Source organism: Hyalella azteca, unplaced genomic scaffold (genome assembly GCF_000764305.2).
Source record: "Hyalella azteca isolate HAZT.00-mixed unplaced genomic scaffold, Hazt_2.0.2 contig3849, whole genome shotgun sequence".
NCBI lineage: Eukaryota > Metazoa > Arthropoda > Malacostraca > Amphipoda > Hyalellidae > Hyalella > Hyalella azteca.
The window spans coordinates 79387-141938 of NW_025934083.1; the positions used below are offsets into that span (position 1 = coordinate 79387).

At 40.1% G+C, this 62552-nt stretch overlaps 2 protein-coding genes and 1 pseudogene across 3 annotated transcripts; 1 reads left to right on the forward strand and 2 right to left on the reverse strand.

The window, feature by feature from the left end:
- The first annotated feature begins 4603 nt into the window (after nucleotides 1-4603).
- Nucleotides 4604-13132, forward strand: LOC108681265 (annotated as a pseudogene).
- Nucleotides 13133-19004: 5872 nt separating this feature from the next.
- LOC125177646 lies at nucleotides 19005-21661 on the reverse strand. Of its 2 annotated transcripts, XM_047879794.1 has the most exons (5): nucleotides 21626-21661; nucleotides 20621-20731; nucleotides 20031-20199; nucleotides 19191-19357; nucleotides 19005-19127 (listed from the first exon to the last, which is right to left on the reverse strand). In XM_047879794.1, the coding sequence occupies exons 1-5, from the start codon at nucleotides 21644-21646 to the stop codon at nucleotides 19119-19121; spliced, it is 477 nt and encodes a 158-aa protein (XP_047735750.1). In that variant the 5' UTR covers nucleotides 21647-21661; the 3' UTR covers nucleotides 19005-19118. The 2 variants fall into 2 exon arrangements, with proteins under 2 accessions (XP_047735750.1, XP_047735749.1); XM_047879793.1 differs by having other exon boundaries at nucleotides 19005-19357.
- Nucleotides 21617-27737, reverse strand: LOC108681266. Its single transcript, XM_018170283.2, has 4 exons — nucleotides 27637-27737; nucleotides 26829-26866; nucleotides 25959-26110; nucleotides 21617-21865 (listed from the first exon to the last, which is right to left on the reverse strand). The coding sequence occupies exons 1-4, from the start codon at nucleotides 27735-27737 to the stop codon at nucleotides 21683-21685; spliced, it is 474 nt and encodes a 157-aa protein (XP_018025772.2). The 3' UTR covers nucleotides 21617-21682.
- Between the last annotated feature and the right edge of the window lie 34815 nt (nucleotides 27738-62552).

A 62552-nucleotide genomic window follows, 5' to 3' on the forward strand; every position in this document is an offset into this window, starting at 1 on the left:
CATCCATGCGACAACATTTCTTCTCGCTTCGAGTCACCGACATGTGGAACAGCCTCCCTGATAGCATCGTTGAAGCTCCGAGTATGAACATCTTCAAAAACAGACTAGACGAAGCTATGCAGGAGCATACGTTCAGTCTTGAAATGCCTAGCAAATTACGGAGCAGACAATAAGTCCAGCAGATATCTCAATCAATCGTCAGTTATGGAAAGATCGGGTTCCAAAGGCCGGATCCCTTGTGAATCAAGTCACGAAAAGTTCAAGAATCGGCAACAGGCCATGGGCCTATTTCTTCAACGCCGACACTTCTATTCTATTCTAAACGGCACTATACTCATGTTCAAACAATTAAACTTATAGTTATTGCCTTATCTTGATTTGAACAGTCGAATCTTACGACTATTAAAGCATCTTATATAAACAAGGCGCAAATCAATCAATCATATTTTGATTTAAACCACCACGCATCACTATCAGTAAAACTCCGCACTCGACCACAACATTTAGCACTCGCCAATAGTGCTTAGCGCAAAACGACCTCTTACGGTTTAACTACTTCAACGCTTATATCTCAGAAAATATTCAACCCAGAGAGTGCGGTGTGATGAAATAACGTGAATCAATCACTTATTCACTGTAAATAATCACTCCGCACCCTCTGGGTTGAATATTTTCTGAGATATAAGCGTTGAAGTAGTTAAACCGTAAGAGGACGTTTTGCGCTAAGCACTATTGGCGAGTGCTAAATGTTGTGGTCGAGTGCGGAGTAATTATTTATATTGAATAAGTAATTGATTCACCTTATTTCATCACTGCGAACTCTTTAGGTTGAAAAATCTCTGATATATCAGCGTTGAACACTGTGAAACAGCGTTATCTCAGCGAAAAAACGCTGAGATATCAGCGTTGAACCTGTGATCGTCAGGTTTCACTTGAAATGAAAGGTGATTAATCGTTTAGCATGTTTAAACAGAGAACGGGTATATCTGCCTCAAAAGTTATGGTTCAATATTTTCGTTTCTTTTGACACCAGTGTTATATATATTATTGGTGATATGCTATTGCAGTGTCTGCTTCTAAAATTACGGAATCGCCCGATTCTCCGCCGCATCCGATCGATCCATTATTTGCCACATGTTCCGCACTTCAGCGTCTTCAGCTACATCAGCGTCTTCAGCTTTTATGTGTGTTAATATAATCATATTCATCACTAACCTGCTTAGTTCCAAACTTGCTACGAGTACTCATGCCTAAAACTTTAAAAATAATCAACATTTCAGGGAGACACCGAAGATTTTCAGGAAATGAACTAACATATAATAATGAAGGCTTAAGAAAAATAAATACCAATTTGTTATCTATATAAGGTCCCCGAAGGATTACTAGAATTTGAAACAATAACCAACACCAGGGGCCACGGCTATAAGCTAAAAAAACTGCGCTGCAACTTCTCCACGCGACAAAATTTCTTCTCGCTTCGAATCACCGACATGTGGAACAGCCTCCCCGATGACATCGTTGGCGCTCCAAGTATGAACGCGTTCAAGAACATACTAGATAAAGCTATGGAAAAATATATGTTCTGATTTGAAATGCCTAGCTCCTTATAGAACCCGGTTGAAGTCTAGTAGCTACTTCAAACTATCGTCAGTCATGAAAAGATCCGGTCAAATGACAAGATTTTAGATCTTCTGTGAACAAGGCACGAAAAGGAAAAAAAATCGGCGACAGGCCACATCAGGCCTACGCTTCAGCGCCGAGATCACTATGTTATGTTATGTTATGTTATGTTATGTTACTACTCGCGAATTAGTGTTGAATAAACTGCGAACAACCATTGAGGACAATAGGGATAAAGCGGGGCAATGGATCATTAGGGTGGCAGCGCAGCAGTAGAGTGGCAGTAGGGTGGCAGTGCGGCAGTAGGGTGGCAGTGCAGCAGTAGGGCGGCAGTGCGGCAGTAGGGTGGCAGTGCAGCAGTAGGGCGGCAGTGCTGCAGTAGGGTGGCAGAGCGGCAGTAGGGTGGCAGTGCAGCAGTAGGGCGGCAGTGCAGCAGTAGGGTGGTAGTGCAGCAGTAGGGTGGCAGTGCAGCAGTAGGGTGGCAGTGCAGCAGCTGTCTCTTATACACATCTAGATGTGTATAAGAGACAGGGGCCAGGTTAGTGACAGTTAGCGATCAACATACGGTGCCAGGTTAGTGACAGTTAGCGATCAACATACGGGGCCAGGTTAGTGAACGTGTAGGGTAAATATGCCCGCTGCCCGTACAGCCCCTCGGGGCAACTAGTGGGGTTGTGATTTACATATGACGCTCTCGACGATGACTACCTTAAACGCTCATCACTCAAACTTTCTCACGTCGACGACAACCGGAGAAATGACATCATAACCCATTGTAGCCGCCATTTTCCATTTTTCTGAATTTATAGCAATAGAATTAGTCTACCGTACTCGACACAATTGATTTCACCAGCGTCTTAGCATTCATTGTTAGCCTTAGATATACGGATGCCTGCACTATTTGAGGAACCAAGCTATTCGGTTCGTTAGATTTATTTTTTGATATCGTGAATTATTGATTATCCTGTTTAATAATTGTTGATTTATCTTAGGTCATATATTATTATTTCATGTAAATAGCGTAGGGCAACATTGGGCAGCGCCCCCCCCTTTTTTTTAAACTAAATTTTTGATGAAGTTTTAATTGATACGAGGTGGTTCTTTGTTTTGTTTAAAGGTACAACTAATGAGGAATGTATGATGTGAATTAGACGCCTATAGAGTTATTCAATTTTTAATGAAACACAATTTTGTAAAAAGTGTCAATGGGCCCATTGCCCACCCCTGGGGCAATGGGCCCATGGGCTTGGGGCGAGGCACCCACCCTTGGTCCCTTTACCACAATTGCATATTTTTTTGTTTAAAAACGATAAAACAACACTTTACACTTAAAAATAAGAAAAATGAAATGAAAAAAATATGACATTCATTCATTTATTAACAACTCAAGAAATCATATCCTTAACTTGAAAAAATATACTCTTGGCTTAAAAAATATATCACTGACGTGAAGAAAAATATTTCATTGACATAACAATATATATCCTTGACATGAAAAAGATATCCTTGCGATAAAAAATTCGTCCTTGAACTGAAAAAATGTATCCTTGACTAGAAAACATATATTTAGTTGATCAGAAAGAAACTTCGTTCCAGTTTCGTCCATAATTCAGAAATTATGTGCAGAGAATTCGTACCTAATCGTGATTTCAGCCAACACCATAAAAACTCATCAAGTTTTGGCTCATTGGCGTTGGCTGAAATCAACTTTTGGCAATGCAAGAGTCAATAACTCGATAAGGGGTCATAAATACGCATAACTAGAAACAAAACCTGCTGCCTTGAGGCGGCAAATCAAAAAATCATGCAATATGAAGTGTAATTTGTAATTCAAAACGTTAGTCATAGTATGAAAAGGTCATTGAGACAAATCTAATGATGTATAACACAATACTTCACCATGGGCGCTTTGCCCCGTGACACGCGTGGGCCCGTTGCCCCACTAGGTATCATTTCAATTTATATCGTGTCAACATTTTATTTTAAAAGCTAATATTCTAAACTTGATCTCAAAATTATCCCTATAAATGTTACTTTCAAAATATAATTCACAGTAATTTCAAAAGCTTCATCCACAGTAATCGGAAACATTTTTATTTAGCAGCAAAAAAACTTTTATCTGGGCTAAAACAGTTATTCACAAATAACTTAATAACGCAAACACTTAGCAAAACGTAAATCCGTATACTGCATCCCAGTGAAACTGTCGACCGGCGGTAGAGAACACGGACCAATATCTGCCATACTTAGCGAGAAACCCGCTATGGGCCCATGACCCGCAGTGGGCTCGCTGCCCCATGTTACCCTACCTTCTTTCTTGGATATTTTTCTTATATATATTTGTCAGTTTCTTCCCTAGAAACCGTACGTCATGGAATGTTCGTTCTTATCCGGCATTGCTGGCGCGTAATGGAATGGCAAAGCAAAGTTCCCAAAGGACTAGACCATAAGAAAGTCCTTTACACCCCTAACGAAAACCGTGTCCCTAGCAAAATGAAAAACGTCGACGAACAGTACAATTACAGAATCATAAGTCACAGGACCCGGACTCGACGAGCCGATCTCCATCAAACAATCAAACTATTTAGGAGCTCAAGAGACATAGTAGAAATTTACATGGACGCACCTAAACTTTGGAATGCCGATAAATTCAGAAAGATTGCGGACTCAAGCTCTCGGTGAAGGACGCCGACTCTTCGAAAGTTTTTGACTACCTAAAACGTGACAGAGTGAAGATACACAAATCATTAATAAATATCACCCCCTACGACACCTTCACCAGCATGGACAAACACTCGACAACAACCACCAAAAAGACGAAACACTCCGCATTCAAAAACCCTTCACAATGACCCATCAGCCCCACTAAACCTAGAAGTTCGTTTGAACCAGACGCCACGATAGATGTTTCGTAGAATAATAATAATAGTAATAGTAATAACAATAATAATAATAACAATAATACAGTAATAATGTGTCACTAATGCAGGATGAGGCAGCGCGCGTGATGCGGCGCACGATCATGCGCTCTCCTTCACGATCACTTTGAGCCTCATCAGCCCCAGGGTCAAGAAGCGCTTCCCCACTATGCAGCACCTCGTTCAGATGGGTACGTCCCCTACTGTTGGGGCAATACTTGGGTATTATAGTGTAGAGGAAGGGACTTGAGGGTGTCTAGAGGGCAGTGCTGCTTTGACTGTACTTCAGAGTAACTTGGACTTATCGCTTATCACCTCGAGTAAGGCAATAATTTCCGCCTTGCTAAATAATCAACTCTCAAAATCTTGTCGTCGTGATATTCTTCAAAAACTATATACCTCTGGTTAACAATAAAAAAAATCCGTTTAGATTTATGAAAATTTGATTAGCTATGGTGTCCGAGAGTAGGTCGCGGAAACAAGTCCTAATGTGTTTACCAACAGACCTAGTTAGCTATTGAGTCCACGAGTCAACATCTGATAGACACGTGATAGATCACGCGATCAAGACCTCAGTAGTGGGCGGAAGCGAAGGTAATAAAAGGGCTAGCAACCTTAAGCAAAGCCCCCAGTAGCTGATGAGCACTCCGCGATGTAGCGTGTAGCTTGAGTACTCCGACCTTACGGTCGATGCCGTAACTTATACCTCTGTATCGCAACTCTGTATTACCACCCCGTATACAAGATACGTTATCTGGACTTATGTGTCTTACTTATCCCTCACTACCTTAGTCAACGAAACCCGATCCTCAGGTAGAGCTTAATATAAAGAGCTCAATATCAATATCATAGTTTGTAGTTAATTTACAACCTGTGACAATGGTGTTGAAGAAATATAAGATTTTCATTTTACATTGCGCTATAACGTGTACACGCTACAGCTACGTAAATCAGCACTTAATTGACCGTTCCAGACACGCTGTTCAAGGTGGCCATTCATTAGAAGTCGCGTTGGTTCATCAAAAATATACTAATTTATAAATTTATTCAATAAGATGGTTCTTAAGACTATATACTGTGTGTTCGTTGTGAAACTCTTTTAAAGATTTGCAGGCACTTGGAAGAACTTTCGCTGGTTAAATATTTTCGAATGAAATACTTCTAAAATATCTGATAACTCAAATCTGAGAGGCGATTAAAGCAAAGATAAATGTGTTTTAATACATGGTATGACGCAGCCTACATATTGCAATCATTCATACTTTGCTTCCCAGGTCAACTGACTTGCTAAAAAGTGAAGACGTCGATAGGTTTTTATATTACGTATATGTTGAGTTGTTTTCGATTCTTGGGAGTTTTTTTGCGTGAATTTCACACCTCTTTATCGATTTTACTTGATTTGGTGAATTTCCTAGGAGTTTTATTTCTGTTTAATTCCTGATTAACTTGCAATTTAATCAAACTAATCTCATAAGTAGGCACTGATGACGTATTTTACACTTGAGACTATCGGTCTGTAGCATCAATGACATCAGCACTTGAGACCATCGGTCTGTAGCATCAATGACAGCAGCACTTGAGACCATCGGTCTGTACCATCAGTGACATCAGCACTGAGACCATCGGTGACATCAGCACTTGAGACCATCGGTCTGCACCATCATTGACTTCAGCACTTGAGACCATCGGTCTGTAGCATCAATGACAGCAGCACTTGAGACCATCGGTCTGTACATCCTTGACATCAGCACTTGAGACCATCGGTCTGTACCATCATTGTCAGCACTTGAGACCATCGGTCTGTACCATCATTGTCAGCACTTGAGACCACCGGTCTGTTCAGGGTTCGTACCGGTCATGGAAAACCTGGAAAGTCATGGAATTTGATTTTTCATTTTCCAGGCCTGGAAAGTCATTGAATTCATTTCAGGTCATGGAAAGTCATGGAATTTGCAAAGAAAAAATGAAGCGTTTTTTTGTACTGCGTGTGTTTGTGCAGTTTCTTGTTTCCTGCGTTCTGATTGGCACAATCTCTTCTTTCATGCGTTCTGATTGGAGAACCAATGACGTGAGCTCGGTCACTGAGCGCAGTTGCATTTGACAACTTTTTAATCTGCAGTGGCAGCGTTTAATCTTCAGCGTGAAATTTCTACATCACCATGCCTGGAAAGTGTAAATTTCATGACTTGTGAACTTGTGGTTAAGAATAGAAGCTTATCGTGACTGGCTTGCTCGCCATCCAAAGCATGAAGGTTTGGCGATGTGTACATTATAAAAAGACTTCAATGTATCAAATATGGGGAAATCAGCTTTGAAGAGCCATGCCAAAGGCAGCAAACACACCAAGTTAGCTAAGCAACAAGAGTGAAGAGAAAAGCAAAGCGCAATCACGCATATCCGATTTGTGGTCCTCTGACGGTAATGCAACTGCAGTTTCTTGGGTTAAAAGTGTGTGAGGGAATAGGCCGTCACAAAAGTCAACACGGTCTGTACCATCATTGGTACAGACCAATGGTCAGCATTGGTCAGCATCGGTCTATACCATCATTGACATCAGTTCACAATATCTCGAGGAGTTCTTCTCAGTTTAAGAATAAAGGCTAAAACCAAAAAAGTTGCATAAAACATTTTACTGAAGAGAAGTCCTAGATAAATAAAACAGAGGCACTGTTTTATTTATCACTGTCATTGACATCAGCACTTGAGACCATCGGTCTGTACCATCACTGACATCAGCACTTGATACCATCGGTCTGCACCATCATTGACATCAGCACTTGAGACCATCGATTTGTACCATCACTGACATCAGCACTTGAGACCATCGGTCTGTACCATCACTGGCATCAGCACTTGAGACCATCGGTCTGTAGCATCAATGACATCAGCACTTGAGACCATCGGTCTGTAGCATCAATGACATCAGCACTTGAGACCATCGGTCGGTACCATCATTGACATCAGCACATGAGACCATCGGTCTGTAGCATCAATGACATCAGCACTTGAGACCATCGGTCTGTACCATCATTGACAGCAGCAGTTGAGACCATCGGTCTGTACCATCATTGACATCAGCACTTGAGATTGTTGGTCTTCATCATCATTGACATCAGCTCTTGAGACCATCGGTCTGTAGCATCAATGACATCAAGACCCTTTATCCTATTCCTCAGTCGTTCCTCCAGGTCTCCTGACGGAACAGGAGCTCATGATATTCGAGATCCTGAACGCGAAGAACACAAACTCAAAGTACTGGCTGCCTCTGTTGTGGGCCAGCGCCATTGTGACAAAGGCCAGGAAGCAGGGCAGGATCAGGGACGATTTCGCCCAAAAGACCATCATGGACGAAATCAACAACTTCAGGAAGAACTGCCTCCTCCTGCTCGCCTACGATTCCATCAGCGTACCCCTCGTGTACATGCAGGTACGTGACATGACCCCACCAGCGTACCATCAGGTGTACTTAGCTCGACTTCCCGAGCCAAATGCCTGTGCATTGCACGCACACCAAGGCACCAGGTGCTCGCATACACACAGGTACGTGGCACGACTGAGTCGGCGTGCTTCTCGTGTATATCCAAGCACGAATGCTTCTCATTATTACGGAGGTTCCTAAATAATATAAGAATTACCTGTACACTTAAACCTCTATAAGCTCGAGTGGGCAGCATTGCATCAATGTTACGGGCTGCGAGCCTAGCGTTTGGTGCTCGTATTGTAGAGCCACGACCTAGTGGACAGGCCAGCAGAATATGAGCGTAAAGAAATTATGGCATAAATGTTTGTGGTTCCTCTACAAGCCACAAATTCCATGTGCGGCCTGGATATCTTTCCCTTGACCCGAGCTCACCTCTCCCTTCGTCGTTATCTGCTCTCGATTTCGCGATCAATATTGCAAATTTAAATCCTACTTTCCCTCCTCGGTCGAATAAATCAACGGGCGGTTTTCAGGTGGCACGAGAATAGAGCGCAGTCGGTCGGAGTCAGTTAGCTATTTGGCAGTCATCGTACCACACGCTTATGCAAAATATGAGATAATAAATAACTCTCGTTGTCACCTATAAAGGTGTCTCGTGTTAAAATTATATGCCTAATATCAGCCATCGTCGGTCACTGCAGGTTTCGCGCCCGATGTGAAAAATAGTATTTAACTTGTTGTTAGTGTGAAATATCTGTCACTAGTGTTCTGATTGCCAAGTGCCTAGTATTCCGTTTGGTTGACAATTATTGAAACAAATTCAAATAGAAAATACCTAACCCACATATTTTATTTGAGCAGTACACTTCGTGAAGCAAGGTTCAAAATTTACGGTCAACCCAATAACTGGATGAACGAACTTTACATAGTTTAATTTTAGCGCGTACCAATTGCAAGCACATAGATGAAATGACATTGATGATAAATTCTAATTATTATCTCAATTAAGAGTTGATTTATCGGTCTACATGCAATCAGAAAAATAAATGGATCCTATTTTCCAAATATTCACACACTTACTTAGAACTAACACGTCAATTTGGATCACGATAACCCATACGAGAGCAAATGTGCATCGCTCATTGGACAATCACCCTCTAATTAATCTGAGTGAAACAATACCTTATAGAAATCGACTTTGCAAGTCTGTGGGCTCCTGGAGATAGGACAGACTCTAATTTATGCGACAAATATAATGTAATTATACAAAATATTATGATGATTTTGAACTAAAAATAATCTATCATTTTTAGCGCATTTTTTCATTTATGGAAAAAAGGCGCTATTGTGCTCGCCATATCCGTCTGTCCGTCCGTCCGTCCGTCTGTCTGTCCGTCCGTGACTTCACGTTTTCGTCGACGAGAAAATGCGCTCTCTGTCACTCACTGCAGTGAGTACTGAGTTGTATTTTTTAAATTTAACTCCTAATATTATTACAGAATATTTATTTCAATATACAGTTTTATTTTGATGCAACAAGATGATTGGCTCTTCATAGATCCATGAGAAGGTTCGCTCTGACACGCCCTCCGTCAGCAGGTGGTGACTCGATCTTGCCGTGTACACCTTTGCCATCTGCACCATCATGGGCAGGCAGTTCCTGGACCCGAGTAGGGGTGAGTTTGTGGACCGAAACATCATTTATTATGATAAAAGCCTACAAATCGAGGTCTTAATTTGATTGTTTGCGGAGTGAACTCTTGTTACGTTAAATTACTCATTCACAAAAAAAAACTAAGTGAAATGGCGGAAAAAACTCTTGATACATTCATTGTATGCGACATTGGTACCCATTTACAAAAATAATTTAATGGGAAATTGAATGATCGCGAAAGATATCTCCGCAAATCATGCTTCGCCAAAAGCTTGGGAAATTATCTCAGCTAAAACTTTTAGATCATGAATAAACTCCTCGGCATGAGAACCAATAATGTGTTGTATTTATGAAATCTCTGTACTATCCCTTCAATCGATTCTAGCCCGAACGCGTCATACAATCAAAGGTTCGTTTGCCAAACGCAAATAGAAGTCATGACGCTGGAGGCCGTTGGTTACAATGAGAACGAACTCAAATGTTGAGTGATTAATGCAATATATAGATTTCTTGGTATGTGTGAATGTTCATATTGAATACAAACCTGATGGAACAATGATACTCGTTATCTACAGGAGGCTCGTTCGCTCCTGAGATGGTGAGTTAGGTAAGGCAGGCTTGTCAGCGCGAGTTTTATATCTTCTGTGGCTGAATCGTTAAAATGCTCAGGCACTTTACAGGTCAATGGATAGGAGTTGGGGAGAAAGACCAATCCTACATAATAACCCCCTTTGAATTTCAGCCTCTTGCTACACGATTGGTCAAGGAATAGTGACTCGGACGTTTTGACAAGGAAGAATCAAAGTCCCACATATGATTGAACTTCGAGTAGTAGAAAACTTGAAAGTATTTCTATTTAAAGATGCCCATGCCTAGATTTTTTACTTTAAGATGCCCGTACTTAGTAGAGTTTCTTTAAATTTCACAGGTTTGAAGGGCAACAGCGTGGACATGTATGTGCCCACGTTCACCATCCTGCAGTTCTTCTTCTACATGGGGTGGCTGAAGGTGGCTGAGTCGCTCATCAACCCCTTTGGCGAAGACGACGACGACTTCGATACCAACTACCTCGTCGACCGCAACGTCCAGGTAAACACTACGTGCTCGTACATCACTTCGCATATTGTACGATGGTAATAAATTCAAGTTTTTAAAGAATAGCGAATATTCATGTCTGAAAGCGGTTTAGACGTTCTTTAGATTGCTGTAGGTTTTACGTTCCTAAGGTAGCCCTACTTTGAAGTTATAATAATGGTCGTAAATTGTATTTTGTAGATTTTCGTAGGTTTTACGTCTTCGAGGTAGCTGTTGGTTCGACGTTCTCAATGCGGTCGTGGGTTGGAAGCCCTTAAGGTCAGAAACGGTTCGTTGTAATCAAAGTGGCTACACCCATGGTTGAATTAATACAAGGTTGACCCACGCGCAGATGCTCTTTGCGGATGTCGTTTGTTGTTCCGACTGTGACGTCACCGTGGGCCCAAAATGTAAATACTGTCGCGAAAGACGTTGTTTTTGTGCCGATTTTGAGATCAATTTAAAAAATATTGCCCTCCTCAAAATCGTTATAAAAATCCCAGTAGCTTCAGCTAGTCTGTCTCTAAGTATATAGGGCTTATTGAGCAATTCCATCGTGTAAAACGAATAAATTCGAAACAAACAAACAGGGCCGACTTGCTGAGAGTGAGAGGCCGTGATCGGCAAGGAGTTCCTGTCCGATCATTCAGAAGATGACCATAAAAAATGAAGCTCTCACCTCAACGAATCCCGCTTATATCAAGTGAGTTAATGTCTAATTATCTCTGATTAATTATGTCAGTTTTAATCTGATACTTCTCAATTTATTTACGATGTTGTACATGTTTCAGCGAGACTGTGAGTAGAATCAGATCCTTGTATTTGATGTGACACTGGCACCTAGGCTACTAAGGCAGCAGGTAAGGCTAATGGCATGCCTAGAGAGTAGAGATTAAATCAAAATACTGTTTTGTGTTCATGTTAGGGACAATTTTTTAAAATATCATTTCAAATATGGCACAAAAACAACGCGTTGATCTCCACTGTTTACATTTTTGGCCCACGTTGACGTCACACGAGACATGCGCAGAACGGCGAAAAAATCGTCGTCGCCGTGGGTCAACCTTGTATTAATTCAACCATGGGCTACACCTGCCTGAATATGTTCCTTGAACGCAGGTATTTCTCCTGACTGAACCTGTTCATTTCTCTGCTGTTATCTTTTTTGACTGAATATGTTGACGAATGTGGGTTTGAATATGTTTTATTGAATATGTTTGATTGGCCATGTTTTTTTAATAAGGTGGTTTTTAACACGTTGACTCCGAGGTGGTACATATGTGTACCACAAAATATATTTCTCCAGGACGTAGTGGTACATAATTCAGGTTGCCTAAAATCGGCCAAATCCGAGAATAAAAATGGCCAAAAAAGGCCGATAACTCAATATATACTAGTTTATTTGTAGGTTCCGCTATAAAAATTCTCTTTATTTTATTTTTGCAGTACTTAAAATTTAATTCTGAAGTACCCCTATCATAAATTTTAGCCGGCCAACGCAATTGTGAAAAACTAAATCACGGAATTTGTCCGGAAAAAATGACCGTCTGGCAACCATGTTTAAAAACAGTACAAAAAATGAAATAATGGTACAAGATGAAGCAATCGGAGTCAAAGTGTTAATATGGATGATTGTTTGAATATGTCTGCTTGCATATGTTTTTGTGTTATTATCTTGTTAAAAATTTTTTTTTCGATTGAATATGTTGACCGAACGAAAGTTATCTATCTGACTAAATAAAGTGAAACTGCCTACTTTGCGCAGGGAGCCTACGCGATCTTGGACGAGATGCACGAGGAACACCCCGAGCTCATCAAGGACATGTATTTCGAGGATGTGGTACCTGCAGCGCTACCATATGCCATCGCCAGTGAACATTTCAGGAGCAACCAGGCTGTTAACCATGGTGAGTACCACCAACCTTGTACCACCCTTACTATGCAGCAACTGCGGTCAATTTAGTTGCAGTTTCCACTGCAACTTAGGTCAATTGTATTGCAGTCGGTTTGAATGAATGCATTTTGGCTATTAGAATCAGTGATATTTTGGCGAGTAGTGTTGATGGCGGTGAAGTGCATCCGAGACAATCGGGAAACGATATTGGCTGCCTGTCGTGTTTATTCTAAAAATGAGGCCCTACGATCGAATTGGAGGATAAAATTTTAGCACGAAACGTGTGTTCCGGTTAGGAAACACTCGAGTTCAGGAGTGTACTAACCGAAAGTTACCTATGTACTATTTTTATTTGGTTAAAAGCTCCATTCCATCCTGCATCTACAGGGTCAACGATGGCGGTGAAGATAGCGGAGCCCTTGCAGGAAATCATAGAGCCTCTCATCGAGGACAAGTCGCACCGTGTCGTACACACCGTCGTGGGGGGACTGGTGCAGGAGAATCACAAGGAGAAGTCGCTGAAGGTGAGGGTGCTGATATGGGTTAGGTAAATAGAAGAGTTGAAAACACAGGAATATAAATTGAAGGATTTAAAATAAGGTGTTGTAATTATATGGGTTGGCGTCATGGATATGTAAGTGAAGATGATGAAAATATAACTCGGTACTCTCTGCATTGAGTGACTGAGAGCGCATTTTCTCAAAGTCGACGGAAACGTGAAGTCATGGACAGACAGGCAGACGGACGGACGGACGGACGGACATGACGAGCACAATAGCGCATTTTTTACATAAATGAGAAAATGCGCTAAAACTATAATCTGTCCGGTCCAACCAGCGGAAATCTTCTCAGTCGGACTCAAAGAGCGTCTCCAGCAGAAGGTCCTCGGGGCAGTCTGCCATTGCCACGTTCATCAGGAGGAGGAAGCAAAGCTTCTTCACCCGCGCCGCTGACAAGAGTTCCCCCAAGAAGAGCCGAGGTACGTCATCCCAGAAGATATGGTTATATATATCGCGGCGTAGTGTGTCAACTGATACTGATGCATTAAACTGAGGCGTAGTGCGTCAAGTGAGCATAAATTGCCGTAGTATAATCGATACAATTTGCAGTTAAACAAATAGAAGCTACGTTGTAACATAATAAGTATATTCGTTCAGTAATCCATGCATGCTATATACTTGCATGTGTGAGCAGCACCCAGCGTCAGCAGCAGCATACACACCCTGATGAGCCTGAAGAGCTTCAGAAGCCACGACCGTCTGTCTGAAAACCTGGGGGACTGAAGAGAAGAGGGCAAATTGGTGACTAGAAGAAGAGGAGGTGAGATAGCGATGTTTAATAAAGTTCCCTAACAAATGATATTATTTATTTATTTTCCTTTAAGTTGAAGACTAAATTCGCTGACGAGAAGGTGAGATAGAGATGGTACAATAAAATTCCTAACAAATATTATTATTATTTTTCCGTTAAGTCGAAGACTAAATTCGCATGAAAGAGATCAAAAACTAAAGTGACAAATAAAATGGTGAAATGGTGTAAAAATCGATCGAATAAGTGGATTGGAACTGTAAGCGTTGTATAGTAAGTATAGATAAGGTTTTAGATTAGAAATTTGATATTATTTCAAGATCTATCAAGATCAAGACTATCGTTTTCAGACACGGTTGCATGATTAGCGTGAAAGCGCTCATATGATTGAGGTGATTGCGCATGTAGGTTCTCGTAGTACGATAACTTCCAGCCTCATCAATTCTCGATTGATACAAACCTTATCAACTACTGATTAAATAGGAAAAAATATATATAATAAAAGAAAGAGAGACGTTTCTTAGCGTCTCATATATTTTAAAGTTGGAGAATCGGAGTGATTACTCCACCAATTTTACGTTACGTTAAGGTTCAGGTTCAAGATACCGGTATTCATTACTTATCGTTTTGTCAGGTGGTTTGCCGAGTGGCACTTGATTGGCACGTGAATAAGGTTCTCTTTTTGGACAGGTTCCGGCAAAATATAGTACAAAGCGAGGGTTTTAATGAAACACTGATACATTTCATATTAAATTGAGAAATTCAAGTTCACATCCCACGTTAACAAAAATCTCTAGTACATGAAAAATGTAATCCGCACAAAATCAAAGTCCCAAAATCTATCAGTTAAATTAAATCATAATTTAAATCATCTAATATTACCGGGGAAAGTGTGTGATCCGTTGCAGTTCCAATGCGTATGACAGTTGTCAACGACCGTAACTCGCGCACGCGCAGCGACCGTACTGCGGCTGTCCCGCGCATTGCAGCCGTATTTTAAGTGGCCAAACTGCAGCTGTCCCGAGCGTCTCTCTTCACAGTTGCTCTTTCTTCATATCTGTCGTATCTCGTTGATATAGATGCCACACGGCCAGTCTGGCCGTAGGTTGTTTTACAACGACCGTACTTCAGAATAGTGGCGTAGTATTCATCGTCGATGATGTTACTTCGGCTCAATGCGGTGCTTCGGCGGTTGAAGATGAATGCAATCGTACCGCTTCTTCTTGATGGAAATCGTGACCGTATCGTACTGATGATTCTTGGTGTAGAGCTCGAAACTTAGATCTTCCGATGAAAATAGTGACCGTACTATTGATGACCGGTATATGATAATTCTTGATCTTGAACGTGCTCACCGGACTCTTGGCTGCTTCGATAAGTCTGGTTTTCTCGCGACCGTCAATGTTCGAAAACTGTAACACCGCGGCCTCACGGCCGCAGCCGTTACGTCCGCTAACTGCAGACTGTACTTGGGCGACGGTCAACTCCTTAGAACCAACAACCCTTGGCGCGAATTCTCAGGTCCTTATATACGCTAGAGTCGCCCACAGTTAAGCCTATTCCCTCGAAACCGACGCCACATTCCTTCGAATGGAATGTCCCTCGCGCTGAGTGCCAACGTTTCAATGTAAACAACCTTTCCCACGGTCTCGAAACAACGGCGCCGCATTCTTAGCATTCTTAACATCTATGCATAATACATTTTCAATATTACCTACTGTCAATATTACCTACTTTATTCACTACTATATTTTTATACAAATTGTTCCAAGATACGCATCTTCGAATGTTTTAATTAAATCTGATTTTTCTCAAAACCGTCAAACGACTACATATGACAAATAAACCTAGCTTTAGCCAGTCAATGCGAATCTGATCTCTACTTGACCTACGCCTTCAAGAACAGACTAGACGAAGCTATGCAGGAGCATATGTTCAGTCTTAAAATGCCCAGCAACTTACGGACCAGGCAATAAGTCCAGCAGCCATCTCAATCAATCGTCAGCTATGGAAAGATCGGGTTCCAAAGGCCGGATCCCTTGTGAATCAAGTCACGAAAAATTCAGGAATCGGCAACAGGACATGGGCTTATTTCTTCAGTGCCGACACTTCTATTCCATTATTAACTTATAGTCCTTGTCTTGTAACCCGCCTGTGCTCCTCGTTGGCACACATGCCAACCTCCACCCTTTCATTATTAAAGCGGTGAAATGAGTGCTTGAAATCACGCATTACTCCGTTAATTTGCTCCCTGTTTGCGCTCCACAAATGATATTAATTTGCACTGAAGAAAAAACACAGTCGGTCGAAAACGCTCACGCTGGTAGTAGGAGGGATGTTTTGCACATTAGGTTATCCTTGAACGTCAAAGGTGATTTTGCTTGTCCTAAATATGAAGTATGAGTTCCTGAACATGGTTAATTCATCAGCTTCAATTTTTAGTTTGAATATGGTTCGATCTTTTACAGTTAATATGCAGAGCCTTCGTCTCCGTAATGGCCGAGACTAAAATTTTATATTACTTCTGGGCCTTCCAAAATTAGTCATTTCGTTGATGGCGGAAATTTGAAGAAAGTCGACCTATATTGCTATTTAATATTATTATTAATATCACTATTTACTAGTTGTATTCCGTCTACGTCATCGAACCAAGTGATGTAGGTCCGTAGTCAGCAATTGGGCGCTAAAAGCAGCAAAATATTAGAACACATTAATCATAAGTTAAATTTATTGTGAAGAGTTTGATAACAATGCAAATTAAACTGACAACACATTGATAATAATTAAAGTAATGTTTATGCATTACTACATACGTGAATAAAGAAGATAATGAGCGTGCAAGTTAGCTTCCTTAGCTCCCACATTTTCCAGAAGCTCTCACTCGAGAGTGGCGGAGATGATGTAATGTATTTACCGATTGGTAAATGATTGGTGATAGGCAGAGACATAACAACTTAGTCTCATGCACAGACCGGGGCGGCGTAAGCAATCAATTTACGTGGATATTTCCAGGTTAGGTTAGGTTAGGTTGGGTTAGGTTTTAACACGGAAGGCAGCTTCCAAGTGGACAGCTGACTCCTGGACGTGTTTATCCTACCTACGCGCCAAGTGAAGCGCGGGATCGTGCCGATCCAGCAGCTGAAAATGGTTTCTTATGGATGAGGGTTGATTTCCGACATTAAAATAAATTGTTTCCAACAGATAAAATGAAAAAATCTATACAATGCCTTCGACTTTGAGAATAAGGAACGGAAATTAGCCACTGTATTATTCAGAAAAAGAATATTGAATCGTGATCGAAATTTTATTCTTAAGAGATTTTTCAAATGTTTTTTGATAAAAGTCAGAAATAACGGTGAAATTCAGCCATGGAGAATTGTGGTTAGAAATTGTGAAGGGAGCTAAAAATTAGATGAATAATCAAATTAATTTATTATTTAAGCAATATTATCAAAATGCTCTCTGGAGCTTTTACTTAATCAAGCTAAAAGAACTGGCATGTTTGAATGAATAATTTTGACGTACTATCATTGTCACTAATAATTCATTTTAACATTTGATCGATGATCATTCATGCAATCAATCATTCACGATCCCAAACTTTCACAATGTCAGTCATGCATACTGCCAGAAGTTTATGTTGTCACTTACTCCTACAATCATATAGGGTAACATGGGGCAGCGAGCCCACTGCGGGTCATGGGCCCTTAGCGGGTTTCTCGCTAAGTATGGCAGATATTGGTCCGTGTTCTCTACCGCCGGTCGACAGTTTCACTGGAATGAAGTGTACGGATTTACGTTTTGCTAAGTGTTTGCGTTATTAAGTTATTTATGAATAACTGTTTTAGCCCAGATAGAAATTTTTTTGCTGCTAAATAAAATTGTTTTTGGTTACTGTAGATGAAGCTTTTGAAATTACTGTGAATTATATTTTGAAAGTAATATATATAGGGATAATTTTGAGATCAAGTTTAGACTATTAGCTTTTGAAATAAAATATTGACACGATATAAATTGAAGTGATACCTAGTGGGGGCAACGGGCCCACGCGTGTCACGGGGCAAAGCGCCCATGGTGAAGTCTTGTGTTATACATCATTAGATTTGTCTCAATGACCTTTTTAAAACTATGACTAGCTCTTTGAATTACAAATTACACTTCATAGTGCATGATTTTTTTATTTACAGCCTCAAGGCAGCAGGTTTAGTTTCTAGTTATGCGTATTTATGACCCCTTATCGAGTTATTGACTCTTGCCTTGCCAAAAGTTGATTTCAGTCAACACCAATGAGCCAAAAGTTGATGAGTTTTCATGGTGTTGGCTGAAATCACGATTAGGTACGAAATCTCTGCACATAATATCTGGATTATGGACGAAACTGGAACGACGTTTTTTTCTGATCAACTAATTATATTTTTTCTAGTCATGGATACATTTTTTCATGTCAAGGACGAATTTTTTATCGCAAGGATATATTTTTCAAGTCAAGGATATATATTTTTATGTCAATGAAATATTTTTCTTCACGTCAGTGATAGATTTTTTAAGCCAAGAGTATATTTTTTTCAAGTTAAGGATATAATTTTTTGAGTTGCTAATAAATGAATGAATGTCATATTTTTTATTACATTTTCTTGATTTTAACTGTAAAGTGTTGTTCTATCATTTTTAAACGAAAAACAAGCAATTGTGGTAAAGGGACCAAGGATGGGCGCCTTGCCCCAAGCCCATGGGCCCATTGCCCCAGGGGTGGGGCAATGGTCCCATTTTTTTTTTCAAAATAGTGTTTCATTAAAAATTGAATAACTCTATAGGCCTCTAATTCACATCATACATTCCTCATTAGTTGTACCTTTAAACAAAACAAAGAATCACCTCGTATCAATCAAAACTTCATAAAAATTTAGTTTAAAAAAAGGGGGGGCACTGCCCCATGTTGCCCTACTATCAATCATGAAGTAAAGCAAAAATGCTTTTTGTTTCTACCTTACTCCCCGAATATCATGTAAAGCGAACCGAATAAATAAAAATGAGTTATAAACGATTAGATAACCCGCTTTGCGCTACGTAGGAAATTTTTTTCAATGAATTAGTAACCTAACAACCATGCACTGATATACATACACACAAATTTCACTTAAACATAAATAAGATTCAGATAAATTAAAAGAAACCAATTTGGAAATGGAACCTGCTATCTTCCCCGACATGATACACGAGACCGCAATCTCACCGGAACTTTTCATTATCCCAAAGTATTTCATAGCAGCAAGACACGGTCCTGTTCTCGAATCACCGGAACTTTTCATTAACCCAAAGCATTTCATAGCAGCAAGACACGGTCCTGTTCTCGAATTCACGAAGGTTGAACGGCAGGTAGTTTGGTTGGCTGTAAACCTGCGCGAAATGCAGGCTGCGCAGCCGTCGAATTTGGCTCCAGATTTCGTCACGGAACGTCGTCGACTCCCCTGCGCAATGTAAAAAACATCATTTCAGGAGTGTTGGAACAGTGAAATGCATTTTTTCTTGTTTTAATTATAATAATCTTGGCTATAGAATTTAATTAATATTTGCCTTCTTATTAAATTTTTGATGTCATTTCTTTTATGCTACATTAAACACTCAATGGTTAATCTAATTTTTCAGGTGATAGCACGATGCTATCACGTTTGGATGTGAATCGATTTTATTAACTTTGGTTTTTGATATACCGAACATTCATCTGATTTTCAGTTTAGTATCTAACCCGAATAAATGCACTAGTAGTTCCTTGATTCCTCAAGTCTTATTTTCTCAAAAGTATCTTCTTCACGAACACGATACCCTTTCCAACCCCTCATGTCATTCACATCCTCTTCCTCTCACACGGGTGGATCTTCATCAACCCCTCACATGTCAGCCCCTGCATGCCCAGGGCTTAACCCTCTCTCTCACACGAGTGGATCTCCATCAACCCCTCACATGTCAGCCCCTGCATGCTCAGGGCTTAACCCTCTCTCTCACACGGATGGATCTCTATCAACCCCTCACATGTCAGCCCCTGCATGCTCAGGGCTCAACCCTCTCTCTCACACGGGTGGATCTCCATCAACCCCTCACATGTCAGCCCCTGCATGCTCAGGGCTCAACCCTCTCTCTCACACGGGTGGATCTCCATGACGATCTGCTTGACGTTCGCCAGAAGGTCGACATGTTCGTCAAGAACGTTGCTGAAGAAGTCCAACTCGAAACCTTCTATGTCGATCTTAAGGTAGTCGATGACGCTCTCCTCTTCGTGGATATTCTTTAGAATATCGCGATAGGTTTTGACCTGGCCAATCATTGGACATAAATTCTCTAGCATAAATCGTTTTCTCATAAATTCTTCTTCTCACGATCGAGCAAGATGTTTAAATATATGTGAATTTCAAACGTACTAGGATAACATACAAAAGTTAATCTATGTAAATTAACTCATTTTGATTCCTATCACTATTTGATCAAAATGCTTCCATAATTCTGTTTTATCACGAGAATTCAGTAGTATTTTTTTCTAAATTTTGGCTATTTGTTGATTTTATTGTTCCCTGAACATTGTTTGAACATCCGACATAAATCTCTTTAATTTTCCCGTTCGGAATGACTCGACCTACGCGTTGTAATATACTTTGGTAGAATATAATTGGTGTGAGATTTTTACTCTATTAAACGCCCGCGTAAATAAATTATAATTTAAGAGCCTATTTTATTACCGGTATGCCTCTTATGACCCCATTCACGGCCCCCAGGCCCCATGGATGGAAGTGGATGTCGCGCCCCCTGAGGTGCGTCGGCTGCCCCATGGTCGGGTCAAACGCGTACACCTGTAATAGGCAAATGAAAGTTATTAGTGAATATTCGTGTCATCTAGCACATTGTAAGTAAACGTGTGCAAACTTTCTGCAATTTTCGTTCATTTATAAACCCGTAAGCGCTTTTAAATGTTGTTTAACACTCACCGCATACGAGGGAGTTTGTCCTAATTAAATATCGCTTAACACTCACTGAATTCTGTGGCACTTTATAATAATTAACCTTCTACCGCCGTATGTCACTTTCCGGGAACATAACGTTCAACTTAAATTATACGTAAACTATTGAGTGTAGCAACTTGAGGACGTTTTCTCGCAACAGGGAACATTTTAAAGTTGTCGTACGTGGCGGCAACCATCAGTGCAAGTCATTTTTGCGCTCACTAGAACGTATCCTTTTTTTGGATAGTAGGCTTGTGACAATATTGCTCCAGTTACTCATGTCAGGCGGTAGAGGTTGAAATTTAGAGCGATTGGAACAGTTGAAGCTAAATTAATACCGGCGAATGTCAAACCAATGAAACAGTTTTTCAACATTTAAGTCTGGGTACTTCCAGTTACTAAATGGAAACATTTTTGTTGTAGCGCTGGCTGTCACAGTAGAAATTAAATAATAATAATACCGGTTTCAGCGTTTACTAGGCCGTAGGCCTGTCCCCGATTCTTAACATTGCAGAATATTCACAGCTTGTTGCGGTCTCGAACGCGCAACTCACTGCTTCAAATTTTATTTGCTTAACTGCCCGGCCTCCTCGCCGATTCTGACCTGAAACTGGCGCACAGAGCTGGGATCGAACCCGCGCATCTGCACCAATCCTGGTACTCTGAACTGTAACCACTGGGCCACCCTGCACTAAACCCCTGGGTCTCAAATACAGCAAAGAATCAATAAGGCAAATAAGTCACCCGGCAGCCGTACTCCTCCATGGCGTCATCGAAGCTCCACTCAAATACAGCAAAGAATCAATAAGGCAAATAAGTCACCCTGCAGCCGTACTCCTCCATGGCGTCATCGAAGCTCCACTCGTTGTTGATGCCGAAGGACAGGACGAGGCAGGCGCCCGGTGTGGGGGCGACGCCATTGTCCAGACACACGGCCTTGTCGCCGTCCCTCACCTCCCCTACCATGATGCCTCCCAACATTTCCTGGGAGAGGAATTAATATATTTAAAAAATCTTAAGCCGGAAATAATCTTTTGTACGAGTAATCAAGATTGCCTTACACAATTGGACTAGTAAAGCAAGTAAAAATACAGTAACATTTATTCAAATGGTATAATTTAGTCAACTCTTTTTGGAGTTAGTTTTTTAAGTTTCAAGATGTGTCAGAAAGCCAAAGAATTATACACCGGATCAATATTTGAAGACCCGAAAACAAAGACACATGATGGCAGGAAAAAACTCCTAAAATTAATTGCACTCGTATGAATATATGAAATATTGTATATATTGTTATAAAATGTAAACAAATATACCTATGAATATATGAACATTTCCTGGGAGCGCAATTGATATATTAATGTAATAGTCACTAGATTGCTTTAATCGCAGATTCACTAGAAATTTAAAAGCGAAGAAAACACCACAAAAATTTAGGATATCTCTATTGAAAACGTTTCGGAGACCAGCTCAATCGTCAGTTCGATAAATCTAGAACACGGATAAAGGCAGAAAATTAGTTTGGAGTTAATAAAAAAATAAAGAAGTTAAAAACCTAAATTTGCAGACAACGGGCAGAATAATAAAGTAAGTACCTATCTATTCACAATTTCTGATAGATAAGAACTATTGGCAGCATTTAAACAAGGCTTCTCTTTAAAAATATACAATGATTCCAAAATACGCAGATCAGAATCATCAGAACTATAAGCTAAAACCCTAAAGTCTGTGTCTGTGTAAATTACACTGGAACGTTGCACTGTTCGGCGTGAGTGCGCACAGCCGAATGAGGAGGCGCGATAGTAACTGCCTAGTCCTATAACTCCTCCCTCTATGCTCAGCGACCCTAGTGTAAAAGTTGCGTGCCGTCATCCCAACGTACGCAGATGCATATCGTGCACAACTAAATTTATAAACTAGGGACGATCACATATGAGAAGGAAGGATATCTTCGTACCTAAAAAACGAACCTATTTTGAAATTATTCACCAGTAAGATACGAAGATTAATGTCCGGGAAGTATTTCATAAACAAAACTTTTAATTCTCTTGACATAACTTCGGACGCATGGCCGAAGTATGGAATAGAACAGTAAACAACGCTTCTACTATCAGGCTCTGGAACAACTTCACTGTATCGCTTAGACATGAATTTCTTAATCTGGGTAAACACCAAGCCAGAAGGAAATCCATTAAGCGAGAAGATATTGCGCAAAAATTCAAATTCAGAATGCATGGAATGGAAAGATGAGCATATACGAAAGCTGCGGTGTAATAGTGTTTGAAGCCCGTATAACTTGAATCTAAAAGAACAAAAAACTAAAAAACCTTGTGCTTAGGCCGGTGAAAGTTGGTTTTCTGTAAACAGATGTTTGAAAACGGCCATTAGATTTAGTAATATTGCAGTCTAGAAAAGACAAACTATTGTTCGATTCAAGTTCCATGGTAAATTTAATAGAATTATGTTGCAAGTTTAGGTAATCAAAGAAAAGTTTTACACGAGAAGGATGCTTGAAAATAAGAAAGGTGTCATCGACGTATCTATTATAAAAATTGGCTTAAAATCAGGAGGACAATTGGTCAGCCATGAAACCTCGTGAAAACACATAAAAATATTTGCAAAGGTTGGGCCGAGGGGAAGACCCATGCCCAAACCGCCAATCTGTTTGTAAAATTTACCAGCAAATATGAAAATAGAATTTAGAACTGATAATTCTAGCAGGGATTTAAAATAATTGCGGTTCAAACCAATAACAGTATCATGAATATCCTTAAACAGAGTATTTAGACAGATCTCTATAGTTTCAAAAATCGGTATATTTGTAAATAAATTTTCTACGTCAAAAGGACCATTGTTAAGCCCTGAACATCAGTAAAATCTTTCAAGCGGTCAACAAAAGTATGAGAATTGTCTACTGTATACTGGTTAGTTGTAAGACAGTTTAAGACAGGAACTAAAAATTTAGCCAGTTTAAAACTTGGGGTATTATATGCGGCAAAAATTGGTCTGAATTGAAACTTTGAGGCAAAATCAGACTGATGAATTTTAGGTAAGCCATATAAAATCCCAGGGCATGAACCGGAGGCGTTGAACCGGAGGCGTAAAGTTTAGAGTACGTATCAGATGAGAAGGCAGACGAGTCCTTGAGTTTTCGCAGAAAGCTATTGATTTTATCTTCGATTTTCAAAACAGCTTTAGAGATTGGATCGGTAATTTCGACAAATTTAGAATGATCGGTGATGAGTGCAGTAAGGCAACTGTTATATCGACTACGATCAACCAAAACCACGCCCCTGCCATTGTCAGGTTTACAAATGATCAAATCTTTATTTTTGGCCAAGTTTTTCAATAAAAGCGTGTCACTGGGCTGAAATACAGAGGAAATAAATTTATATGACTTTAAGCCGTAAAAATGACGATAGGCCAAGCTCTGCAAGTTCCTAAGAAACTCTGGGCGGTTAGGAGTAGGAACAATCTTTATGCTGAGAGCTAGTCTTTCAAATGCTAAAAAAATTATAAAAGTCCAACTTAAAAATTGGCAGACAAAAATCAAGGCCAAAAGCCAGCAAGAATTTGATACGGGGTTCCAAGTTGAAAGAACTATAGTTGAACACCACCTTATCTTGGTCAATAGGATGAATTTCGTTGTGGATGCCGAGGTTACTGAGTTTCCTTTGATGTGTTTGGCTGGTAACTTTCCTGAATGCTTCTGTAGACACTCTAGCATGTTGGCGGATAGCAAAGGCGTCGAGAGTGGAAAACAAACGAGCAAGTTTCACTTCACTTTCGGCAGCCAAGTCGGTTAAAGATTTCAGCGTCTTCCTCTTTGAGGATAATTCCCTGGAGAGAAGCTTATTCTGCCACGATTTATAAAAATTTGAATTATGAAGGCACCGTTTGTAAAGCTTAAATCTCAGGAACTTGGGGAAGACACCATAAACCTTACACTTCACCAGGAAATCAATATCTAATGAAGTCTTGTGATCGTAATTGTGTACGATCAAAACACGGCGAAGATTGTTGCCACCTCTTTAGAAAATACTGTGATCTTCTCCGAAAGACGGCAAAGACTTGATCATGTGTAAACCTGACAAGGGCAGGGGCGTGGTTTTGGTTGATCGTAGTCGATATAACAGTAGCCTTACTGCACTCATCACCGATCATTCTAAATTTGTCGAAATTACCGATCCAATCTCTAAAACTGTTTTGAAAATCGAAGATAAAATCAATAGCTTTCTGCGAAAACTCAAGGACTCGTCTGCCTTCTCATCTGATACGTACTCTAAACTTTACGCCTCCGGTTCATGCCCTGGGATTTTATATGGCTTACTTAAAATTCATAAGGCTGATTTTGCACCAAAGTATCAATTCAGACCAATTTTTGCCGCATATAATACCCCTAGTTTTAAACTGGCTAAATTTTTAGTTCCTGTCTTAAACTGTCTTACAACTAACCAGTATATATTAGGCAATTCTCATACTTTTGTTGACCGCTTGAAAGATTTTACTGATGTTCAGGGCTTAACAATGGCCTCTTTTGACGTAGAAAATTTATTTACAAATATACCGATTTTTGAAACTATAGAGATCAGTCTGAATACTCTGTTTAATGATATTTATCATACTGTTATTGGTTTGAACCGCAATTATTTTAAATCCCTGCTAAAATTATCAGTTCTAAATTTGATTTTCATATTTGCTGGTAAATTTTACAAACAGATTGGCGGTTTGGGCATGGGTCTTCCCCTCGGCCCAACCTTTGCGAATATTTTTATGTGTTTTCACGAGGTTTCATGGCTGACCAATTGTCCTCCTGATTTTAAGCCAATTTTTTATAACAGATACGTCGATGACACCTTCCTTATTTTCAAGCATCCTTCTCATGTAAAACTTTTCTTTGATTACCTAAACTTGCAACATAATTCTATTAAATTTACTATGGAACTTGAATCGAACAATAGTTTGTCCTTTCTAGNGTCTCTACTCACAAGATTGCTGCAGCCAGCTGCCTCTACTCACAAGATTGCTGCAGCAGTTGCCTCTACTCACAAGATTGCTGCAGCCAGCTGCCTCTACTCACCAGATTGCTGCAGCCAGCTGCCTCTTCTATGAAGTCAAAAAAATTGTGCCAGTTCAAAATTGGCGGAGGGGGTGAGGTAAGGGGGGTATTTTTCTCCTCCCCCACCTCGCGTGCGTTGCCATGACGACGGGAGGACTGGTCTTCATGGTCGTCTGTGGGTCGAGGACCGTACGAGTACCAAGCAAAGCTTCAGGTTCTTAATAATGTAATCTGCTATTTTTTTAGTGAATATGAGATAAAATTTGTGTTAATGGCGCCTTATAATATTTTTTTGCCGTTTCAAAACTAGAATCGTTTTCATGGGTATATTGAAGGCATAAAATATTAAGTTTGTCGGAAACTTTTATTGATAAATCGGTATCGGCCTTACGCTGACGAGTTTAATGTAATGGATTTGATAACATGAACAATGAGGTGGATCATAAACACATGAGTACTGCATTACAAATAAATTTAGTAAATAATTGCAAGCTTAAAAAATGTGCCTGCATACTATAATTCGTAGAAGTTTTAAAAAATGCATATTTTAATTAAAGCTATCCGCAGTATTCCAATAGTTCTTCGCTACTTGCGGCAGACTAGCGATACTAAACAGTTTGGCATATACACGCCATCAAACAATGATCATACGAAGCATTCATCGTCATCTTTCGACGCCGTCTGTATCTGCAAAGCTTTCTAGACCTGCGACTACTTAGTAATACATAAACAATTCTATTGATAAAAGTTTGTAATGAAATACCAAATGACGAATGGAAGATAAGTTTGGTGTAGAATATATATGGCCAGTGAGCGGTGCTTAGCTAACTAGTGCGCATTCACTAGAGAAGAGACTTGTGAGCGGTGCCTAGTTAACTAGTGCGCACTCACTGGAGAGGAGACGAGGCACCGCAGATTTCTGCTCTGACCTGAGAAATAGAGAAAAATGTCCATACTTTTTGAAAAAAATATAACTCAGTACTCACTGCAGTAAGTGACAGAGAACGCATTTTCTCGTCCGTCCGTCCGCGAATACACGGATAGACAGACGGACATGACGAGCGCAATAGCGCCTTTTTTCCGTAAATGAGAAAATGCGCTAAAAAGCGAGCGCGGAATTAAGAAACTTTGTAGAAAAGAATAACTTAATGGTGTGCAAATGCCTTTAGAAAAGTTTGTCGATGTTCTTCTGGCATTTTAGTTGAAGTAAAAAACATAATATAAATAATTTGAACAAGGATTTTAGCTAAAAAAACATGAGCAAATTTTGCATTCACTGAAGTTGACAATAATATTCAACTCGTTCAATGTGAGAAGAATTATGCGTTAATTTAGATGAATATTTTCAAAATGTTCAGTAGCTTATAAACAAATAATGGCTTTTAAGTGCAGGCTTCCGTTTCACCAAGCTTTCATTGTGATATGAACATAACTCTAGACGAAGCTATGCAGGAGCAAATGTTCAGTCTTAAAATGCCTAGCAAATTAAGGACCAGGCAATAAGTCCAGCAGCTATCTCACTCAATCAATCGTCAGCTATGGAAAGATCGGGTTCCAAAGGCCGGCTCCCTTGTGAATCAAGTCACGAAAAGTTCAAGAATCTGCAACAGGCCATGGGCCTATTTCTTCAACGCCGACACTTCTATTCTATTCTATTCTATTCATATTTTAATCTATTCTATTCTATTCTACAACTCACACGTTCTCCCTGCAGAGCAGCGTGATGGTGACGATGGTGCAGGAGGCGATCACACACAAAAATAAGCGGTGCAAGGGTCGCACGGCGGCGTAGGGCGACATGTTCCTTGTTCTGCCACCTGTTCAACTGGGCGCTGCTTGTTCAGGTGGGCTGGACGACTGAACTCGTACACGCGTCGCCCTCGCGCTGGTCCAACGAAACTTAAAAAAATATAACTCAGTTCTCACTGCAGTGAGTGACAGAGAGCGCATTGTCTCGTCGACGAAAACTTGAGGTCACGGACGGACAGACAGATAGACAGACGGACATGGTAGCACAAAAGCGTTTTTTTCCGTAAATGAGAAAATGCGCTAAAAAGAGCTTTTTAAGAGTTTTTTTTAAACCTTAAATGGCCCGTGATTTTGTCGACGAAATGTTTCTATATATGAGGCTGGTATTTTTTATCATATATTAATGATTTATGGGAATTCACTCGTCACTTGTGCATTTCTATTATCTTAAATCCAATTTTATTAATTAATATTGCTTATGTTCAATGTATTTCGGATTGCTTGTCATTACTTAATTGCACAAATAATTTCAATTACATTATGGTTGTATTCTGTATCCTATAAAGGTTTAGTTGTCATTCGCGTTTCGTTTCAACGGTAATGTGATTAAGTTTCACAATTTTACCTGAGCGCGAATGAGAAAGGAATCGTGAGTAATGTGAAGAAATGCGTAACAAATGAAAACTTTGAGGGACATAAAGTAAGGTAGGGAAAACTGTCGGTCCCACTGCTTCTCATTTAGATAATAACGAAAGATCGAAAATTCTCCGTGTTTTTCCCTTGGCCATAAAAATGAGAAGCTTGTATGAAGCTTAGCTAGCTAGGGCTAAAAATTCAGTGTCTTCACGCCGTGCTCTTCCGTTCATTTGCAATATGGTTATGGCCTAAACTTAATAACAGAAACTACATTAAATGTAACTAAAAAACTGAAGGCTTCTCGCTGAGAGAGCGATAAAACCTACGAAATCTTCCAGGCCAGTTTTACAGTCGAAAAAATTTTGGTTTTCTTAGGCTAGCTGCTTAACGGTAAAAAATCTTACTACTGTTGTTAATTTTCACTCGAGATTCGAGAGACGCCAACACCGAACCGCGGCTCGCGACAACAATAACTGACGCTAACCTGCACTTGGGTTTGGGGTAAGCAGCAGGGGTGTGTCAGCTGAGACATCAGCCGAACACTTGTTTCCAGATACCTGGAGACATGCAGTACAGGTGTGTGCACTGTGGGGCAGGTGGTATCATGTGGGGCAGGTGGTATCATGTGGGGCAGGTGGTATCATGTATCGGTAGGGGTATCGTTCACCACAGGTGGTATCATGTGAGGCAGGTGGTATCATGTGTGACAGATGGTATCATGTATCACAGATGGTATCCCCAGTTATCACACATTGAATGATTTGGCAGCAAAAGAAGACCTAAACACTCAAAAAAGTAATTTGAATAAATTCATACCAGAAGACCATTAGAATTTTAGAATTATTTCACGTATTTCCGGACTGCATGTCCCAGGCACGTGAATTTCATATTTTCACACAGAAATTAAAACTCCACGGGTATTGCAACCAGGGTTTGATTTACCTTCACATGAATGTTAACATAGATATTAACATATTTTGTTGGACATAAGGCAAATAAATGTAAGCCATCAATGATTATTTGGAATCCTCACTGATTACTAGTATGACTGATTATTGATAAATAGTATGATTATTATCATGACCTCAACTGAATTACTTGCTGAGCGATGCTGAGTATAACCTGTGTGCAAGAGCTCGAAATCAAGCTAAAAAAGCTTGTCGCACAGCAGTCAAAAATTTTGAAAGAGACGTTGCCAAAAACTCGAAAAAGAACCCGAAAGCCTTTTTCTTGTATGCTAGTTCGAAGTGCAAGACAAGGGATGGTATTGCTGATTTGAATGTAAAACTATACTATACTATACTATACTATACTATACTATACTATACTATACTATACTATACTATACTATACTATACTATACTATACTATACTATACTTAGGCGTAAGATGAATGATTAATGAATGAGCAAATCATAATTCTATTCCGAATTTCTTATTTCAGCGAGTACAGGTTAATTTATACATTTTTCTCGATTTTCAATTAATCAATAATTTTGGAAAAAACACCAAAAGTAATGTGTTTGTGCCGCTATTTATATAATAGATAAATATTATGATTTGCAAATTCAAATATGCAAACGTAACTTTTGCATTGAAGAAAAACAGAGATTTTAAAGTGAAATATTTGGGCAAAATATTTACAGAGGATTACATATGTATTTCAATAAAGTATATATTCCAAATAAATTAGTTGAATTAATTACCCTAACCTCATTGTAAATTATACTTTAATTAATTACATAACTGAAAACTAAATCATTTCCCAGAACCATTTATTTCATGAGATAATACGTACGCAAGCGTTCTCAAATTAAAAGCCGGCAAGGTTGAACAAGAAAATTTTTATAAAAAAATCAAGACATTTGAAATCATAAATAAATTTACCAGACGTGGCAAAGCCTTTTTATTGCTTGCAGAATTCGGTCACAGGTCATCAAGGAAGACAATAACACGCGTGTGTTTAATTAAAAAGTTGTTGTTAATGTGATTCAAGCTTCAAATAGTTATAATGTCATGGTACTAATTGCTCGTTTTCCACGAAATACAACAACTTTAAACAAATCAATCTCTGAAGATTCATACTTTAAATGAGGATATGAAGCACGAGGTTCCTGCACAAAAATTTCAACACATGCAAAAGAGACTTACTTTTTACTTTCATTATTAATACTGATACCTTATGTTCTCATTTGTGTTAATACTTTAACTTGATTCTTTATTGTTCATGTCACTTCGTATTATACTTTACACACGCGTGTGCGATGCGAATAAATATCATGTATTATAACTGGTAAAAGTGATTGTAACTTTTAGCAATGTTCAAGTTATTGATGATTTCCACATGTTTACATCAAGCAAATGTTTGTGAGGCAATCCTTAGTTCGTCTAAATGTTTGTGAGGCAAACCTTAGTTCGTCTAAATGTTTGTGAGGTAATCCTTAGTTCGTCTCAATGTTTGTGAGGTAATCCTTAGTTCGTCTCAATGTTTGTGAGGTAATCCCTGTCTCTTATACACATCTAGATGTGTATAAGAGACAGTCCTTATAGTTCGCCTCAATTCAGAACGATTTTTCGTTAGCATGTTAGGCACGCACCGCATCAATAAAAATATAAATGAGGCATTGGTATTGAGTAGAATCATGCTTTCACCATCAGTGATTTTCACGCAACAAGTCGATCAGAAATGATTCACAAGAAATAATACATGAAAATGTTCCTGTTCTTGCGACTAGGCTGGTATCATAAAACTATTTCGCTTTATGGATGATACCAGCCTATTTATTTCGTTTTTCGTGATCCACGCATGGAATATAAATTATCAATACCCGTTGAATAAATACATGAATGAATGGCTGAACAGATAGCTAGATGAAACATACACATAGAAATTACCACTTTAAAAAAATTACAGTTTAAAATTATATTTTCACTAATTTCTACATAAGACATTGGCAGGTTTAATGAATGGAGCGTTTTTCGTACACATTAGACGTGCTGAAGAGTTTAACATTATTTCAGCGAGAGTAGGTGCACTGCTCTATTTTACACCGTATTAATGACAGGCCCATTCTTCATCATAGACAGCTATGAAATATACTGATTTTGCATAAAACTATGTATTCACATTATCAGGAAAAGATTTTATTCCAACTAAATTGTTCGCTGAAATCTTGTTTAAGAGAGTCTTGCAAGATTATCGAACACTCGTTTATTTTTATGAATATTTTTCAATCCAGATACCTGATATTTTTTATTAATTTGATCAGTTAGCTTAAACAAAAATAATCGGTGAGAACGACTGAACTAAGTTGATTTTTAAGCATTGTTTATCTGTGAAATTTATATTTGAATAATTACTCAACCATCGATGTTCAATTATGAGCTGAATTATCTTGTTGAAAGATTTAAGTTCAATAACACTATTAAGAAACCGCTGCTTAAATTTTTTCAGAATTAAAAATTTTAGGATTAAAAACAAAACACCGATTCACAAAAAGTATAAATTCAAATTGACAAGCACGGTGCAAAAATTCAGTTCCTATCTCTCTTCGTCGTAATTATCTTCCATTTCGTCTCTGCCCTCATCCTGCGGCAACTTCATCTCTGACTTCACCATCAACTTCGTCTCTGCCCATCATCAACTTCTTATCTGCCTTCATCCGCAACTTCGTTTCCACTTTCAGCATCAATTTCGTCTCCACTTCCATCATCAACTTCGTTTCCACCTTCGTCATCAACTTCGTTTCTACCTTCATCATCAACTTCGTCTTTGCCTTCATCATCAACTTCGTCTCCACCTTCGTCATCAACTTCGTTTCCACCTTCGTCATCAACTTTGTCTCCACCTTCGTCATCAACTTCGTTTCCACCTTCATCATTAACTTCGTCTCCACCTTCGTTATCAACTTCGTTTCCACCTTCATCATCAACTTTGTCTCTGCCTTCATCATCAACTTCGTTTCCACCTTCATCATCAACTTCGTCTTTGCCTTCATCATTAACTTCGTGTTTGCATTCATCATCATCATCTTCGTCAAGCCCCTCTTAACAGGTTGGCAAATGATTTAGATTAGCTTCCTTGCCCCTTAACCAAACGGCGGCTTTTCTGATCATCCGACCCAACTGGAAGCCTGAGTGTTGCTCACTTTTGACACTGTCATCAGAAACTTCTATATATGCACCCGGTTCATAACATGGTATGTAGTAGACATCTTGAGACTCATCGCACGACTCCTCACTCTGAAATTCCTTTGATTGATCTTCCGCTGATTGCTGCTCTGAAAATGAGTCCGAATTCTGTGAGTCGACCAGACCGTTTTGTGAAGAGCTGTCAGGGTCAGCATCAGGTTTTTTATGCAGTACAAAGGCGGTCGACTATTTACTTTCAAAGCAACATTCTTCAAATGTGCTGGTGTTTTCACTGAATTTATGCTAATTATTAGCATTAAGTGCACTCACACTGCTTTGTTGTTCGGGGTTTGTAATATCCTACTTTATGTTTGTCTTTTCGTTTGACTTAAAATCAGTTGCAAAACACTTCGTCGTGTCATTTGAAAAAGTTTATTGACCGAAGCGTTTGTCGTCTCGTTTTCGGTGCTTCCTGCAACCATCCGCATTCGTTGAGCATCCAAAATCGCAAATCATGCACCAATTCTCTTTGTTGGTCATCGTGCAATTTTTTCGGAGGTTCCACTCGTTTTTCGAGGATTTTTAAGAACCAAAAGTTTGTTGACCTGTTCTGACGTTGTCCCTAATGTGACAGAGCATATTACTGATCTTAAGTCGTTCACGAAGCAGCCCTACCTCGACCTCAAGTTGACCCAGCCGCCGTCTCATTCCGAAAATCTGCTCGTCGTAAAGTTGGTACAAATCAGAAATAGCCTGCTCGATGACATCGATTTAGCTTAATTTTCCATCCATGAGTTTCTCGGACTCGTTCTGCAAGAACCGAAAATGTTTCCATGATTTTCTTCTCACATTTTCTCGCTGACTATCTTCTATGGCTTGGTACTGCTTTTCATTTTCGGACGATCGCACGGCACAGTAACACCGGCAAATTTTTCGGCCACTTTAATGTCCATTCTGTTCGTTGTTCTAGTCATCAAAATTATCGAAGGATTCGTCGAAATTAATGAAGGCAAATTCGTTCTCGAATTCGCCTTTGCATTAATACTGAATTTCCGATGCGTTGACATCTGAATCAAGTTCCATACCCACAGGAGTGGCACTTATCTCATAAATTATTTAGACCTCATCACCTCCCAAACATTTTGCTTCATCGCCCACACCCAAATGATCCTGTACTGCCTCAGCAGCGCCTGAACTCTCCCCGCTCATCTTGTCGTTTACTCCGATATCAGAACTGCATACGTTGATGTTTTTCACTGGGCTTTCTTCGACGCTTTCTTATGTTGACATTATTGACGGGATGAAAATCAACGTTAATGCTTGCCGAGAGATGCGAGTCACTTCAGGTGTTTCGTCGTATTCTTGATACTCATTCAGATAACTAAATATTTGCCCACTTTTTGGCTTTTATCAGGCGTTGAGATTACATATCATTTTAAAATCGACCATTATATTGATATGCTAATAAAATCATATTAGGCTCGTACTTGGTGCAGACCTCAGTATCTACAGTCCCACATCCGCATACCAAAAGTAGCGAAGAAAGTTTCCATGAAGTTTTAATTGTATGCACTTAAATTAGCAGCGCTATCATATTGCACGTTATATAAACATCATGACAAGTGCCAATGCTCTATCAGTCGACAGTAGCAATGCTACAACATTCATAGATTAAAAAGTTCATGCAGTCGGAAAAGGGCGGCCTAGGGATTAAAGTTCAGACCACCAAGATTCGCGCAGAGAGGCGCGGGTTCGATCCCAGCTCTGTGCGCCAGTTTCTAGTCAAAATCGGCGAAGAGGCCGGGCGGTTAAGCACAGCAAAATTGTAGCAGTGAGTTGCGAGTTCGAGACCGCAACATGCAGTGAATTTTCTGTCATGTTAAGAATTGGTGACAGGCCAACGACCTAATAAACGCTGAAATCGCTATTATTTCTATTATTAGAATATGATCGCAATTTTAGCACTGAAAATGTATCAAAACTCAGACCACCACTAAGCTCTGCCTCAAAATAAACTCATCTAATAATTTAATTATTTAATTCAAGCTTCTTAATTACATTGGTAATGAACGGTAAAATAAGGAAATTTGGCATCCACAACCTCACTTGAGTGGAGCGAGCTTCATGTATATAAAAATGTCATAAATCTCGTTAGTTATAACTTATAAGCAATTTGGAGTTTGCAAGATTTTAAATTTTGAATACCAAGAAATAGTAATAAATTCACTGTATTATCCTCAGTAGCTGGTGTAGTTACCAATACATTATAGATAACCATTCATCATTCAGAGTTGGACGCTTCTTGCGGTACTTGAGAGTACATTCATCAAGTATCGGACGCATGCATGATGCATGAGCTATTTGTTGTTTAAATAAATAATTTCTTTAGGTTCCATAGTTTACTTTAATCGTACCTGCTGCGATTATCATCTTGTTGGAGCAGGTCTCTTCCTCTTATTCCCGCTGTACATGTTTATTCTTGCTTGTATTGTCTGTGATAATTATATTCCTTCGTTTTTATTGATCGAAGCAAACATGTAAAACAGTTGTTAGGTGTTACACTTGCTTCACGATTGTGACTCAACCCAAGCTCACTCACGTGGAAATAAAAAGTTTTATTCGTCATCCGCTGCTACTTAATTATCATCATTCCTTTTCCTGTGCATCAAACACTAGATGCAAAGGTTGTCGTATTGTTTGCCTCTGAAAAGACCAGCGATGCCAAGCAATGATTCGTGTCGGTGGTCTTGCAATGGTTGGTATACGTGTGCATGGGTGCGGTACTAAAGGTTTGTTTGCGTATTTGTGGTTTAAAAGTGTGCAAAGGTCGAAAAGGTCGAATCTCACGGTGGGAATACCTAGAGCAAATATCGTTAATATTCCATCTAAAAATCATTTTGCACCGGAAGAGATGGAGAAGAAATCGTTCAATATCAGGAAAGATGGAGAGAAAACGTCGTTTCTCTTCTTCAAGACGTCGTCTCACAACAGATGAGATGAAGAAAAAACTTCGTTCAAATTCTAATCATTGTCCCGCATCAGATGATATCAAGAGTAAACTCCGTTCAAATTCTAATCATTGTCCAGCATCAGATGATATCAAGAGTAAACTCCGTTCAAATTCTAAGCATTGTCCAGCATCAGATGATATCAAGAGTAAACTCCGTTCATATTCTAAGCATTGTCCAGCATCAGATGATATCAAGAGTAAACTCCGTTCAAATTCTAAGCATTGTCCCGCATCAGATGATATCAAGAGTAAACTCCGTTCATATTCTAAGCATTGTCCAGCATCAGATGATATCAAGAGTAAACTCCGTTCAAATTCTAAGCATGCATCAGATGATATCAAGAGTAAACTCCGTTCATATTCTAAGCATTATTCAGCATCAGATAAGTCAGCTGTGAAGAAAAGGAAACTTCGTTCTTCTTCTAAACCTTGTCCATCATCATATGACATCAAGAGGAAACTCCGTTCTTCATTACGACAGAATCCAACATCGGATGAGATAAATAAGAAACATCGCTCCTCTTAAAGATATCTCCCAGCATCGGACACAATGAAGCGAATATTTCATTTTACTTCGAGGGAAACGAGGGAAAATCATCCCAGTACTTCTCTGGAGTGCTGACATGAAGGATAACAATCGTTACCAGCTAATAGAATAGAATAGAATAGAATAGAAGTGTCGGCGTTGAAGAAATAGGCCCATGGCCTGTTGCCGATTCTTGAACTTTTCGTGACTTGATTCACAAGGGATCCGGCTAGAATAGAATAGAATAGAATAGAATAGAATCTGTCTCTTATACACATCTAGATGTGTATAAGAGACAGAATCTATCTACTGCTGTGCCATAAATTAACTGCTGTGTCTAGTCTACTGCTGCGAAACAAGTCTACTGCTGTTTCTAGTCTACTGCTGTGTCTGGTCTACTGCTGAGCCACAAATCTACTGCTGTGAAACAAGTCTACTGCTGTAAAACAAGTCTACTGCTGTAANCAATAAACTACAATAAACTACAATAAACTAAACCATCTCTGTCTCTTATACACATCTAGATGTGTATAAGAGACAGGGTTTACAGTGATAGGATGCCTCATCGTGGAGGCAGTGGGATCAGATATTATTTGCGGAGTCAAAAAAGTGATTTGGGGCCATTGCGTGGACATATCCCTACGCTCGTACAATTTTACGAGACTCGCGATGCACGAACTGCAGATGAAATCCAAGCATCGAAGAAAAACTAACCTCTAAATTAGAGCTGAATGTTTGGGAACACAGCGCCATTACCGTTGAGGCGAAAGAGAACATCGCGGCAGGAATGTCAACCTGTCTCTTATACACATCTAGATGTGTATAAGAGACAGGGTATATACATGCAGGTATATACATGCAGGTAATATACATGCAGGTAATATACATGCAGGTATATTTCATATACCTGCAACTCTCACTGGTCCGCCATGAGACGAGGCTCTCATTGTCTCCGCGTATCCACGATACGGAGCTATTGATGGACCATCGTTCCCTCCACGTTGTCGTTACAACTTTAGATGAATTTTCTGGTCTTGATTTTATTCCTGAAAGGCGTCAGCGGTGTCGGTTTTTGCTAAATTAGTGAACGTAATTTCTTAGCTTTCATTACTTTACTGACTCTTATATTTTATTTTACTTAGTCACTCAATTCATGTATTAATTTTGTGTTTCATATCACTTCTGCCAAATTTCTTGCAATTCCTTTGCCAGATATTTTCTGCCTTGTTTGCTACTACAAATAATTGATTTTAAGAAATGTTGTTGCTGAAAAAATCTACAAACATGAGCCGTGTGTTCCCTATGCCCTGACTATTAAAATCATCACGTCAAACTTCTTTGCTTTCATTTTGTACTTTCGAAGCCTTTTCTGTGGTGGACACCGCGGAGATAATGAAAAATTAATGCATTCCATTTATAGACTACATGCGTGATTATTTAAAACGTTTTCAGGAAATTTCTAGTATCCCTACGCTTTGAATTACACAGTAATATTCATTTATACCTACGACCTCCACCGATGGCAGTTAAATGAGATGTAATAGTCTTGGATTCCGTCAGAATCTAATTGCATCAAAGTTTAATGAATAATTGCATCTCACTTGAGATCGAGTATATGCAACGATCAAAATAATATGCATCGCAAGTAATTAAATCATGGTAAAATTTAGTGATTGTATTGTTTATTTTCTTTCCTGAGTGGTTGGCATGGGTGTTACCTAGCGATTTGAGTCTGGTACTCAAGTCTGCGAATATTTACACCGGGTGAGGTCTGTTAAAGAGAGTATGAAACTCGATGTAGTTGATGGAGCCTATGCATGGAGGTTTGTAGGCGGTTCCAATTGTCATAGGGCCCTGTTGGGTGTCTATAGTAATGGCGAGCATATCAGAATGAAATTTGTCCTGTAATTTACTCGGAATGTGGCTTTTCATTGCAATGGCGGCGCCGGCATGAGGTTCGTTTTCTTTCTTGTAGGTGTATGTGTGGTAATAAAAATCTTCAGGGGGCTGTTGTTGATGATTGAGTGATCGTTGAGGAGGATGATGTCTGGGTCATTGCTATTGTATATGTTTGACCAAGAGACTTTTTTCTTGTTCCAGACTTATATGTTGTGTTGTAATATTTTTAGTGAGCTCAGTTTCATGTTTGGAAGGGAGGTTTAGAGGTTAACGCTTTAGTTTTTTTAAGGTGATTGTTGTAATGGTAGTGATTCGGTTTATGCTGTTGAATAAGTCATTTGGAATAAGGTTGATGCCGGGCTTATTGAACTTAAGTTTCTCGTGTCTCATCAGGTCTACTATTTCATCGAGTCTATGTCCCTCACTGAAATATTCAGTCCGTATTCTCTCTTCCGAAGCTCATCAATGTACCAGTTATTACTCGGTGCCAGCGGAACTTCGCAGGGATCTTTTGTGCTTCTGTATATGTAGCTTTACAGGTATGGGTTTGACATGTCCCGATGCAGAATTCAATGAGTTTTAGGATTGGACGTCGCTATATTTGCTTTTCCGTAGGTCAATGTCACTGGAAGGGTTGAATAGATTTTCGTTTCGTCGTCAATTGGTGGGCGAGTCATATTTAGAGTAGGTTGTCATGTGTTGTCATCATTCTGTGCTTAAGTCAAAGTCAGCGTCGGTGGCTTTGGTGCTAGGCCAGTAGAAGAAGTTGAAAATTTTAGCTGAGTCGCGGTCTGAAAATATTGCGTTTGTGTTGTAATTGTCTTTTAGCGATTTTGATGATATTACGCCGAATCGCTATTACGCCAGTACCTTGTCTACGGACGAGTCAATTCATTCGTCTCTGCGCCCGAGTCTCAATTTCTTGGAGAGGAACTTGAACTATCGCGTCCGCGTCGATACCAGTCAAGCTCGCTCTCGAGCAAAATTCATCTCACCGCAAAAACTTCAGATGTCCAAGTTACCAAAAAAAATGGCACAGAGAAAAGTAAGATGCCTGATCATTTAATTGCCAAAGGATACATCGCATCGACAGCCCGTGCCACACAAATGACCAGCAAAGGGAGGAATGCAGGATCAGACGGCAAGTTTTCTGTGACTTTTCTCTCAGGGACACAAGAATCGATCTTCAACAACAGATCTGCGCTGCCAAGTAAAACTTCTGTTAATAGTATGTTTCTGGAATCAAAAGGTGGTTACGTTATAACTTTGCGGCAGCAGCCACTATCAAACCCTGACGGATCAGCCTGCTTTATGATACAAAGAGATGCAAGGAGTCAAATGTCTTCCAGTCCTAAACACATTAAAAGTTATGTCAACACTGATGAGTCGTCTGAGTATAATCAACTAACCTTTGAACCAACAAGTCAAAACATATTCCATAAGGCACCCGCATTTTGTAAAAATATTTTTCGCAAAATTATTTCAAGCCCCAGTTCTTTTTCCGAAATCAATGGCGATTTACACAGACAACTGGAAGAATTGCTGTGCTCGATGAAGATCCAAATTTTGCATCCTGACAAAATTCTCGGTGCGGTCGGAACTTTCTCCACCTCAAAACCCAGCAGCTTACGTCAGACTGAAGGAAGCTTGGAACAAACCTTCTGTAATTTAAGCATAGATCGACTTCGACGAGGAAAAAATGAAAGTTGACACTCCATCATCTTCAAGCGATGATATGAAGCTTTCCACCCCTAGAGACTTTTCCAGCGAAATTTCCCGCCATGTACCTGAAAATGCTGGAAACACTGAGCACAGATTCTCGAATGAGGTTCTCGGGCCGCAGTACCAGCAGGTTTACAAATATAGTATGCCTCATCGTGGAGGCAGTGGGATCAGCTATTCTTTGCGGAGTCAAAAAAATAATTTGGGACCATCGCGTACACATGTCCCTACGCTCGTACATTTATCGGAGACTCACTATGCACGAACTGCAGATGAAATCCAAGCATCGAAGAAAAACTTACCTCTAAATTAGAGATGAATATTTGGGAACACAACGCCATTACCGTTGAGGCGAAAGAGAACATCGCGGCAGGAATGTCAACGGGTGCGGTTCAAAATACGGACATATTTTATCATCAGGAAGCTTTTTTTTCGATAGGGTTTGCCAAATACACGTTTAGTCCTATAGTTTAAAAAATGAACAAATTCCACCTGCTAGATATAAAATTGCAAAGATGTGTCACTCGATTTATTTAAATGGAACTCTGTTTGTTTAATTGTTCGAATAATGACTTCAATTATAGAATTTGAAAAAATTCTTAATTTCACTTCATTTCTTTCAAGTTTCGATTTTCGTGAGGCATCTTATTTTGCATTATTTCTATTGATTTTTTTTTAATTTATTGATTTTTATTAGCTTCTATTCAGGATTATTTTCATCACTAGATATTCATATCGTGAATGTTGCAGCCTTGCTTCTTGAGATTTATAAGATTGATTGTACGGTTCAAAAGGATTTTTTACGGCTAGCTTCTGTTTACCCAAATGTTTCCTTCCAGGTTCTTGAGATTTGTTTTATTTATGGTGATGGCATGTGACCCATAATTTGAAGTACTAAGTAATCCAACTTCACAATGACTTACCTTCATTTGAAGCTGTTTAATTCGATACTAACCTGCACTGCAGGTCCTCCGCCGCATGACCTGCAGGGCGCTCGTAGAAATGGCGTCTGAATCAATATGATGTCGGATGCTTGTTAATCATATGTTGATCACAAGTAGATTGTAAGGCTAAAATTTTATTCTGATTGAATAACTTTGAACGATTGAATTTTGACTGTGAAAGTCAATTGTTCACTCTTCTGTCGTAGTCTGTGTCTCGTAGAGGAATGGTGCGTGAAGAAAAGGACAGGAAGATTCTTATGCTATTTTGGCATTATTGATTTGTAAACCATCAAGCTGGAATATTACTTTCGGCTCAGTATTTTGGGTTGCTCGCGTTGTCACTGCGCTGTTAAAGTATTTCTTTCATGTTTTGTTTCCCTAATTTCAAGTTATTGTTCTGATTGATGTTCGTACAAATATATCTCTCAGAATTTTCGGTTTATATTCATATGTCTCAAACGAATTTTTGAACCCAACTTTTGTCAATTTCTGAGATGAGATAAAACAACCGTCTAACATAGATGAAAGGGTTTAACATAAAACGGATTGTCCAACATAAAGAACATGGTGCGACATGAAGGAAAAAGCTCAACATGGAGGGTTCATACCGACGCAAAGGAGTTGACGTAACATGGCGGGGCAGTCCAACATATTGATGATCACGCAACATGAATGGGACAGACAACATACAGGAGAGAGGGTAACATTGAGGGTACAGAACAATAGAGAGGATATAGTGGAACATGAAGGGGACAGTCCAACATAAATAATGGCAACATGGATGGTAAGGCCTTCATCAAGGCTTGCTGCCATCAGCGGCGGCCACACTAGAATCGTCATCAGCTTTACCGGCCATGCCAGAGCTGAAAGCTGTCTTAATATCTAGAATGGGATGGAGGGTCACAGGCTAAAGGAAGAGGGACAGCTAGAGCTGAAAGCTGTCTTAATATCTAGAATGGGATGGAGGGTCGCAGGCTAAAGGGAGAGGGACAGCCAGAGCTGAGAGGCTGTCTTGATATCTAGAATGGGATGGAGGGTCGCAGGCTAAAGGGAGGGGGACAGCCAGTACTGCAGCTACTGCTACTGCTGCTGTGGCAGCCAGTACTGCAGCCACTGCTACATTTGTATATGTTGCGGTCGCCTTAATTATCCTGTACATGAAATTTAGTCTCCTTTGGCGCAAGGAAGTCCCATGCTGCAGACATTTTCAGTCCAGTTACCCTGCGAAATTATTACTTTTTGTTCTGTATCAGGATGCTACATTATCACATATATCACATGATAGTAGTAATACTGACATTCCAAATTTGCACTCCATAATAAATTTCTCAACATCTTCTCTAAATATCCGTAAAATGCATCACATTTAGTTCTTACTAAATAATCTGCTTCATTTTGGTTGACAGTATTGAGTGGCTGAGCTGAGATTTACTGCTGGATTATCTAATCACTCTAATGTCAGGTTGGTTCCGAGTGGTCTACCTTTAATTTAAATTTGAGGCTATAGAGGCCATATTATTTAAATTTTGAGGCCCTCAATTCGATGTTGAGGGCAAAGTAAGTCCTGAAGATAATTTGTAAATTAGTGTACGTAATAATCTTCAGCCACTAAATTCATATAGCAGAGTCAGAGACCTACATAGCGAAAGATGATCTTGGCAAAAAATCATTAAATGTTCATACAACCACTTCCCTTATAATTTAGTCTTACATTTTAATTTATTTTCTAATAAGTACCTACTTAGCTTTCCTATGTCCTAAGGGAAGATTTCGTTCACTCATCCCTATCCTAGATTCAGAGAAATAAAAGTTTTCTAGGAGAGCCTTGACGCAGAAACTATTATAGGGTCAACTAAACAATATATTTGATTCGGCACATTTGCCAGTGTATGACGTCGGTTAAATCTAACCCTGTAGATCTGCAGCCTGTGCTTGATAAAGCAATATTAATTTAAGGACATACGCTACATATCATGCGTGCGTATGAAGCGGTCAACCTGCAAACCCATCTTAATTTTAGCTATAATTCTGGCATACATCAATGCTCAAAATGTTGCGTGCGTTGATATTGCGGCGCTTATGTGGTTAGACGTGCGATTTTTGTCCGGTCTAATAAAGTCAGAGAGAAAACTCGACCATTTGGCGAAATTTATTTTATGGCATCAAAAGTTTGTCGGATGAGTAAATAAAAATGTTAAGCAAGTCCAGACACGCACAACCTAAATATTGGCCAGAAAATTCAAATTTTTATCCCTGAGGAGAAATAATTTCAACATGAGCAGCGTATACAGCACACGAAGCGACTTGTTTTAAACGCTGCCAACGACCAATTCCTTCCACGCCAAGACTCCTGACATTCTCTGCGAGAGCCAGGGAGTGGACATGATTTTTTGTACTAATTAATTATGACGAGAAATAAACAATATATCTTCAACATTGAGAACAATGAATTCACCCACGTTTTTGGTAACGACGACTGAATACATTACATATTTATAGAATACTACATTTGTATATTTAGGGAAGAGCCTTCATTTAGACATGTTTGGTTATTAATATTGGACCTTTTATCAGAAAGCTTGAGAAATTAAACTCAAAAGAATATTTTAATAAAACTGGCATCATCAAACAAGAGTACTACATTTAAGTACATATTTTTCAGTTATGTGGGAGCGCAGCCGTGCACCACCAATTTTGTGCACCAATAAGCCCTGAATCGAACGCCTTGGATCTCTCCGGATATCCACCAATCAGCTGTGCACCACTCGGCTATGTCCTCTTCCGGCCTTGATCACCACCTGCCGTGCACTACCAGGCCACGGATCGAATCTGACTTCCGGGCATCGCTAAATTACGTAATTTTACGTTCACCGCACCTGAGGTTTGGTTTCAGATAGCATAGTTCTGTTCCAAAATTTATCGTCCTTCGACAAGTGGCCGTTCGACCGAGGGCTGGTTCGACCCACGGCCTAGATACGGACGGCTTGAAGTGTTGAAGGCTACCTTCCGGAAGGCAGGAATCATGATGGTCCATTACATCCAGGGCAGTGGTGGTCTTCGGTAGGCGACCCAGTTATGTGAGCAGCCACGCGTTGGCGTGACCGCGTGTAAACATTGTTCATTCTCCACGACTGTCAGATGACAACGATTTAATTATTATACGTTAATTAGTGAACAACATGATAGTATTTCAACAAAGCTTCAATTCAAAGATATAACTTTTAGATTAATTTTGTGTAATTTTTTAGCTCATTAGAACTCGCCGTCGCTACTTAGAAATTTCTTGGTAGGCTGAGTCAGGAATGAATAATGCTGAATGCTGAATGCTCATGCCTAGAATGTTCAAAATATTTTTCATGCCTTACATTGGCATTACTGAATTTTTTATTGTATCATAAAATTGCTGACATATTTTGGGGGAAATCGTTGATGAGTGTCGAAAAAAATGTAGTTTTTAAGAAAATTTTAGATTCAAATTGTTCAGATTGTTTAATAATGAACTTTCAACGAGAGAACTATTCATGTAATTAAATTCATGTATATAATATATAATATGTTATATTAAAAATTATTATATTATATTTATATTCTCATTCAACGAAATGTACAGGACGTAACAAGTGAACGTTATGCCCTTCATTTAACAAAATGCAGCCGAACCTTAGCCGAACCATATGATTCGACTAATGCATGTAACTGTAAGTCAGTGACCAGACTGTGCTAGCGTCTTACAATTGTGTTTCATATTGGGGAATGAAACACGGTAGGAGTTCTCATTTATTTCATCAAGGTTTGGAGACCAGATTACGCCCTGTATTACAGATATGTAAATGATTATGGCAACTGGAGTTACTGGATGTTACAATGTTCTAGGTCAATGCTAATATTATAAATATGTAGCTAGTTCATATCTAACAGTATTATAATGCTACACTTGTTTTATTTGCGGTCGCCCTAATTATAATGAACATGAAATTTAGGAGATTTGGTACATGTCCCTTGGACGTTTGGAAAGTCTCATACTGCAGCAATTTTTAATTTAGTCACCCTATGAAATTATTCTCCTTTATTTTGCATGAAGATGATTTCATATCAAATGTATCACATGAAATCAGAATTATTAAAATTTCATATATAAATTAAAAAATTTTTTCTTTATAGTTTCCAGAAATTCTGAAGTCACATTTCGATTTCAATGAAATATCTGCACCATGTAGGTTGATAGAATTAGGTGGCATAGCGACAAATTTCTTTATAAAGAAAATCTGATTGAAGAAAATTGTTAATTAAATTTTGAGTCTCTAGAGAGCTTAGTGCATTATCACGGAAAGGTTATATAATTACTGTACGTAATAATCTATAGCCATTAAATTCGTACACCACGTAGTATGAATACATCATGTATATCAAATATTATTTTCTAAATATGTAAAGATTCAGTCGTTACCAAAAACCCGAGTGAATTCATTGTTCTCATTGTTGAAGAAATATTTTTTCGTAATTCTCGTCATAATTAGTAGAAAAAATCATGTCCACTCCCTGGCTCTCGCAGAGAATGTCAGGAGTCTTGGCGTGGAAGGAATTGGTCGTTGGCAGCGTTTAAAACAAGTCGCTTCGTGTTCTGTATACGCTGCTCATGTTGAAATTATTTCTCCTCAGGGATACAAATTTGAATTTCTTTTCGAACTTTGTACAACGCAGCAGAGGTGCGCAGGAGCCGATATTTAGGTTGTGCGTGTCTGGACTTGCTTAACATTTTTATTTAATCATCCGACAAACTTTTGATGCCGTAAAATAAATTTCGCCAAATGGTCGAGTTTTTTTTGTGACTTTATTAGGCCGGACAAAAATCGCACGTCTAGCCACATAAGCGCCGCAATATCAACGCACGCAACATTTTGAGCGTTGATGTGTGCCAGAATTATAGATAAAATTAAGATGGGTTTGCAGGTTGACCGCTTCATACGCACGCATGATATGTAGCGTATGTCCTTAAATTAATATTGCTTTATCAAGCACAGGCTGCAGATTTACAAGGTTAGATTTAACCGACGTCATACACTGGCAAATGTGCCGAATCGGATATATTGTTTAGTTATCCCTATAACAGTTTCTGCGTCAGAGCTCTCATAGAAAACTTTTATTGTCCTGAGTTCAGGATAGAGCTTATACCAGCCGATGGGACGCCTGTCGGAGACCACCACTGCCGTGTTTCGAATGATCTATCAGACTATCATGATCCCTTCCCTGAAGAACGTAGCCTACAATACATCTTGACTGTAACATTATCAGCCGCATGCCACCTGACAGATCACATCCATTGAATTATATCAATCAGCCCACGGGAAAATAAGCCTGGCGTCGTATGGCCCAGCGTCGTCTGCCAACACGCGAAAAAATTTTACACCACCCGGACGGAGCGCGCCGGAGCCGTCCGTATCTGTCCCGTGTGTCGAAATGCATAACCATTACTCTCTGGGCTATTCGCTTCAGAATGTGGTGGCGTAAAGCTCCTAATATTTTAAGCAAGATGATGTCACGGGCTGCTTACCGACGGATGGCTTAATCCGCGGCTGATTGGTGGTCATCCGGAAATATGCTAGGCGTTCCTTTCAAGGCTGATTGGTGCACAAATTTGGTGGTGCACGGCTGCGTACCCCCAGCCGATGAGGGATGCGTAAACGAAATCTTCCCTTAGGACATAGGAGAGCTAAGAAGGTGCCTGTGGGAAAAAAATCTAAATGTAATACTACGTTATTAGGGGAGTGGTTGTATGAACATTTAATGATTTTTGTCACCAAGATCATCTTTCGCTATGCAGTTCTCTCACTGGGACGTAGACGTATGAATTTAGTGGCTGAAGATTATTACGTACATTAATTACATAATCTCTTAGTCATATACTGAGTCAGCTAGGTCCTTAAAATTTAGTGGAACATATTTACGTCAAAAATAAATTTTGCGAATTTAGCGCAATGCCACCTAATTCTATCATTCAACATGGCGCAGATAAACCAATAAAGCCTGAATTTGATGAATTTCACGAAATTTCGGAAAACTGTTATGAAACTTTATTTGGAGTGCACACTTGGAATGTGAATATCTCTGGTCTTATGTGATATAAAAATGTAATATATAATCTTGATGCAAAATGAAGGGAAATAATTTTGCAGGGTAACTGCTGTTGTTGCAGGGTATGCACTTACGATAGCTGTTGAAGGTCTTTGAAATGTATGCACTTACGTTTGATGTTGATGGTCTTTGAAATTCATTTCCCTTCAGTTTGTCCCTTCCTCGCTGAATCGTGTCAGTTTGTTGATGAAATTAGCACGCAAGGACACAGGGCATAAGTAATAATTTGTTCAGGAAATCAATGACTTTATCAAAGAGCCCAATATAAAGAATCGCAGTTTAAGTGAACACATGGCTACCATCATGTTGGAGATTCTGGCCCATTACGCATCCACGTAAGCACCGGCGCCCCGCTCTTGATTGTTTGGTTGGGCATTCGGTTGCCCGATTTTTCGATTCGCTTTTGATGCAACCTGAACATACAGTTTATGTCTCTTGTTGGAAGGGGGTTGAAGAATTACATTCTTAAGTATAAATGTGTAAAATGAGAAGCTCTCTGGGATTAAAAAAATGAACAGAAGACTCTCTTCGCGTATTAATAGCCTTGTGTTATTAATTCACTCCTATAGCGATAGCTAAAAAAATCATCCAACTATACTTACATTCGGCTCATATGTACAATTCTGTTGTAACTTATATTAAAAAAGTCTGCAAACGATCAGCTGAACTCACGGGGGTCCGATGCCACCTGGCGGAGGAGGTAATTCGTACAGGAGGTATAGTTCGTCCTGTACGAGTTGCGTCTGAACACGTTCGTCATCGCACCCTGCACGGCGCCAGGCACCGAACTGTGCACCACCAGGCTGCACTGCGGTAGCAACAGGGAAGCAATTGACGAGCACCATTTCGTGGCCGCAAAGATTCGTGATAAGTGCGAAGGTTCGTGATAGTACTCTCGCTCTAAGCCTAGAGGAGAAGCAACCTCTCAGAAGCCAGTGATTTTTACCAGGAAAGTATAACTTATCCTTTTCTGTGCCTCTACTTCAGACATTCGTTTTTATATACAACTGCACTACAGCCAGATTATCTGTGTATTCTCTTCCTCTCCTCTATCCATCCATCCCCATGCTCTTCCCTCTCACGCCCGAAACAAACGGGCCTATTCCCAGAGGGTTAAAGAACTAACCCTTCTTCACGACCTCGTATACCTTCATCCTCAGTCATCTCCAACCAGCATCAGCCCTCAAACAACCCCAACTAAGACAACCTGACCACTCAAGGCCTAAGACGCATGGAGTTCAACTACAGAAAATGGACCCAATACTTGCTGCTAACCGATCCGCAATATTTCTGACCGTGACCCCAATGCTCCATTTATTAGACTTGCTAACAAGTCTAATGCTTTTTTACAATAGGTATGTTGATGACACCCACCTAATCTTCATGCATTTCCACCATGCATGTCTTCTGTTCAGTTATCTCTAATCTTGTTAAGAATAAGCACCTAAGTATGCCCTTGTTATGAAAACGTCCCCCTAGCATATCCTTGTTAATACAACGCACCTTTGGAGAATAACTTATAGTATGTTACAGACTTACAGTTACAGAATAACTTACAATAATAGTATGAACATTTGGAGAATAACTTTAACAAAAGCATAGCGATGTCGGCGCTGAAGAGTAGGCCTGATGTGGCCTGTCGCCGATTCTTATTTTTCGCGACTTGTTCACAGAAGATCTAAAATCGGGTCATTTGATCGGGTCTTTTCAGGACTGACGATAATTTAAAATAGCTACTAGACTTCCACCGGGTTCGATATGGTTCTAAGCATTTCAAATCTGAGCATATATTTTTCCATAGCTTCATCTAATCTGTTCATGAACACGTGCATACTAGGAGCGCCAACGACGTAATCGGGGACGCCGTTCCACATGTCGATGATTCGAAGCGAGAAGAAATGTTGTCGTGTGGCTAAGTTGTAGCGCAGTTTTTTTTACTTTATAACAGTGGCCCCTGGTGTTCGTTCTTGTTTCAAATTCTAGTAATACTTCGGGGACCTTGTATAAACCATGAGTATACTTGTATACTTCAACGAAGTCCCCACGCAGACGTTGAATTACCGTAGTTGCACGTCTTTGAACATTTTCTATTTTTGAGAATGTTCAAATTAATTTTTGTCCTTTTCAAATCTCATTGACCACACAACGTTTCCAAACTCTAGATTCGGGCGAACAACAGCAACAAACAACTGCTTCATCGCTTCTGCATCTAGGAACTCGTACGAGCGTCTGATCAGTCCAAGAAGTTTGTTGGATGTGTTAGCTTACGTTTCAACATGCTTAAAAATTTTAGCTCCTTGTCGGATGAGCTTTTTACACACTAGACTTTTCAATCATTACTCTCTCGTTTCAACCATGTCTTCTCATACTATAATCTTGCTATTCAAAGTTCTTCCCGAAGTGAAGTACAAGTACTTAACACTTGTCAGCATTAAACCGCAGCTGCCACGTATCAGCCCAGTTAACTAAACCGTCTAGATCATCTAGCTATTGCGCTTTATTTGACGCATCCTTCACTGTATTATAAACTTTTGTGTCGTCGGCATACATGGAGTACACGCTGGACACGGCTTCTGGCAAATCGTTTGCAAAAGCAACGAAAAAAATAGATCCAAATAAAACTTCCTTGTGGCACGCCACTGCGCTCTGATGCCCAGTCTGACACTTCCATTAATACTGACACATTGTCGTCTACCTACTAGGAAATCTCTGATCCATTGGAGTAAGTTTCCCTTAATTCCTAAAGACTTCACTTTACGTAACAGCCGCTCATGCGGAACACTGTCCAATGCTTTGGCAAAATCGAGGTACAATGCATCCACTGGCTCCCTTTCGTCTAGCAGGCGAGTCCAATCATTCAACGTAGATAAAAAGTTGGTGGTGCAGGATCTACCGGCAATAAAACCATGTTGACAATCTGATAGGAGATGGTAAACAGTCAAGTGATTGATAATCCTATCTCTCTCAACAGATTCCATAAGCTTACAAACGACACTTGCCAGACTAACAGGCCCATAGTTGCCGGGGCTGCTTTTGTCACCTTTTTGAACAATGGTATTACTTGTTCTTCTTTCCAGTCGGACGGCAAAGTTCCTTCGTTCAAGGTTTTGTTTTTTTGATAGAATACAGTTAATGGGCCGGCCAGGACGGTTGCGAATTCTTTGAGCAATCTGGGATGGAAGCAGTCTGGTCCACATGACTTGTTGGGATTTAGAGCTTATTTATTGTTTTGAAAAACAATGATTGGTGGTGGCTTTTTCCCAAGGGAGCCTGGTGGCAAAGCTCATCTATTATTGATTCTTCACTAGTAATATCTAGATCTCGAACATTTGTTGATCCTCCTTTCAAGAATGGCTCATAACGTATTTCAAGAAATTGTTCTTCCCCTTCTGAACAAGAATTAAGCTGCAGTCACAACTAATTAGGTATGGTAGGTTAGGTTATTAGATATTAACCTATTTACACAATTAATTCCTACATAATTTATTAGTATTATTCATTCATTTACCCTTGTTGAGAATACGTACCTCAGTAATGTTCTTGTCAAGAATACACACCCCAGTAACATCTGGGGTGCTTATTCTCAACACGAACCATTATGCCAAATTGTAACACTGATCGCTAAAATTTTCTATGGAAATTGAAACCAACAATAGTTTGTCGTTCCTCGATTGTAAAGTAACAAAATCTGACGGTCGCTTTCTGACTTCTGTGGATCACAAATCTATTTTTACCGGATTGTGCTCGAGCTTCTTAAGCTTTGCTCATTCCACTTCAAATTTAATGGTCTTCAAACTCAATTACTCAGGGGCTGTTGAGTTTGTTTCATAATCGAACCTAACAAATCCAATCACGGGGTAAGTAAATGTTTCAGTTAACATACTTCTTTGTCTCGCTGGAAAAAAAGTGTCCGTAAGAGCGTTGGGATTGGTGCGCACGATCTAAACAAGTCTGAACCGACTTGATCACCATAGAAGCTTTTGCGAAGTAGTTGAAATTACTTACTGTCGCCCAGCCATTTCAATTTGCGCCTCTAAATGACCAATTTGAGCCTCCAAAGTTTAGAGCGTACGTGGATTAACTTATTCTGTCAAAAGCTAGAAAAATTGTCTCGAATTTCTCAGTGAAGACGAGTTCCACTGGAATCCTCCACAAGCCTCGTGTTGATAGCAACGAGCCGCACATGTCAACTGCGACACTACACCCGCCTCATCATGTACAGAGTAGATTGGAAAAGCAAAGCTGGTTACCAGTCCGTAGAGGAACAGTTCACCGACGGGCACCCTGAGCTTCTCCGTACACTAGACCCCGCTTTTCGTCTCAAAAAGTATCTGGAACAAATGGTTAAAATATGGTGGCTCAGTGGTTAAAATTCAGAGTACGAGGAATGGAGCAGAGAGGCGCGGGTACGATCCCAGCTCTGTGCGCCAGTTTCTGGTCAGAATCTGCGAGGAGGCCGGGCGGTTAAGCTCCGTAGAATTGTAGCAGTGAGTGGCGAGCTCGAGACCGCAACAAGCCGTGAATGTTCTGTGATGTTAAGGATCGGCGACAGACCTACGGCATACTAAACGCTTAAACCGCTATACTTATTACCATTATTAACACACAACCATTTTTGGTTCATTTGCAGACTCACATCGTAATTATTGTAACCATGCTCACATTCCTGGTTAATTTATAAATTTCTTCATTTCACCAGGTCCGGAAAATGACGGACGCTTCTACTGCACTTTTCACTGAGCCCCTGAAGCTCAACCGACACCAGACGAGCGCCGTCGAGGCCACAACCACCGTCACTAAAGCTGCCGGTGCCCCCGTTGCTGCTTCGGATGCTCTGGGCGCTTGCAAGCCCGATCCTAATGTTTAACTCGTACATTCTTCCGTACCTCAAGTGGAACAAAGAATCTAATCTTGCGACAATCAGAAGAGGAAATTAACGGGCTTCGTCGAGGAGCTTCTTTGTGCGGACAGTGTTGAGGACAAAGTTAGGTAGAAACGCCCCAGAAAGCCCTATTACAAGCTTGATGTAAATCAGCCAACCAAGTCTCGTAGTGAAGACGAACTTAAAGAGGTTCATTGTGCTGACAAGAAAAAAAATTAAATCGAAGAACGTCTTCCTCGAATATATGTGCGAAAACATCGACAAGGAAGAAAGAGAGTCGAAACATTTCCGGAAGAGCTTGCAAGAAGATCACAATTATTTAAATAAATTTGACCGTTCTTCTAGCTCGATTTTAAATGACAACATAAGTCTTAAGTGGTGTATTAAAGTCAGGGATGCCTTCGATTTCCTGCAAAGAATCCACTCGGGCAATGATCGGCTATACTCAAATGGAGGTCTCGCCATCACTTCGTCCAGCCTGCACAGTTCCTTGCCTTCGTCCAGCTCAACCAGCTTGCCTTGTTCAATATCATGCGGTTCTTCTTTCCCTTCTGATTCTTTGCAAGCTTCGCCGTCCTGTAGGTCACCTACAAGTTGTGCATTTGCTTCTCTTCACGGAGCAAACAATGCGAGCGTTCCTCTGGGTCCGGTGCTTAAGCCACTGTGCAAGCTGTTGCGCCGAGACTCCTCCACGGGCAACTGGAGAGTTGTTGGTTACCATCAACTGAACTCTTTCAAGCCTGCACCTGAAGTGTGTAAGAAGACGCCACCAAAGGAGGCTCTCAAACCGGCTGCGAAAAAATTGTCCACGTCCTTTAGTGCCACAAAAAGCAGTCCGCCCGACAACATCTTGAACAAAAAAAGACTCTCGCAATGCTCAGCATTCTTATGAACTCCTGATTCCTGTTACAGCCCTAAGCCCCCAGAAACCTCCCCGTCCCCATCGAAATGGGCAGTCTTTTCTGAAGTGCATTGATAAAGAAACTTACTGCATGTAACTCGGAAGACGTCGACAGCGATGCGTTCGGTGACGAAATCCCACTTGAACGCAGTGACGACTCGGACCTTAGCGACTCGGACCTGAGCGAAGATGAAATCGGCGACAGGGAGTATGAACCCCTTTTTTACGAGGGCAAGTCATACGTGGCATGCAGAACAGTAAATAATGGCGACGTCGTGTTTCCTGACCACCCTAACTGGTTTTGGAACAAAAGTCGTGTATTTTACCTGAAGAAGTGCCAGCCACCCATCAAAAGGCTTCAATTCGACGTGTTTTTCAGGGCAATGCGAGCCCGCTATGCGGGCCCCCAGGGCAAGGAGGCACTTAATTAGCCGCGTCCAGCCCGCCTCTAGAAATGTCGAGTGCACGTGACGTCGAGTCACCAAGGCGCAGAGCTAGGCAGCGCTACTTTGAAATGTAGCGGCGGCTACCGTTACATGGTCTAAATGTAGCAGGCGCTACCGCTACACCCACTAGATTGTAGCGCCGCTACCGCAACTGAAAATGTAGCGGCCGCTACATGTAGCGCGCTACTGGTAACAACTAACATGTTGACACTAGTAACAGGCTGCGGTTGACAACATTACACCGAAATCTTTCGTTCAGTTTTGTTCTGTAATTTATATTATTTATGTATCATGCTGGTCTTTAAATAATATTTATAACTATTCAGTAAAATCGAAAGGCTTTATCTGTAAATGTAGCAGTAGCGCTGTAGCGGCAAAACCTCGTATCGCTACTTAAATGTGTAGCGGGCGCTACCGTTACCGCTATATTTCTTAAATGTAGCGCCGCTACCGCTACCGCTTCTGAAAAGGTGGCGGCCGCTAGTAGCGGTCGCTACATGTAGCGCGCTACTGCCCACCTCTGCCAGGGCGTTGTGTTGAATTGGATGACGGTGCCGCGACATGTCCTGAAGATAGTCCTAAACATTTAAACGGTACAATATGATTAGAGGAGGTCCTAATGTGTTGTAGACTAAACGCAAATCACTTCGAAATTATTCAGAATTCGCAAATTATTCAGAATTCGCAAATTATTCAGAATTCGCAAATTATTCAGAATTCGCAAATTATTCAGAATTCGCATTCACGTTGTAGACAATTTGGCCATTTACTTTCCATAATCAATATACCCAATTACCAATAAACAATTAGTGCAATTCTTTTTCTTCATTTTCCTTAATTTAACTTGCCACAGGACGTTTGCAGCAACCTTTAATCGTGTCAGAATGCTCAGAGCTCCACGGCCAAACGCCGGCAGCTATCTTCTAAAAAGTTCAATTGCACTTTATTGCACTGGGATGTCTTCCATTAAAACTACGGTTACACGGACTTAACGTAATTTTATTTGAGCCAAGCACAGTTTAAAACAGGCACGGTTAATATGTGAACTAGAGTGACTTTAGGTTCATGAAAGAGGAGCAGTTTCCTAAATCTTACACGGCACAGCGTCGACTACAGCGTTAGAGCAAGGAATGCAGAGTTTAGAGAACGGAGTGAAAACGGGTATGAACCTCATTTCGGGGCTGGCGGGATACGACTGACTTACCGACTTAGGACTTACAGCCGCTCAGACCTGACCTTGTACTATGTCGTTCCAACGGCTGTAAGGTCTGACTCTAATGTTACTGGCGCAGCTGCGCCAGACGCAACAGAATAATTTCGTCACAAAATGCACATGAGAATGAGTGATAGGATTGATCGAGCAATAAATAATAGTGAACGATGTTCATCGTTCACAAACTGAAAGATATAATGTGGTTTCGTTTGACTGATCTGAAACTCATTCTAACACCTATTGCTATAATCTAAATATTTTCGGTACCCTCGCTCACTTTTTTATGTTATCTTCCTCAAGTTTTGGTGCCTTGACTATCAGCCTTGAAGCATCAACACGTCTTCAGTGATCTTAAACTTGCTTTTCTCATGCAAGCCGCCTGAGCGTTCGGTGTATATTCCATGCCTAGTCTCAAGCTATGAATTGGTTACGTGCGGCTTGTGTTCCTATTGAATTGAAAAGGAAGGGGGCGCCCATCATTAACTTGATTATGTTCGATTTACAAATTCAGTTCGAACATTTCATGCGAGCCGAGAACTGCCTGTAGGCGGTGTAATTTGCCGTAAAGCTGCGTCATATTCTTTATATGATAAAACATTTAGTGAACTCAAGCGTATTATCTGTACGCAAGTCCACCCGCGAAGCAAGTGGACTTCAGATGAGACTGAGTATGTCGCGGGTTTTCCATGGACAGTAATAACGAGTGAGAGGCTAAAGGCTGCTCGCGTAGAGGCGCCGACAAATAAGCAACTGTTGATTAAATTCAACTTATATTCAATTGGATATGAATTGTAGATCTTAATTCCCATTCACAAATCAATGTCATATGAATCTTTAATCATATTTATTGCCTATTTTTGGCAGTTCAAATTTTATGTAAATAGTGGTTAACGTTAACCTATGTCACAAATGAAGATCCTTAACATCGCAAGATTCGCGCCTTATTACATTTATAAATTGACCTCGTCTGTTCTTGTCAGATTGATATTCTTGCTGGCATCAATCTTATCAGATTGATGTTCATGTCGTACTAGATATCGTGATTATGGGTGCACAGCCGTAATCAGCATAAGGCACCGAACACTCTTGCCAGCCACCCGGGCTGACTCCTCGACCTTACCACTTCCCACGCTGTCCGTTCATGTCACCGTCGTATTGAATCGACCATCGCCTACGGCGAAAACGGTCTTGCGGCTCCAGGCACCACTTTTCGGCGAGTAGAAACAAGCTCTTCGGGTCGCCTGCCGAAGACCACAACTGCCCTGGATGTAATGGACCATCATGATTCCTGCCTTCCGGAACGTAGCCTTCAACACTTCAAGCCGTCCGTATCTAGGCCGTGGGTCGGGCCAGCTCTCGGTCGAACGGCCACTTGTCGAAGGACGATAAATTTTGGAACAGAACTATGCTATCTGAAACCTAACCTCAGATGCGGTGAACGTAAAATTACGTAATTTAACGATGCCTGGAAATCAGATTCGATCCGCGGCCTGGTGGTGCACGGCAGGTGGTGGTCAAGGCCGGAGGAGGACAAAGCCGAGTGGTGCACGGCTGATTGGTGGATATCCGGAGAGATCCAAAGCGTTCGATTCTGGGCTTATTTGTGCACGGCTGCGCTCCCAGCTCTTCAGCTGATAACTCCTTCGCTTCTAGGGCGTGGGCTCCGCATAAGAAAATTCTTCGTTTCCCGGTCCAGCCTGATCAACATTCAGCATTTTAAAAAGACGACTCTGTTTATTTTTTCCTAATATAAACTCAAAAAGAAGAGTCCCAACAACTACACGAATTGGAGTCAAAGAATAAATTAAAATTATTTGAACAGTTAAAATAATAATTTTTGTCAATTTGTACAGTACTAGCCTCTAACTTACAAATCCTATCTCATGGCTCAGAGCATTTGCTTTAAGTCTTTTTAGTAGACTTTATCAAATTTTATCAGGCCCAACCCCTACTGCCCATCCGGACGTGAGGCGAGTGGTGAGGAACCAAGTCCTCTAAGTGGACAAAAGAAGACTATCAAATGCGCGCGTATAATTGCAGGTCCATGAAATATGAGGTGCATGCTCAAAAAATATCGCATAGGATTTCAAAAGATGCTGAACAGTTGAACAAAATGAAGTGAATAGCTCTTACAGTTTGGTGCTGAGAATACCACGTAATCTCCGTCCAACAGCGGTATTGGTAATGACGATAAAAGGACTTGACTTCTCTAGTGGCGCTGTCTGACTTTTGCTCAATAAAGAGCAATGCATTTTTTCCTATAAATCGATGACTTGTACAGAGGCGGGCCAATATAATCATCGCCTGTAAGTTACGTTAGCCAATCGGAGGCACGTTTAATTTTTCATGTCAAGTTAAGAGTTCCTGCTTCAAGCATTGTGAGCGACCAATCCGAACGGCAGCCCTCCTCCATTGAACAAGAGGTTCTGTGACTCCTGACTTTGCCCAGTAAACACGGCGTATATAGTCTACTAACTCTACTACAATGTAAAGGTATATCGATGTTCATTGAACCTGTGACTCGCCTAAATTTGTGAGACATCAAGATGTAGGACTATTTATTATCTACTGAACGGTTTTAAATGCATATTTGAATAAACCTCCATTTTGTAGATATTACCACTAAAAACTAGTAATATACGAGCATACTCTCATGTGGTGTACAGTAACTGCGAAAATGAAGGAGTTGTGGAAGGTATGAGGGCAAGAAGACGTCGTAAATTTCTCACCTGCTAGTCCACGACAGGCGGTACGGTAAAGGGGAGCTCAATGAGGGGCGAGGAATAATACGTGGCCTGAGATCACAATAGGCCTCACAATAGCATCCTCTATCGACTTCACCAGCTCTTCTCAGCTCGGGGTGGTGCAGCCGTGCGCCACAAATTTTGTACACCAATAAGCCCTGAATCGAACGCCTTGGATCTTTCCGGACATCCACCAATCAGCCGTGAATGGAATCTGCAATCCGTAACCGATCATTGACATCCTTCTGCTTTGAATATTTTGAGCTCCACACCCCCCAGACACGAGGTCGAATAGCCTAGGGTCGAATGGCCGTCCACCACTGAACGTTGCGTCGAAGCATCACTTCATACCCTGGCCACCGCTCGAATCGCAACTTGCGCGCAACAGCCTGCGACCACTTGGATTTGCCCACCTCCGGCCTCGCATAAAACCTGCCGTGCACCACCAGGCCGTCGGTCGAAAGAGCCGTGCGACTGGCTGAGTCAGGTTAGGTTGGGTTAGCACTCGGCTGGAGCGTTCGACCCGCGGGCGTTCGACCGAGGGCTGGTTCGACGCACTGCCTAGATACGGACGGCTTGGTGGCGGATATCACATTCGCTGCAAGGCTCCGGCGCGCTACGTCCGAGTGGTGTACAATGTTTTCGCGGTACGGCGGGCGACGCTAGGCCATTCGACCGCCGGCTGTTTCTCCTGAGGGCTGATTGGTCTAATTCAATTGATTCGTTCTGTCTGGTGGCTTTCGGCTGCCTATATGATTTTCCAGAAGTGTTGAAGGCTACGTTCCGGAGGGCAGGAGTCATGATAGTCCATTACATCCAGGGCAGTGGTGGTTTTCGGCAGGCTTCCCGGCGCTACCGCTACACCTACTAGATTGTAGCGAGCGCTACCGCTACAGTAAAATGTAGCGCCGCTACAATGGCCAAAATTGTTGGAAATCTCTAAATATTTATTGTTCTGTTATTGGGATTTACTCATAAACATTTATTGATAATAAAACATTTTCAAAACATATCAATGCAACTTTATTGCAATTAACCTAACCGAACTAGTACGGGTTAGATACAGTAGGTAAAAGTTACAGTTATTTTTATGTTTTACCTTCCCTACATGGATGTCTACTTTAATCTACCAATCTCAAAAATTTTTCACATATACATATAAAAAATCAGTCTTTTATTTGTATATATATGTGGATTATTTCTGAGATTGGTAGATTAAAGTAGACATCCATGTAGGGAAGGTGAAACATAAAAATAACTGTGTAAAAATAACTGTAAGCAAACTGAAACAGGAAAAAATATAACTCAGTACTCACTGCAGTGAGTGACAGAGAGCGCATTTTCTCGTCGACGAAAACGTGAAGTCACAGACGGACAGACAGACAGACGGACATGGCAAGCACAATAGTGCATTTTTTCCATAAATGAGAAAATGCGCTAAAAATACCTGTAAGTGGTAACTGGTAACAACTAACATGTTGACACTAGTAACAGGCTGAGGTTGACAACATTACACCGAAATCTTTTGTACAGTTTTATTCTGTAATTTATATTATGTATGTATCATGCTGGTTTTTAAATAATATTTAATACTATTAAGTAAAATCTAAAGGCTTTATATATAAATGTAGCGGTAGTGCTGTAGCGGCAAAACCTCGTATCGCTACTTAAAAATGAAGCGGGCGCTACCGCTACCGCTACATTGCCTGTAATGTAGCGCCGCTACCGCTACTGAAAATGTAGCGGCCGCTACATGTAGCGCGCTACTGTCCACCTCTGGCTATTGGTATCATACTATTCGGGACAACCGTGAAGAACGAAATAAATTAAACATCTATAGAAACTAACAATAATTACACTGCAGTAGAACAGCGACTAAAGCTTTATATTTATTTTCTTTTGTCAACTGTATGACCAATGGTCGCCTGAACTCAACATTCGAGGGACAAGGCAGCGCAGTCTTTCCATATGGAACAATGAAAGAGATTATTTTTGGTGAAGATATGCACTTGGCAATCATATTTCCCTGAAATATATTTGGGATCCTGATTTAATGATCAAATTCAGTTGACCATTCAGCCGGTGCCTGTGATACCTGATATATAATAATTGACATCTGCCGCTAAGCATTGATTGTAATGTATTCATTCTCTCCGTAAAGTATACATAAGAGAAATTTGTTATTTATTTATTCTAGAAAAACAATTGACGCAACTTCCTCCTGCGGCTGAACTTGGTTGCATTTCAGAACCGGTCATGAGGTTGTGTTTGGTCCGAGACTGGCACCAATTCAGAGACGTGGTTCTGACAATAAAATACATAAAAAAACTTTTTAAAAAAAAAACACGTTTTTCTTGTGGACTAAAAAGTAGAAAATAACTTATGGCTCGCCCCAAGAAACGTGGGTCGGGCAGATTTATGATTAAAGCGAAAAGCACAAAACACACGAATTTTGGAAATTTGATGGTGAACGTACAGCCCGAACACGTTTTTTGGGGCGAGTCATAATTTATTTTCTACTTTTTAGTCCACAAGAAAAACGTGGTTTTTTAAAAAGTTTTTTTTTAAGTATTTTATTTTCTCCTTTTTAGTCCGTTGCTACACATGAAAAACGTTGTTGCGAGCCAATTTGCGATATTCATTTTATTTCAGTTGGCCACGCAAATGCACGAAAGAAAATTCTTTTCGAAGTTCTGTAGAAAATTGTATTCGAGGGGATACATTGTTGTTCCCGTATCCATCCCGTATTAATTTCTTTATAATAGTGATAAATACGCCTCGAAAAGTGCAACAAATTATTGATTATTGTATTGTCATCGGGAGCTGAGCTTCCCTAAAAGTTTCAGAGCGCTATCTAGCGGGAAAGTTGGTGAAATATCGATTGCAAGATTTGATCATCACAGACAGACAGACGGACACGAAAGCGAGCTAAGAAAACGTGGTAATAAAATGAAGAAATATCAAGTGATTTGAAGCTTCATATCGGCGCCTAATTTTCGATATCTCAGTGGCAAGTTGTTTAAGGCTCGCAAGAACTGTGTTTCGGGAGAACGAAATGAATATAGTTCACTGCCTTACTCTTCTTTGTGACCGGTTACTATTTATAACTGAAATCAAAGGTAAGAATAGACAAGCCGCACGTGTTAGTGAGAAAATGGCTAGTTGAGAGGATTTATTAATTTCATCAGCCCAGATCCGGTACTCCTCTAGGAGCGATTGAAGCGTTGATCCCAGATCAACTCCTCTAGGGGTGATGAAGTTGTCAGGATTAATATCGAAACTTTTTCGTAACGTGGTAGTTTTAAGAAATCTGGACTATATTGTGGTCGAAAAATTATTCAGAACGCCGCACCTGCAGCGCCACTATCATCAATTGCTAACAACGTTTCTGTTTCGTTTGATCCGTTGAAATAATTATAAACTAATAACTATCCCCAAGTTATTGTCATGTGCTAGTCATGCCCTGATGAGTGATGGTGCGACGAAAACTTATAGAAGTATGAGAACCCAACGGTGAGCAATGATAACTATAAACTGGCGACGTCTAAATGCTGGATCAAAGTAGACCACAATATCGCGCACTGATGAACATAAATGAGAGGGATCACATTGATGTTTTGTTCCCTCCCCTTGCACGCCCAACTACTTTAGCGTTCAGCGCTCTACGAAAAAAACAAAGTGGACAAAAATCAGGCAACGTTGGCGGAAGTTTATTGTGAATGAATAGCTTTGTTATTGATTACGTGAAGATCGGTTTCGAATTGACAAAATTTTGCGTGGAAAACGTGCTAGAACTTAGCGTTTAGCGTGCTTTGTAAACATGAAGTAAACAAAGAAAAATCTGACAGCGCTCACAAAATCGCAATGTTAATAAATAATTTAAACGGTAATTGAGTCAAAATCGGTTTCGATTTGACCAAATTGTGTGTGGAAAACTTGTTTTAAAAATTCGGTCCACGAGTGATGGAAAGGGGACAAATTGCCTGAATAAGTTCAGACAATGATTTTATTCATGCTAAGTTGTATCTGATACAAATCTGAAGTAATAATAAGTCAAATATGAATGGAATGATGTCCCAATTGTAACTTGAGTGTGAAATATTAATTTCGAGATAATTATTGGAATTAGCCGGTTGCAGGCATTTGTTTCAATGCTCAGGGTATGACGTGTCCGCAGAACCGTCTCCGGCGTACCTATACCAAAAGTCATCGCCATTGGTCAGCATTTATTCGCCGGTCAGAGCGTGTGGTAATAGAGCGAAATGTGAGCCTCTGAGGCATGGTTGGTGATTTTTTAAAGAAAATGAAAAATCAAAAATTTTTTCATGATTTATTTAATTTTTTAGCTTTTTCGTCCTTTTGAAATGTTATTTATATGTTGCAATTAGCCTACAAACAATAACAGTAGGTATATCCACAGACTGTCGACTGACAGGTGGCTAAAAAGGCCAAAGGCAAAGGGCAGTTAGCTACCTAGCTTTTGCATTCGAGAATGGACAAGGTGGTGTTCACCACTTTCGGACTTTTGGTTTTGGATAAACAATTATTGATGAGTCTATTTATTAGCTTTGTAAAGTTTGTAGAGGAGCAAGGTAACGAGCCTAATATTGACCATTTAACTGGCACAGATAACAGAAACAGATAGGGAGCTGATGCCTGATAGCACAGTGGGGAGCCAGGGGAGCGCAGCCGTGCACCACCAATTTTGTGCACCAATAAGCCCTCAATTGAACGCCTTAGATGAATGGAATTGTATGGAATTCTGTATAGGTAATATATTATCATGTTAATATAATAGAATGTATCGAAAACTTACCACCTTACACCTTCCACCAAAGTGACAATTGATACTCATTACACTGAGCTCGTCAGATCAGAAACTGCGGACACCCGGACAGCCGCGGTTCCTTTATCTCGCTTGCGTGTGGTTCAAAAACCGATAAAAAGTCGGCGACTCTTCCCAAATGCAAACACTAGTCGTGTATGCATATCGAGAAATTTTTTGTAAAGAATATGTTCCAAAATAAAATAAAAATTACGTCATCTTTCGCAGAAAGTTCTCACGATTTCATCGATACCCACAAAGTTCTCGAATCCACACGAAATGATGGGATAAACTGCTAAACTTTCACGGCGTATGGCAACATTGTGTTGACTGTTGACATTAGACAAGATGGTGTCGAGACACCTTTTTTTGGTCATGTGAAGTTCGATTTCACAATAATTAGACTTGATCGGCCATAGTGGCAAAGCAGAGAGTTTTTTAGACTCTCCCTCAAGTTCATTTTTGAGTCCTATTAGTAGACCAGTGTCCAGTAAAGTATCCTGGATACCAGCATTATCATACTTAATAAATTGGTTTAAATCATGAATAAATGTTGAAATTAAAAATGAACTGATTCTAAAAAAGCTCTGGTTTGCCACTATGCTTGATCCACATTCCATACTGACATTTAAATGATGGAAATTTGTTTCAAATTATAAATACCAATTAATACACGTACAGACATACATTTTTTCATGTTTTTTGCCTATTTTGTCAATATTGTCTATATAATTAACTTCACCTCAGATTCTAAATGATTTCGTCTGCCATCCCGCGTTTTCGAACGTTTTGTGTCTTTTAGAAAATTTTCGTTGTTTAACATGGGAAACTATTTCATTATATAAAACATAGAGC

What these genes read in the sequence shown, in the direction of transcription:
- LOC125177646 (XM_047879794.1), bottom strand. Translation starts at nt 21,646, where the DNA reads ATGGAGGAGTACGGCTGCCGG. An exon ending in TGGAGGAGTACGGCTGCCGG is followed by an intron (nt 20,732 to 21,625) that starts GTGACTTATTTG and finishes TGCCTATTACAG; the next exon opens with GTGTACGCGTTTGACCCGAC. An exon ending in GGGTCATAAGAGGCATACCG is followed by an intron (nt 20,200 to 20,620) that starts GTAATAAAATAG and finishes ATGATTGGCCAG; the next exon opens with GTCAAAACCTATCGCGATAT.
- LOC108681266 (XM_018170283.2), bottom strand. Translation starts at nt 27,737, where the DNA reads ATGTCGCCCTACGCCGCCGTGCGACCCTTGCACCGCTTATTTTTGTGT. An exon ending in CTGCTCTGCAGGGAGAACGT is followed by an intron (nt 26,867 to 27,636) that starts GTGAGTTGTAGA and finishes TCTATTTCTCAG; the next exon opens with GTCAGAGCAGAAATCTGCGG. An exon ending in CAGCTGGCTGCAGCAATCTG is followed by an intron (nt 21,866 to 25,958) that starts GTGAGTAGAGGC and finishes TTCCTCTCCCAG; the next exon opens with GAAATGTTGGGAGGCATCAT.